We start from the raw sequence: 72,089 nt of genomic DNA on the forward strand, positions 1-72,089 counted from the left end.
TGCTGGAGAGAAAGCTGAAGCTGCATGTTCTCCTCACTGGATCTCTGACAAACCAGAATTGTGCAGTGGAGCTTCTCCTGCAGAGAAGACACCTTGTCAATGTTCTTTTGCAGCTGACTCTCATAGTTCCTCTTCACACCTTCAGTTTGCTGTATGTACGAGGTCCACTCGTCTCTACGCGCTGACAGAGATGACTGGAGCTCACACACCTTTGAAGCAGACTGTGCTGCCTGCTCTTTGAAACTCTGCAGCAGCTCTTCCTTGTATCGCACTTCAACCTGTTTCTCCAGTGTTGCGACATGTGCAATCTTACTCTTTACTTCTTTATCGGTGTCAGTGGTTTGGCTGACTTTGTCCTTCTTACTCTGCAACACTGTACACTTTCTCTCCACCTCTTCCTTTTCTTTGTCACATTCAATGAGGCTCTCTTTTAGTGGCCCAGTAATAACCCAGCCCAATAGGGTTTTGAAAGCATATGGTCCTTCACCATTGCTGTGTACCACCTCCCATGGTTCCATTACCTTTGGAACATTGGTTCCGATTCGCAGTTCCACGTCAGCATCAATGATGGGAATTTCAACAGAGTTGAGGTGAGACCAGGCACTTAACTCTTTCTGCCGTGGAATGTTATCACGGGTCACAGGCATCTTGCACTGTGTGTACACATCAGGTAAGAAAGTGTCACTGTTAAGTGCTGCTATCTCCAGTCCTGAGATGATGTGACTGTCAACAAATTTTTCTTGATTCATTGTTTTCAAGAAAAAGTTGGCACTCCTTCCTTTGACCTTTAGCTCCCTCGTGAGTCGCTCAGAGCAGAAAGTGGCTGTGCTGCCAGGAACAAAAAATGCATACGTGCTTAGTATCTTACTGCCTTTGTCTGTCTTGATCTGTACAGGTACGATTGCCAAGACACAATCCTGTGCTCCGACCCCTATATGGCCGCATGTCTTGGGAGAAACTACGTGACTGTTCTCCATTGTCTCCTGCTGTGTGTCCTCTGAGTTGATATTTTTCTTTGAATAAATGTGGAGGATGGTAGGATGCTTCAGGTTGCACAATTTGCAAGACAGACGCCTATGACAATCTTTGCTCATGTGTCCAATATTTAAACACCCAAAACAAACACCTTTCTCTCTAAAGAAGTCGATTTTTCTCTCGATGCAACTTCTTTTTCATTTTGGGACACAACTCCGATGTGTGACCCTCTTCACACAGCAGACAAGACACCTTTGTTGTCTTATCAGGTAAGTTTCTCTCATTTTGCATTTGAGCCACAGTTGTAGAATTGACAGCTGCCACTTGAGTTGCAAAACTACTTCCTTTTCCTTTGACTCGAGCCTGTGAGACTTTGTTTCCAACGTTACGATTTGGTGATGAAATTGCTGCGTCCTGAATGTTTCCAAAAAGTGGATTAGAAACAATAGACACTTGTCTCTCAATGAATTTGACAATGTCACTGAATCCTGCGTGACGGTGATGCTTCTCCTGCAGCTCATAAGCAGTGTTTCTCCATTTTTCCCTCAGTTTATAGGGTAGCCTCATGATAATGGCACGCATGTTGGATGGCATGTTCATCTCAGACATATAATTGACATCCTCCATAGCATTACAGCAGACACGGAGAAACAATGAAAAAGCTTGCAAAGCCTTGATGTCCTCTGACTTTACTGGTGGCCATCCCAGCGCTTTCTCCATGTATGCACTCGCTATTTTTTGCTCATTTCCGAAGCGTTCTTGTAAAAGTTCTTTTGCTCTTAAATATCCTCTGTCAGGTGGCATATGTTGACAGCTCTTAACCAGTTCTCTTGGTTGTCCTTTTGTATATTGTTCTAGGAAATACAAGCAGTCTATACTGCTAGCAGCCTTTGCTTCTACTCCGTGCTGAAAAGCTCTTATAAATGCAGTGTACTCAACTGGGTCTCCATCAAAAGTTTGTATATCTCGTGGAGGGAGTGACAGAGAGGACTGTTGCTGTATCAGAAGAGCTGTAATATAATTTTTCCGTTGCATGATGGTTAACAGATTGCCTTCATCCACATCAGTTTGCATTAGGTCAGTGCGTTGATTTGATTCCTGTGTACATTGCATGGTGGGTTCCTGTGTGTGATGCGCATGACATGTTTCCTGAAATCCTTGAGGCATACTTGAGTTTGGATTCAGAACATAAGACCTTTGTTCACCATGTACAAAATGATCCTTGGGTCGTGTACCCATTGATACATCAGCTTTGCTCCCTCCTAGAGGTGAATGATGAGACTGATGGTTTGAATACCTGAGCTGTGCCTCCATTGGCATTGCAGCTTTACTCCCTCCTAGTGGTGAATGATGAAACTGTTGATTTGAATATTTGAGCTGTGCTTCCATTGGCACTGCAGTTTTACTCCCTCCTAGTGGTGAACGATGAAACTGTTGATTTGAATATTCAAGCTGTGCTTCCATTGGCATTGCAGCTTTACTCCCTCCTAGTGGTGAATGATGAAACTGATGCTTTAAAGTTTGTGGAACAAATTCTATGGCTGAGGGTCTCGGAGATGATTTAAGTTTCGATCTTTTCAGATACGAATTCATTCCATCTGAATGGGCTCTGGAGCTCCGACCATCAGATCCTCTGTCCTTCAGCACAGCAACCTTTGCAGTATTAGCAGCGATTTTACTTTGCAGTTCCAGAAGCTCCCTTTTCCTTCTGATTTGCTCCTCATGAGCTTCCAGTTCATGTTTTTCTTTGAGGCCAGCTGCCATTGCAAGAAGAGCAGCCCTTTCAGCCTCTGCCTTTAAACATGCAGAGGAAGTTGAAGACTGGTGGCTAGAGTGGCCAGTTGATGAGCACGTTTTACGACCAACATTAGAAACGCTGTCACCAGGAGCAATATCATCATTGACCACAGAACCAGCAGTATTGTCATTAAGCACATTTGTTACAGCAGCAGCATCATCGTCATCATCATCATCATCATCATCATCATCATCATCATCATCATCATCTTGCTCCTTTTTATCAAGCAACCACTCTTCAATTTTGTGCATTATTTCTTTATTGCTTTGCATTCGGGTTTCATACCATTCTTCTTGCTTTAACATTTCATCCTCAGGTAATATTGATTTCAATGATTGATGCAACTCTTTGGTTTCCACAAACAGCTTTAAGAACACTTCACGCTTTGTTTGCACCTCAGACACATTTTCCTGTGCAGTCATTAGTTCCTGAACTTTCTTTGATAATTTATGGAGTTTCTTTATTCTGAGATTCCTTTCCTTTTGTTGTGATATTATTTTTGCTTCCAGTGCTTTAACAGTGAGCTTGGTTGATCTTTTATCACATTCACTTTCCATTTCACTTTGATTGACAGTTGCAGCCACTTCATTCATTTTGACTGATTTAAAGGCCAGAGGCTTTATTTTGAATTGTAGCAGGATTTACCTATATCCCATTTGTGCGAAGGCCATTCTCTTCCACACTTAACAATTCTTAATCAGTCCTACCGTGATTCTTCAGCGTTGTGGCTCAGGCTTTCTTTGTTTGTTGGAATCAGCTGGCATGAAGTATGGTGGACTGCAGCAAGAAGCTCAGTTTTTCAACAAAATGTAGTGGCATTCTTGCTACCAAAAGGCCACTTGAGGGAATTTGAAGCCATTTCCAACGCGTGGTGGTGTACAACAATGATGTCCTCCATTGGCTTGAGTTTGACACTTTTATTAGCTTGCAAATCCTTTAAAGTCAATTACAAAGGCTGGGTCCCACAAGACTTAAAACCAGGCTTGTGCATAAAAGACTAAAAGTACTAATACTGTGACACAAAACAATTCAATTGCTGCACACACAGACACGGTTGAAAAACTGTGTGGCTTTCCTGATCCTAATTCCCTCCACCTCCTCAGCTGTGTCTTCCCTATCTAACTTTTGTGTGACTACTTACCCAACCCATGCTCACAGGTGTGCAAGTAACCCATAACAACCAGTGCCTCACCACTGACACACCCACATTCACTCACACAAGCACACAGATCCAAATTGGCCACAACAATCACCATTGACAATGGTGACAATCATTTGTTGATTATTTGGTGTGGTTTAATATGGGTGATATTTTATTTATACTTTTAACAAGAGGTAAATAGAAGAGTCAGAGGTCAATGTGAATTATTTTTGACTTTGAAAGTTTTAACCAGAAATGTCATTTGAGTTATGAGTGTGTCAATGCCAGTAGAAGCAACCTATTCATAATTTTATTTTATTCTTTTATTACTTTGTTTATTTATTTATTGTCTTCTCGTGGACAACAGGACGCTCATCAAGGGCCATACAAGTGTTACAAGAGGCGGCTCATCTACAGCAGCAGAGATTCTCCTGTTGTAACTCCACTTGTGGCCTCTGGGAGGCGCCGTGAGTCAGGCTTTGACCTGGACACAGTGCGTCAGAGACTGGAGCTGGACGAGCTGGACTCTCCACAGCAGAGAGACCTGCAGAGAGACTTCCTCACAGGTAAACATGGAACCACAGAGGATTGTAGGAGACTGATCCTTTTTATCACACTTCACACTTCATTGTCACTTTTATTTTGAGATGACTACCGTGACCCTGAGTTGCAAAACCCAAACGCAAATCAAAAATCAAAAACGCAAAACAAACGCAAATCAAAAAACACAAACGAAAAACACAAAATGAAAAACACAAAATGAAAAACACAAACGCAAATCACAAAAACGCAAATCAAAATCACAAACGCAAATCAAAAAACGCAAAACACAAATGCAAATCAAAAACCACAAACGCAAATCAAAAAATCACACTTCACACTTCATTGTCACTTTTATTTTGAGATGACTACCGTGACCCTGAGTTGCAAAACCCAAACGCAAATCAAAAATCAAAAACGCAAAACAAACGCAAATCAAAAAACACAAACGAAAAACACAAAATGAAAAACACAAACGCAAATCACAAAAACGCAAATCAAAATCACAAACGCAAATCAAAAAACGCAAAACACAAATGCAAATCAAAAACCACAAACGCAAATCAAAAAACAGAAACGCAAAACAAAAAACAGAAACACAAATCAAAAACACAAACGCAAATCAAAAATTTGATTCAAACTGTTCTGATCAAACTGTTTTGATTTGCATTTGTGATTTGTGTTAGTGTTTTGCACCTCAAGGCCACCGTACATGACAGATTGGTCAACCCAAACTCAATCAGCCCACAGTGATACAGCTATTTTATAACAAATGCATTGCTTTAATTGTGTTTTACATGTTACAGACAAAAATATAGGATGAACAAGTTTTACTGTATTTAACATTCAGATCCAAACCAATGCATTTATAACAACAAAAGTTAGATTTCACAACAGTAACATGACATTCATTCCATAACTGTGTTGTAATAGATGTCCCCGCCCTCATCTGTTTGATTATCTATCCTTATCAGAGACAGCAGTGGACCGACATGGGGCTGTTTCAGCACCGATCACATCACATGGCGTGATCTGTGTTCCAACTCCGCTCACGCCATGTAATGTCAGCTGTGCACGAGAAGGACCTGCCACAGGAAACGCCCCACAACAGGTTTGTATGAGGAACTTGAACCTGTGCTAATTACTTGCTGTTTCTGTTTATAGCTTTCAACACGTTTCAAAATTGAGACAAAGGCAGAACAAATTATTCGTTCAACAACTGAAACGTAACAACAGCTTTCACTATGGTTCAAGTAACATGTTTAATATTCCCATTATTACACAAGGATTCTGCTTACTGCAGCTTTAGTGGAGCTACCACAAGATACAACAACAAAAAACACTCTCCAAACTCCACTATTATTGCTAATAATTCTACCAAGTCTCATGAATCAGTATGTTTGAAAAATGTTTAGAAAGACATTAAATCTAATAACAGTATTTTTCCACAGGGATGGACGTGGAGAGCTGCAGATCAAGGACATGTCAATGCACAACAGACCGGTACAACCTGGTCACTTTTATTAGTTCTCTTCAAACAGAAATGTCGTGCGATACCTTAGGAACAAGGAAATGGAAACAAATAGCTAAAACAAACAAAGAAAAAAACTGCTTTGCCTGGCTATATTTAGTGTTTTTATAATCATCCTGCAACAAAATGGAAGTATGGGAAAGTGTGTTACAAATGAAAGCACTGATGTTACCAATGTCAAACACTGTGTATTAGTCTCAATAATGTTTTTCCATCTCAGGCTCTGATGAGAGAAAACCTGGTCCTGTTCCATTTGCCGTTCTGGACAAACTTCATGGGGAGTCGATGGTGAAGCTGGCGGCACCGTCACTGCTCAACGATTTCTGTAAGTGAACACACACCAATCCTGTGTCGTACTTTACCTCAAATATCCGGCATGTTTTAGACGTTTCCTGGCTCCAACACACCTGATTCAGATAAATGTGTCATTAACAGGCTTCTGCAGAGCTTAGTGATAGCTTAGCATTTGAACTCAGCACTTGTTTGGGTTATTGCAGCCTGGTATATGTGAAAGTTTAGCAGAAACTTTTTTTTTTTCATTATTATTTTTTATAATCATCAGCATCTGTTCTTTCCATACATATCAAATATTATTATATATATTTTTTTTATATTTTAGACCAACATCAGACCTCATTATAGATACCAAATAAAAATAATAGTTCATTATTCTTTGTTCTGTAATGAAGAACTTCCATCTGTGGTATCCCACTCCTCCTGAAAAAATTGAAAACACTCAAAAATACACAACCTGGCACATTTTTAACAATATACATGAAAAAAAAAAAAAAAAAGATCTGCTAAAAAGTAAAAGTCAAAAACAGCAAAAGGTGTCTCGGTGTCCAGGAAGTACTACTTTTGGGAGACTATTTTCAGCCATGATATGACTGAGAATCTGAGAATCTGATTTCACAGCCAAAATATTTTTTTGTAGTATTTAGAAAACCTTATATATTATATAATTGAAGATATACACATAGTGTTTATAATGTGAATTCATTCCAATGGTTTTATGCTCAAAGTGTTTGACTGATCAATTTGATTTGTGGCATTTTAGGATGTCAAATACCTATACAATATATCAAGAAGTGTCTCTGAACTCTTTGACCTGATATTTGACCCTATATTTTTGGTAAAAGATAATCATAAACTGAGTTTGTTGATTTTTACATTTTGAAATGCTTAAATCAGGCCTTGTATTTATTGCAGATGAGCTTTAAAGCTCACAGTATTGCTTCAAATCAATGCTTATAACGCTGCTCTTCTCTCTGTCCTATCTCTTCACTTACAGACACTAATGTTCTCGACTGCAGCTGTGATGGTCTGGTTGCATTAGCACTGGGCTCTTCTGTTTACCTGTGGAATTCAGAAACTCAAGATCTGATGGGTAGTTTGTGCCTGAAACTGCAACGTCAGTCCATCTCGTGTCTGTGCTGGAGCAGAGACGGCAGAACTCTCTGCTTTGGGACCAAGTCGGGGGAGATACAGGTACAATTCAAGTAAATGGGTGCGATGTAATAGGCTGAATGAGCAGGGTGACAGTTTGTGGTGTCTTTGTGTCTTTCTGACTCTTAAGTTGTGGGATGTTGAAAGAAAGCAGACGACGAGGAGCCTGCCTTCACACTTCTCTGCAGTCGGAGCACTTTCCTGGAAACAGCAGCTACTCAGCAGGTTTGTTGTCAGTAGAACATATGACACAGAACATTCTTCTAGACAAGGTTAAAGGGATAGTTCAGGTTTTTTCAGTGTTGCTGTTTGACTGTATAAATGCAAAATTCAAAGCATCATTTATGTTGTGCAATCACAGTGTCTCAATCAAACAGCGGCTCTGTTCTTGGACGTATACATCACCTGGACCCTCGGGCTCCTGCACCGCTGTTTGGTGCTGCGGTGCAGACAGAGAGGATCTGTAGCCTGCAGTGGTCTCCAGGAGACGACTGGCTGGCCAGTGGCTCCACAGATGGCCTCCTGCATATATGGGATAGTGACATTGCAGGGCAATCAAGGTCAAAACAGCCGGTGAAGACGATGAAACAGCCCAGCGCTGTTAAGGTCAGTAGAAATGAGACACGTGAGTTGTGTTTTGTATGTGTATTCTGTATTTTCGACTCAACAAATTTTCTGTGCGCTAACAGGAATTCTGTCTTGATATGTAATCATTATTTTTGTGTCTCCAGGCAATGGGATGGTGTCCGTGGCAAGGAAAGGTGATCGCTACAGGAGGTGGATGGAAAGATGGAGAGCTGAGAATGTGGGACACACAGTCTGGGACATGTGTGACGTCTGCAAACACAAACTCACAGGTGCTTCAAGATATGTGTGAAAAGCAACCAAGATCCAATACATAGACATGTTGTGGAGAGAACTCAGATGATTGCAAAGGCATTTTACTGTGTGTACATATCAAACACATTGTTAGTATTTCATCTCCTTGCAGATCTGCTCTCTACGATGGGCTGAAAAGAAGCAATTTTTGGTCACAGGTCATGGCCTCCCTCATCACCAAGTCATCCGCTGGACATGGGAGTTTCCATCCCTCAACCCAGTACAGCAGCTCACAGGTCAGGGAACCTGAAAGCCAGCCGTATTCACACAAGAAGCCGCGGCGTGCCCGGTGGAAATGCTCACATTGATTAAAGTGGCAGCGATCAGCTCTGGTGACCGCGACGCTTACATTCGCGCCTGGTGGAAATCCAGGGTCATCCCGTATAATAATATCCCGTTAGTCTGGTTCCTGTGCCGATGGTCTTCGCGGTCTATTTTGGTTAGTTTAGAACTAAGCATATGTGAAAGCAAACCGTACCCGCGTCTGTTTGCTACATTGTAACATTTTTCTGACTGGTGTGGACCATAGCAATCGAGCTATAGGTGTGAAAGCGCCCTTAGAGTGTAGCCTCCTGGACCATAGTGCCAAAATGCCCACTAGTAGCACGAGTAAGGTGTTTTGGCCTACTAGTAGCACTAGTACGGGTCTAAATGTTCACTAGTTGCACTAGTAGACATTTTGATCCTCACTTTAGTACTGGTAAGGTCAAAACCTCTTACTGTGCACATTTTGGCTCTTACTAGTACCACGAGTGGGCATTTTGGTACTTACTAGTAGTACTAGTGAGGTTAAAAATGCCTTACTAGTACTACTGGACATTTTGGCTCTTACTAATACTACTAGTGGGCATTTTGGTACTTACTAGTACTACTAGTGAGGTTAAAAATGCCTTACTAGTACTACTGGACATTTTGGCTCTTACTTATACTACTAGTGGGTATTTTGGTACTTACTAGTAGTCCTAGTGAGGTTAAAATGCCTTACTAGTACTACTAGTGGACATTTTGGCTCTTAATAATACTACTAGTGGACATTTTGGTACTTACTAGTAGGACTAGTGAGGTCAAAAATGCCTTACTAGTACTACTAGTGGACATTTTGGCTCTTACTAATACTACTAGTGGACATTTTGGTACTTACTAGTAGTACTATAGGTCAAAATGCCTTTCTAGTACTAGTATGTATGTAAGTATGGTCCTACTAGTAGGGCCTAGTAGTGTTACTAGTACAGCACTTTAGTTTACTAGTAAGGTTTGATTGCGCACTAGTAGGCCAAAAGTGGCACCAGTCATGGAAAAAGCATTACTAGTAAGACTCAGTCATTCTACTAGTGCCCCCTAGTAGTTCTACTAGTGTGCCAAATTGTCTTACTAGTGAGGACAAAAAGCTTACTAGTACAAGGACCTTAAGTCTGACAGGATATTGAATAATGATTGTCGTTTCTGTCAGGCTTCCTTCTTCTTGAGAACACCAGGTGATGAGATGATGATGTAGAATGAGACTCCGTGACACAAGACATTTTACCAAACAAAGAGATCTTTATTCTGTAACAAGTCAAGTGTCAATTCCAGGCACTGCAGTTGCTCGGGAGTGCCTCAGCCAAAATCCTAAGAAGCACTAACTTCTCCTGAGCAAAGCCACACTTGATAAAGGTTACCTGCTCCTCCTACATCTTCCTATGCCCTTGGTTAGCCATTCGACCTTCAGTCTCCTCTAGGGAGCACATCAAAAGACAAATGCCAGGACCAATGCCTAACCTACACATCCACTTTATGGTCAACCGATAATCGACCTGAACAGTACCTGCTCAGACAAAATCTACAGACATCCGTCGTAAAACTTAATTGTAGGTCGTTGTAAACCCCAGTTCACAGAGTATGTGAACCCACAGAATTATAGTAACATATTTGCTGTGATAAAGTGTCTAATACACTTCATGATCAAACGGCTTGCTATCTGCCACAGCACTGATAACCAAAACAAGTTTTATTTTAAAGCAGTTATACACAACAAATATAGAGTATTTAATGTGTAGTTACAATTATTCAATTTCAGCTTACTGTGACACATGGGAACCTTGAAGAGTTCCCATCATTGTCATAGGCATGACCACATTCATTATTAGGTGTCACACTGTCACACTGTTCTGATTCATTCACTTCCTGAGCTTCCAGTGACTGTGAAACTGTCTGATTCAGAAACCATTACACTTGATTTGAAACAGTGTCTTTAAACAACACATTGCATTTGTTTGTTTGTTTCTAAGGTCACTCTCATCGAGTTCTGCACTTGGCCTTAAACCCTGACGACACTCAGATCTTCTCTGCGGGAGTGGACCACTTTTTTCACATCTGGAATATTTAATCATCATCATCACAGAACTCGGAACATGTCACTCACTTTTTTCTGTGTCAGGTCTTCACATTTCCCGTCATCTGCTTCGAAAGTCTGAAGTCAGAAGCCATACCACAATACCAACAAGTCATGCACCACAGTGTGAACTTGACTTTTGGCAAACCACCGTAATGAGAGAGCCAGTGATTGTCATCTAGTGTCGTAATTTACAAACTTTGCATCATGATGTATTGAAGAAGAACAGGAACGAGTGACTGAAAATTTTTACGGATGTTATAAATGAAGTGAGAAGTAGATTGATTCTACAACAGACTTATTTTTGCAATCAACATAGTCGCCCCCTGGTGGTTTTTTAATATGTCTTTATTTTTATTTTACCCGGAGGACGACATACATATTTGAGAGCGTGAGGACCAGCAAGCACATGTGACGTCCACTGTCAATCACACCAGAGGCATGCACTAAAGCAGTGTTTCCCAACCCTGGTCCTCAGGGAACATAGATCAGGGGTGTCAAACTCATTTTCACTGAGGGCCACATCAGCGCGTGTGTGTGTGAGAAAGAGTCAGTCGGTGAGTGACGTGCGAACGAATCACATCCTCCAGGAGTGAGTGAGAGCGGCAGACATTTCTTCTTACTAGTCACTCCCTCCTCGCTCGGCGCACGTTGGCCTGTGTCATTTGCTGAAGATTCACGAGTGAGTGACGGTGTCGGCGAACGACTTCACAAGTTATTCACAGAACAAGCAGTTCCACTCCCATGCTCGCTACTGAGCTCAACCGAACTGAGAAACGAACGAATCAGTTCATGAAGTGATCCCAGTCAGTCCGTTCACTCAAAAGACCAGTTCTTTCGAACGAATCGTTTGTGACCGACACAACACTTTGGCATACTTGGCTTGAAACTGCCTTCCACATACATCAATCTTTATCTTCCTGGATATTTTGGGATCTTTTTTGGATATTTCAATCTCAATTTCATTCGTCGCATTATGCATATATACAATGATACACTGCAGTCTAGTGCCGGGATGCCGTGACCATCGCCATGCATTGCGGGAAATGTAGTTTATGGTCAACACACGCCTTAAAGCAGCATAGACCTCACGGGCCACATAAAATGGCGTGGCGGGCCACATTTAGCCCCCGGGCCTTGCGTTTGACACGTGATATAATACATCCATGGTGGTGACTTGTGCGTACTTGGGAAAGCCATATATCCCGATATGCATTTCGGCGGAACAGAGCAGGATAAAATACTAATTAATATAAACCTGAAATAAATATTTTTCTGTGTCCCAGAACGCAGTTTTAAAATAATTTTTAAGGCTTGAATATAGTCATTTAGAATCCAAACATGTGGTTTGTGTAGATATGACGTATTTATAGTATGACAGCGGCGTTGTCGGAGGTGATCAGCTCCACCTCTGCGGACACTCGGTGCGCACAGTGACCGGCACAGAGCAGCGTCAGCTCGGCCTGCGCTGATGGAATGATCCGCTGGCTCAGACGGCGCCGTGATTACATACTTAGATACATAGATTTGTTGTTGACGCGTTGTTTTGTTTTTAATGCAAACGTTTTGACCAGACAGTGTGAAAGTTTGTATATTATTAATGTTTTATTTATTTTAACTTTGCATTTTAGGTTTATAATAAAGTCACACTGTCATTGTATATGCATTCACATAGATATATTACGTGTTTATATATAAGTCTAATATATTACTCTAGACTTTTCTAATTTATCTATTTTCCACATGGTACTGTATATTTTAATAAAAATGAATATCCAGGTAGTGTAAACGTAGCCACCTGCTTTAACTCGAAACTGGACCATAATTTACAAAATCTATGTAATCTTCTACTGAAGACGGCCTGAAACGTGTCATTGAGACCATAAACACTTCAGGGAAAGCTGTGCTGACATTATAAATGAGTGATAATTAAACACATGTTCTATAGAATCTCTTACAAACTGGCCATGGCCATTCATACAGGTTTCAGGCTCTTCAGCATTGGCTTTATTCTCTTTGACTGAAGACACTATTACATAATTCATATACTGTCCATGATTCCATATGCAGTATACATTTTAAATCTTCATCTTAATAAAAATAAAATAAAAAATAAGAATAAATACAATTACAGAAAATGTGATGAAAAATAATATCAGAACTGTATAATCAAACAAATTGAGCTGGGCCTATAACATGTGTTTTAGGGAATAAAAAGTGGGCAGTGATGACTGCTTAACATCAATAAAAATGAAAGCAGAGTTCTCCGGTGTAAAGGTTTGTCTCACAGTAGATGAGAATAAAGAGAATACTTTGTGGAAAAGTGGTCAAGACTTCCTTTAACAAAAGAAAAAAAGAAGGGTGAAAGACAGTGTGGCTAAGAGTGAGGTTAAGACTTCTGGTTCTCAGCCTGAGCTAAACCACGTTTCATCAAGACACAGACTTGTAGTTTGATGCAGAAGTCATGCTATGAAAACTGCATGCATGAAGTTTGGATTTGCTGTAATTACATATGTACTCTCAGCGTAAACCAATGAGAGCTTCTTGCAGAACAATTACATGTTAAAAATATGATTTCTCTGTCGTGTGAGTGTGATAAAAATGTCAAATAAAATATGTCAAATATGTAGAAACACTGTGGATCAGGTCAAAGATGAACTGGCTGAACAAGAAATCCTGAAACATGGTAGCAGGGTGTGTCCTGGCTGCAAATGATGTCATCTCACTTTTAGATGTTGTGATAAGAGGTGCTCATCATAACTTCAAGATGCTTCAAAATGTTCCTTTTTAGATGACGGTTGTTTCCGCAAACCATTGTCTGAAATTCACTTGAGCTAAAATTAGTATAAGGTGGATGTGGAAGTGGAGGTGGAGCTACGTGCCACTATTTTTAGCAGCTCGTATAAAGGCTGAACACCCTATTCTCGCAGTCATGACACATGGTTGATAAACAAGCACTTTGGCTGCTTATGTGAACAGGTAAGCAGCCAAAGTGGCCACTCCCACTTTCCCTGTGTCTTGCATCACACCACCTCTGCTCCTCTTTATGAATCAACACAGTTCATTCATAAAGAGGAGCACAGGGATTTTGGCAGACAAATGGGAGAGAGGATAAACATCGCAGAGAACGTTCATAGTAATACGATTTGAAGAAATCCTGCTGGATGGAAAAGCAAAGAAAGATAAAACACACCACCACGAAGCAGAGACAGATTCTACCATATGTTCACCTGTGAGACACAGATTCTGCGACTGGCTGTCCTGGGTAACTGTTTCCAACTATCATTTAACTCCAATTGCAAGTTTGTTGTAATTTATTGATATATTTAACCACAGGCAGAATGAGGTGCACTTGTATGTTTGTATGTTTGGTTGGGGCTCCATGCTATGAGCTTGCTGGCAAAAAGCTTCCTAAGTTCAGGATTTCTTTAAATATCTGAAAACAAGATCGTTGTAGGGGAGTTTGTGTAATACGTTTGCCTGGGTGATGCCGTAGTTCTTTAGTCTGTAAATATCCACTTGCATGTTTTGGCACATAGCCCTCATCACAGCGTTGTGCAAGTTGAATTTTGAAGCTCACAGCTGTGAACCTTTTTTTGCCCTTATGTCTGTAGTAAAACAAAGGCCTGTTACATCAATCATTCATTATTTTCCCCTCTCTGTTGTGTTCCTGTACACAGTGATGTGTCATGGCATAGCAGCAGGTCAGATCACCTCACACTACTACCTAGTGCAGAGGTCCATGTCCTGGTCTGAAGCCCGGGAGTTCTGTCTGAGGCACTATGTGGACCTCGCTGTCCTCAGCACTGAGCAGCAATACTTCACTCTCCTCAACGCCACACTTGCAAACAGAGTCAGCCTTTGGCTCGGTCTTCAGCGCGAGACAATTTTCAGCAGCTGGACCTGGATGAACGGGGAGGAGCTGAAGTACCAACACTGGTACAGGTGGAACTATGAAGGCCACTGTGCAAGTCTAGAGTCCATGATGGACAGAAATGAGAAGATGCTGGCACGTTACTGTGAAGAGCGACACATGTTTGTCTGTCAGGGTAATTCATGCTCATATTTCAATATTAATAATTAGGGCCCGAGCAAGAATGTGCGAGGAACCTATTGTTCCTGTTGAGATTATTATTATTTTCTCCGACATTGAGCTCATTTTTGAGGCGTTAACATGAATAAAAAATAAAAACTTGAAATTTGGCATGGAGGTCAGGTGGGGAAAAAATGAGATAGTGGCATAGGGCCCTAACCCGTTTATAGCCCCAGGGCTCTATAGCGCCCCAGAAGTCGGGTTATGGTCAGACAAAAATAGTCAGATCAGGTAAAAATTTGGTGAGTGTGTTTTTGACGCGAGATAAAGTAGTCAAAATTTTAGATTTTTTCTTTTGTGTCTAAGTCGCTCATAGTTGCATAGTCCCAAACTGCAGTTGTTACAGTTGTTGTTCTCATGATTCCAAACACATTTCTAATCCATTAGATCCACCCAGAAGCCGGTCATTTTGTAAAAACGAAAATGACTCGTCTATGCATTAGAAGGAACTCGTCCTAGCACGTTTGAGCTAGCCCCGCCAAACTTAGTACATTATGTTCTGGACAAGTTAATGATTAAAAGTTGTTCAAGAATGTTCTCTAACTCAAAATGCATGGCCTGAGTGCTCCAACAAAATTGACCTTAAAATTGTACCTTTAAATTCCAATTTTTGAAATCTTTAAAGGGATCCTTCCCTCCTTGAATGTGGCTTTGTATTGCTAGAATAGCAGTAGTATTTTTTAGAAAATGTGCTTCTCTCCCTCAGTTTTTCCCTGACTTGAAAAAAAATCAGTTTTCCCTTATCCAAATGTTCCCTACTATGAGTCAAATGACGCGTTTTGCATCACAGTAGGGCAAATTTTGAAAATGGAAAACAGATTTTTTTACAACTCAGTGAAAAACTGAGGGAGGGAAGCACATTTTCTAAAAAATACTACTGCTATTCTAACAATACAAAGCCACATTCAAATCGGTGAAGTATCCCTTTAACATAAACAGAACTACATGTTGATTATGTTTCTCACAGTTGTTAAATATGATTTTCATTAAAGCAGTTGTTTGCTCTGTCTCACAGGTCCAGTTTCACCTCAGCCAGTGATGGCCGATTCTGTGGACGCTGACCAGATAAATCTCAGCTGGAGTGTCTCCGCCTATATGCAGATAACATCACACAATTACAGCGTGACGACGTGCAGCAGCACATGTGAAACTCGTGTTTACCCCTACACCGAGGGCTCAGCCTCCATGAACATCAGCATTTCCAACCTGACTTCAGCCACTGACTACTTCATCAAGATTACGGCTTTTGTTGTTCGACCTAAGAACGACACTGGTGAAAATACAATCCTTCAAAGTAAAACAACGGTTTTACAAGTCAAAACAGGTAGGAGAGACTTCAGTGTAAATTTGTAACTACTTCTACCATGTTGCGTAAACACTGTCTCTAACTCAGATTTGTATTTCCTCCTCTGTAGCAGACTGTTGTGCACATAATGTCATCACTATCATTTTGAAGTTACTTAAGCTCATATATCTGGCTCTTCCACTCTGGATTCTTTATTGCATCGTGAAAAAAGGTAAATCTTCCTTTAAAAAAATAAATTAAAAATATCTCACTAAAATCATAATCCTAACACAAACATATTCAATATTCATCTGTTTTTTTGTTTGTTTTTCCAGGTGGTGAAGTTGATAATGATTTTAAGTTGGAGTTAACTGGGGACAGAGTTGTTGATCTGGTTGAGGAGAAACCAGACAAATCGGTTGAAATGGGAAAGATGTATCTATTACAGAATGTCTAGACTAGGTCACAATCGTATGTCAGTTCATCTAACTAGCTCAGTGATAGGAACATGAAAATGAATCGTGTGTCATAAGATAAACTTTCATGGCCAACTCACACCTATGTGGTAGAAACATGAAGTGAAACTCTACCCATTGACTTTGAATGGATCAGCATCAAGCATGGCCAACTGCATTGTGGATCTCTAGTCGGCAGTTTGAGGGGCAGCCAATAAAAACATACAGTTACACACAGGCCCGAGCCAGTTAAATCATGTTTAAGTGTTTGCTTAAAAAGAGTTCTCAGGTCACCTAAGCAATGTTTGCAACTCATCTGCGGTAGTTGCAGTGGCGTGCACAGATATTTGGAAGGGCAGGGGCAAAAATTAAAAGCAGCCTGGCCCTGGGGACTGAATTTCATGGGGCACCCATAGGAAATTAAGTCACAAGGGCCGTGTTCCCACTACAAGATTCAAGACTTTTGTCATTGAACAGTTGCCTGTCCAACAAAAAGTTTGCCAGCAAGGCCACAAAGGTTAAAACAATCTATTATCAAAGTACTACATGGTCTCGCCTTTGCAGCAGGAAGACCCAGACTCTACACACAGCACGGCTGCATGAAACTGCCATGTCTTCATTTTACACGTGATTAATCACAGACAAACTTGTAGTGAGTTGTAAAGCAGTTTTTAGTGTCATTAGAATCATTGTTCAGTACTTCCTCCATGACCGGAGCACAGACTCCATCTGACAGGGTTTGTGGTGCAGCTCGTCTGTCCCGATCGCAGGATTTCAGGAGTACTGTCGCTAAATTCACCAGACTGCTCTGTTAAATATTGAGATTTTAGATATTTACTTGGTAATTGTTGGAGATTAACCCACATTTGCAGGATTGTTAAGACTTTGTTTCAGCATTGTTCGCTTTGCATATGAATGGCAGCCTGTCGCACACTTCCTTATGTTTTACCACTCTGGCGGGAAACTTTAAGTGAGCGTCATTTTATTGAAGTGCTGATAAAAAGGGGGAAATGTATCTTTTAGTACATAATATGAAAACCCTCACAGGGATGATCCTGTTTATTTCAATCAGCAGAAGATACATGAATGTGAAAGTATTAGTCATTATTTTTAGGCCTTTTTTATACTTAGTATGTTTTTTTATTTCAACTTATGCTTGCTATCTTATTCTATCAAACTCTATATGTGTTACAATATATTTTTTTAGGAGAGAGTGTCAGTAATTTACTTCAAGAATATTGAAGAATCTGATTTTCAGTCACATTTTACAGTACTGTGATTATAACTATAATGTTTCTCAACTAAGCTTAGCCTACAGCAGTGTTGTCATAATTCAGGAAATGAAACAGTTTACATGTATTTTACTATAAATACTGCTATTGTTCTGCACCTTAGGTCAGGATTGGTTATTCTCTTCTTTTTTTTAAAAAAAACAACCAAAAAATAATCTCTGGAGTGCATTTGGGATATAATATTCCACTCTGTGATTTTTATATCACCTTACTTTGAAAGTCAAGTTTTTTTAAATATGATGAAGCATTGAAACAAGCTTGTTGTTCTTATCATTTGAATTTCTGCCAAATTCTGTCAAACTTTTGTGAAGTTTTGTCAATAAATGATCTCATCTCATGTTTTTGTACATTTGTGTTTAACTTTTTGGTGAACTGACACATGTGCACTGATACTGTGAGGTTAGTCACGTTTACGCCTGTGACGATGGTGGACAGATGATCAATGACAGTTGCTGTTACCACATTCTTCCATCTGAATTCACTCTGTTTCTCATCAAAGAGATCACTTCCATTAAGATGACATTTTCATGGTCAAACCACATCCTTTGAGCTGAACACATAAAGACAAGTGTGAGTTTCAGTGTGTCTCAGCACAGCAAAGACAGAGAGTTGAAATGTTCCACCTGGGGGGTTTCACTCGTTTTTCCTGCATTGTTCTCCTCATTGTCTGGTCAAGTAAGTATATACACAGTATATATATAATTAATTAGCACAATGTAGTCAATGCTGCAGGTTTTGTCCTGTTTGCTAATTAATCTGTTGTCTTCATCCTTTGTTTTTGTCGTAGGTCATGGTTCTGAGATCATTAATGGAAATGAAGTTGAGCCTCACTCAATGCCTTTCATGGCTCTGATTCACAAACCGCTCTGTGGAGGGGTGCTGATCCATCCATCCTGGGTCCTGACAGCTGCACATTGTGCTGAGTAAGAACAAAAATAATCACAAGATAATATTTTGCCAACACTATTCAAGACAGTGGTTAACATTGGTATACCTCACAGTAAGAAGTTATCCATGTGTGTTGGCTGTAGGTGTGAATGTGAGGGTGAATGGGAGGTGAATGTTTCTGTATGCTGTCCCTGTGGTAGCCTCCTGACCTGTCCACTTATACCCTGCGAGTCTACTAAACTAAACAACTAAATTGTAACTGATTCTTCAGCTGAGGTGTATTAAAGGTACAATGTGTAGTATTTATGGGTTTATATAACCCAAAATCCACTTTTGTATACATATTATGTGCTCCTGCATTGTCTAGTCGCTGTATAATAGTTTTTGTTTCATTTTCGTAGTGTTTCAAAAAGTCATGTAAAATAACATGACTGCGGACCGCGGTTGCATAGCCACTGTTAGCAGCAAGACGCCATGTTTCTACCGGAGCCTGTAAGGACAAACGCGAGAGAACAAAACAAGCGTCTCTTTACTTGTAGCGGAAGTCCCGCCTCCACTCTCTCCGCTTCGTCTTCTACAGCCGCGGTAGCTCGCCCTCTCCCTCGCCTCACAAACCTCATCTGCTGACACGGAGAAAGACAACGAGGACGACATTTGACCAGCTGCGGATACCGTAGCGCTCAGGGAAGGGAGGGGGTGAGCAGAGCAGCAGGTCTTTGTTGTAAATTTCAGCCTCTCCTCTAGATGGCACTATAAACTACTTATTTCCCCTTTAAAAGTGAATTTAACACTCTCAATCATCGTCTACTGCGTTATCCTCCCCATGAAGGTCACAGTGGGCTGGTGCCGATTCCAGTTGCCGTAGGGTGAAAGACGGGTTACACCCTGGATGGGTCAGCCAACACACAGGGACAAACAGTGTGACCTGTAACTTTAATTATTATATAAGTCATATTACAGTGATTATCATATGATAATAATTGCAGTTGAATCTACATATTATTTACCTGTAAATTCTGTGAACTATACTTGTGAATTGAACGCTATGCTGTGTTGTTTTGTTTTGTTTTTTTAGCCACGGCAGAATTAAAGAGGTGTGGCTGGGTGTACACTCCATCAAAGCTGCTGAAAAGAAAGCCAAGCAGAAAGTTAATAAGCAATATCCTCATCCCTGCTATAACAGAACAGAGAGGGTCAATGACCTCATGCTGCTCAAGGTAAACTTTACTGCAGCTGTGATGATGAAGAATGGATGATGAAAGTGGCTTATGATGAATGAGAAACCATTTTCTCAACGATGCCATTCAAAGCTATTTTATTTGAGTTAACATTCAGACAGTTGCTTGTCTCATTCATCTCCTCAGTTTATCACAAATATTAAGATTATTTTAAAGGTGAAACATGGGAAATATTGTGAATTATTTTAATGTGTTTATTCTATTGTATTCTATTATTTTCTATTCTATTCTATATCCGGAATATGGAAATACGGACTTTTATTTGGTTAAATTTAGTGTGTCGCGATAGCCGACAATTGACAGTGAAAGTTTTAACATGAATTATCACATGATGAGAGGAGACACCAAGGTGATAATATCAGCCTGTAAAAACATTGTATACATATATGTGTGTGTGTATATATATGTATATATATATACATATGTGTGTATATATGTATGTATGTATGTGTATATATATATGTATATATATACACTGTTAATATATATATATTTATGTATATGAAAGAAATAGATTTCTTTCATATAGCACCTTTAATCGTTCATCCCCAGCTGCAGTGGTTCAACATGCAGATGTTCTCACAGACACCACTTTGTTCATGTAATGTATTTTATTATTATTATTATCATTATTATTATTGTTTTTATCATTTCAGCTTCAAAAAAAGGTGAAGGAAACTGACACAGTAAAGTGTCTCAAGTTGAGTGAAGCTGCCAAAGACCCAGAACCTGGCACCAAATGTACGGTGGCTGGATGGGGCGTAACAGAAGCTAAGAAAACATCAGATGTCCTGAGGTCAGTCACTGTGACTGTGGTCGACAGGAGGACGTGCAACACTCCTGAATATTACAACTACAACCCTATTATCACCAAGGGCATGATATGTGCTGGTTCAGATGGTACAAATGTTGCTGATACATGCAACGTAAGTTACAGGGAATGTTTTACAGGAAATAAACTGCCATTCTTCACATCTGTGACTGTATTTTTAATCTCTGCAGGGGGATTCAGGAGGCCCGCTGTTGTACAACAAACAGCTGATTGGAGTCACTTGTTTTGGTGGCAACCCGTGTGCCGCCAAAAAAAAACCTGGCGTGTACACTTTCCTTTCAGAGGAACAACTCTCCTGGATCCAAAAGACGATGAAGAAATCTGATACATGAGCCACTGTTAAGGAGTTTCTATTTGCCTCCGAGGTAACCAGTTTGATTGCTTAGACTTTGTGTGATATATCCACTTTCCCTACTCATATATAATAGAGGGGGGCTTCTGCTGCAGTAAAAACAGGCAACGTCAAAGCATTAACATCACAGCAAATCATCACAGTGACCACAAGTCTTTGTATATTGAACTCCCAACAGGAAACAAGCAACATGTCTCAATATTGGAAATGTGCCTTTATTTGAAGACTGAAAATGACATTACAGATGAATACTGCACATACAAAAACTGGGAAATTGTGGTTTCGTTGAAAGCAAAAGGAATTTATGCTATATAATAACACACAGATTGCTTTATTTTGTTTTTCAATGTAAATTTTTTAAATTTGTTTTCATATATTCTGCTTTTAACAGAAGATGTACATATATATCAAGAATCAATAAATGTACTATGTGTAACTGTTATTGCATCTTTGTTTAATGTAGCACAATGTAGAGCTCCCCCCACAGTTGGTAAACGGAGTTGCTTCTTACAACTGTGATAAAATATACTTGTATATCACAGTAATATGTGCATTTGTGAACACTGACTTCTCCTGCTACTTAATTTCAGTATAGACATGCACTACTTAAGGGACACTTAAGTGTTAACTTAAGTTTGAATTAACTGCAGCTTGTTGTTTTCAGGTGAGTCATGACAGCGTTGAAAGAATCGCTGAATTGGGGTAAAAGAAAGAAGAGGAAATCCATGGTGTTGAAGACAGAGTGACCAGTATTGTACAGCTTGATGAAACAAAGTGCCTCTTCTTACATCGGGTGAATCTCTGCAGTGATGGCTAGAAAATGTCACACAGCTGTTGAGACATTCATGGCTTTTTCTCATGATGTCAAGTTAAAGCTTATTTTGAGAAGTTACCATGGTGAACCCACTCCTTCCAGACACGCAGCTATTCAGTGTCATGTTCAGCTTCAGATACTGAAAAAATTGTGAAAAATAAGTGATTTTTGCGGAGGTGCATTTATTAAATACATTTACAATCAAACTATGACTGTGTTGTTACCTTTGAGATGCTCAGTCAGCAGGTATTTCAAATCCCTGAGAGCATGGCTGAGATTGTCCAGCCGGTGCTGCAGGTGGAAGTTTTCTTCTCTCAGAGAGTGAATGGTGTCGTGGAGCTCATAGGCTAAAGTGCAGTGCAACAACACAGGAATCAACCAAAGCACAGTGCTGACCTGCAAGTGAAACAACATTGTAGTTTGTTCGTCACAGCCCAGTTCAGTCTGCAGCTCCACAATGTTCCAATTTCTGGTGGAAATGTTTGTGTTATTCAAGAGCTATTTTGATTTCTGTGTCAGAATCGATTCAGTGATGAGTATCTAAATGGGGCCTGGAATGCTCTTTACTTCACCAGCCACTTAAATTATCCATAATTCTTTTGTGAGAGACATAGAGTGAGCTGTTTTAGAGTTCATTTGCAATTTGTAAGGAAAATATCACGTTATTAAGCCTAATAATTGTGGCCTGTAATGCGAATCAAAATGACAGAACAGTAGAGGAAAGACATTTAACCACATTTAACCACCAGTGGAAACAATCAGACACACAAACACAGTGCTGACTTATTATTTCCACTATTCAAGTTGATACAACAAACCAATCAGAGATTAGCTGCCTATTTTGCATTGCTTTTGTAAATGAGAGTTTTCATTCTTAATTATAATTTCTGGCCCTTGAATGTAAAAAGTAAAAAGGTTTGTAGTATGTATTGTGTCTTAATTAAACTACACCATGCTTAAATACCGTAAAATAAAATAAAAATAATCTAAAAATAAAGTTACAAGTTAAATTAAACTAAGACTCATGTTGGTAGAATCTGTGAATTAATTTCAATTAAATTAACAACTCCAGATGGAAGGCTGTCATTACTATCGCATTAAAAGTAGTTAATGTATAATAAATATTATGTCGTTATTGCGTTATATGTTTGTGTCTTCGCCGGAAGTGATTATGGAGACTGTCATCATGTTCCGGGTTGATTACTGGTCACTGAAGCTCGAAGATGGCGACTCACATGTCGAGCTGTAGGAGCTTGTGTTTACGCTGGGGTCGTGTTCACAGGTAACATTTACACTACGTGTTTAACAGAAACGTGGAAAATCTAGTGTCACATTCGCTTCGTTCCTCCAAAGTATCTGAGTTCTTAGCACGCGACGTTAGCTCACTCAGTTAGCATGATGCTAACAGTCTGGGCTAATGTTGCCTCATCACTTTTTGTCAAATTAAGGTTTCATCTTCTTATAGTCAATTATTATGTAAACACTTTATAGAATGGTTAGATATAACATACAGGGTTGTTACTGCTATAAATGATAATGATATTATTTTATGCTGTAATGTTGAACACGAAATTGGATATAATGGTTCATGTTTTGCTTATTTTAGCTAAATCTTTCATCCACAAGACAACATTTACATAGAAATCTATACAAAGTCCCTGGAATCAATGATATATAAATTTGCCAGAGACCTTTATAAAAAAAACTACTACTCAATAATGGAGTACTCTTCTTTTTTTTTTTTGCTCTCCTTTAATTTGACAACAATACAAGTTTTTTATGTTATTTCAAGTTGTTGTACATGTTTCACTATTTGTCGAGGCACATGGGCTTATATTGATTGGTAAATTACATTATGTAATAGATGTTAAAAACCTTTTTAAAATGGTATCCCCTTATAGTCACAATTAATTTGTCTTAAAGTATTAAAAAAAATACTCTTCCAGATACTGTACATTAGTGTTTCGATGGGTGAAATGTTAATTGGAATTAATTAGAATTAGTTATCTGGGTGTGTTTCAAAGCTGTATCAGATTTCTGTAGTTTTAATAGTGCTTGGTTGTATGTGTGTTTAATTATTATTCAATTAATGTCTCATAAAGTGTGGACTAATCAGAGACGCCTCTCTGAAAACAACGCTTTTTTTATTAAAACCCTACAGTGACACTGTGCAACATTTTATTACATTTAAAATGGCAGCTTCTTCAAGGCAACATTCAAATTGCAAACATGGGATTGGAATTTGGCACGACAAAGACCGTTTGTCAAAAAATGGTTGCTTATATTGCCATTAGAATAAAGGCTTAATAAGTAAATGAAAAGTAATTATAATTGAGGCTAGTTGCTGTTTCCACATCTACCTGATGTTAAAGTATTGCTTTTTTTCCTGAAGGTTTGGGATCACATCTGACAGGAAGTACAGCAGTGGGAGCAGATACCCAAACATCTCCCTCTCCACACCATTGCCTGGCATCCCCAAACCAGTGTTTGCGTCTTTGGACGGTCATGAAAAATATGAGACCAGAATAACGACTCTAGAAAATGGCCTCAAAGTTGCCTCACAAAACAAGTTTGGTCAATTCTGCACAGTGGGAAGTAAGTTGCAGGAGTGACAAATTATGTTTGTATCCAGTCATGTTGTGATTTAAATGTGGATGTTTTTTCTTCTGTCTTTTGTAGTTTTAGTAAATTCTGGATCCAGATATGAAGCTAAATATCCAAGTGGAATAGCACATTTCCTAGAGAAGCTAGCCTTTTCTGTAAGTATCTTCCCCTTTGAGACTTAAACAAGCTCAACTCTGTTATTTGTTGTTTGGATTGACTGCTAAATGTCATTAGGAAGTATCTTGGTGCAATAGAAGTGCTGCATAACAACAGAGAAAATTTTGTTTTCCCAACTTAGCATTAATGTAGTTGCAACAACTTGATAAATACTGTTAAATAAAATGAGGAGTGTAAAGATTGTTTGGTGTGATTTGGTCCTGTGCACATTGAGAGTCACTGTGGCACAGTATAAAACAAAAGTGAAAACATTGACATACACCAATTCATGCATTTTGAAAGAGATATTTTTATATTTTATTGTATTGAAACAATTTGTATATATCATGGTAGATTGTTTTTTTTTTTAAGTCCACAGCTCAGTATGGGAGTAAAGATGAAATCCTGCTGACACTAGAAAAGCACGGAGGAATATGTGACTGTCAAACCTCAAGGTATGAGATCTTTCACTTATGTCAGTGTTTGAAAGTCCAACATGTGAGTAGAACATATGTTCTGAGTAATGCAGCCTTTTGTTTTACTGTGCAGAGACACCACCATGTATGCAGTGTCTGCTGAAGTGAAGGGTCTGGACACAGTGGTCAGTCTTCTCTCTGATGCTGTGCTACAGCCCCGCCTGCTGGGTGAGTCATGCGTGAAATGACACATGAGTGATTGACTCCTCCGCAGTCTTCATGATGAGATATTTTTTTTTACACAGATGAAGAGATTGAGATGACCAAAATGGTGGTACGCTTTGAGCTGGAGGATCTGAATATGAGGCCGGACCCTGAACCTTTACTCACCGAAATGATCCACGCTGTGAGTTAAATGTGATTTAGACACCAACACTGACATAAGTGCTGAAGCTTAACATAATGGAAACATTTTTTTATTGGTAACTGATCAAATCAGTTAATTGGTTGATTAAATAGCTATCAAAAAAAATCGAAAATCTGTTTTTAATTGATTAGACAAGATATGCCTTTATTGTCTCCCTTCGGATAACTAGGACAACTAGCAGTTGTCTAAGCTGTTATCAGTAAACTATGGAAGCAAATTTGTGCCATTATCCAAATTAAAATGCATTAACAGAAATGCTTTTTCATTTTCAAAATGCAGCTGCATTTTTTGACTCATGAATAAAATTAATAATCGATATTCCAAACTGCATTTTAATTTTCAACTTCTAGACTGCTTGTTCTGTGCCTTAATTAAAAGACAAAGCAAAAGAAAAAGAAATGCTTTTTCGTTTTCATGTTCGCATGCAAAAAGTGTCTCATAATTCAAATGAGTTCACAATACGGATGAGCGCAGGATAGTGACATCACTGGCCACGCCCCTTGTTCTTCTAATCGGGCTGAGCATAGATATTTAAGGTATAGATGTCCTATGGCGGAGTGTCAAACGACAGTATTGGCCAGCAGCGTGGACGACACATCTACCCTTTTCTATATCTTTGGTGCTGAGGAGGTGTTATGCGTGGTATCGCCACTTCGCCAGACTGCCAACGACTGATTGACCAGAGTGCCGTCACAGGAAAAAAGAAGTCGTACACAACGGTAGATCAGTTAAAACTAACCTAACAATCCCAAAAATGTGGGTTAATCACCAACAATTACAGGGGGAAACGTCTAAAATCTCACTAAGGAGTCTGGTGCGTTTAGGGACAGCTTTGCTGATTGTGACCAGCTGCATAGACGCTGCAGCTGTGTGTGTTTGTGTCACACGGAGTCTGCGCTCCAGAGAACTCCGACACAAGGATCGAGCCAAACAATAATGCTGAACTGTAGATCGCTAAAAACTACTTTAACAATCCTAAAAATGTGGGTTAATCTCCGACAATTACCAGGGAAATTTCTGACATCTCTATATTTAACCGAGAAGTCTGGTCTGCGATGGTCCTCCACTCGTTTGAGTGGCTGTGTGTGGCAGAGCCAGAACAAGGGGAGCGGCCAGTGACGTCTCTATCCTGCGCTGCTCCGTATTGCAAACTCATATGAATTATGAAACACTTTTTGCAGCAAACATGAAAAAGCATTTCTCTGTTTGCTTTGTCTTTTAATTAAGGCACAGAATAAGCAGTCTAGAAGTTGAAAATTAAAATTCAGTTTGGAATATTGATTATGAAAAATATTCCAAATATGAAAAAGCATTTCTGTTAATGCATTTTATTTTGGATAATGGCACAAATTTGCTTCCATAGTAAACTACATACACAGCCACAAGTATAATGGTACAATGAAAACCCACATCAAGAGTTCAAACCAACTGTGAGATTTGATTTTTAAATTTGGCAATTAGCTTCTCAGCATCACATTAAGATGTCAGTAGAGCTAAAAGTTGGAATTTATTTAAACTAGTGCATTGCCTGTAGGAAGTATGTGCTGTGGAAATCCAGAGTGAATTGGGTTACTGATAGTGTATTCATGGTGTGACTATCACCAAAGTGAGAGCTATGCACCTATCCTGAGACACGGGGTGGAGATCCCCGGAAACCTGTCCCCTTGGAAACAGTGAAGGGCTGCGATACACTTCGTACGTAAATGAATTCAAAAATCAAAGATGCACACCATTGGGCCATGCTCAACCCATATCCAAAATCTTAGATCGATCTGACTAACAGTTAGGGATGGGGCCGATCTGATCCAGTATCGTTCCGATACAACTAGAAATGTCCGATCCGATATGTCTGTGCAGTCTGCTGAAATGTCTCCACAAGTGATTCCCTGACTGCTCTGGACTGAGGCGTGTCTCAATGAGACGCGGAGTAAAGGCCACATTATACTTCTCCGACTGTGTAATGCGTTACCACAGAGACCCCTCGAGCCTTCATACTTCTTTGTCGGGGTGACGGATATGCACTGCAATTTCCCGCCCAATCAGTAGGGGTCGCTACGCAAGGTTGTTGTGCTTTTGGCTATAGTGAGCAATGGCGTCCAAGAGAGAAAGACTGTCGTTGTTGAAACAGTGGCCGTTTCTCACTTTTCTGTCACGGAACACAGTTTTAAGATAATTTGTAGCGAGAAATTAGCCATTTAGAGTCTAAACATGTGCTGTGTGTATTAAGATATGACGTATTTATAGTTCGGCGGTGATCAGCTCTGTCTCTGTGGACGCTAGGTGTGCACTGTGGCCGGCACAGAGCAGCGGTATCTCGGCCTGTCCTGAGGACCAATCGCAGCCCTTGCCGTCTCCATTGGCCCTTGACGGAGTGACCGACACTTAAAAATTATGTCGTGCAGTCGGAGACGACACAGAGGCTCTCCGACAGGCTCTCCATCGACGCAGAGGACTCTGCGTAATCTACGTAGAGCACTTTACACAGGAGTATAAATTGGGCTATATGATGCATGACTCCGCCTTCAGGTAATCCATTCCACAGTTTACAGCCAGCTCACAGGCGAGCATGATTGACAAGGAGTTAACCAGGAAAATCAGCTCCGCTGCAGGTCCTCGGCAGCCGCAGTAATCCCAGCCGTCACCATTATAAAACTTTTGCTCGGTGCATCCCTACTTACGGTCAGCGAGATATTCCCGTCACAGACACAACTAGTTTTATAGATAGATGAGGTGCTTTTTATGTTTGAACCAGTGTGTGACTGTTGCTTGTTTTGTTTCCAGGCTGCCTACAGAGACAACACAGTGGGACTTCCACGCTTTTGTCCTGTGGCTAACGTAGAAAAGATCAACAAAAAACTGCTGCAAAACTACCTGCGTACCTACTACTGTCCTGAGCGCATGGTGCTGGCTGGAGTGGGCATCGAGCATGAGCAGCTGGTTGAGTGTGCCAGGAAATACCTGCTGGATGTGAAGCCAGTGTGGGGAACGAGCACTGTGTCCAGAGTGGACCTGTCTGTAGCACAGTACACAGGTGGCATTGTCAAGGTAATTCAGCAGCTTAATTGTTACACATTTGGTCCTGAATGTTTTCCTCAGCTCACGTTTATCTGGAAAAGAGCTTCAAAAAGACAGAATCATGGGATGTAAAGTTTTTTTTTTTGCTTAAACCTGTACAAACTACTTTTTTGGTCACTGTTTTGAACATGAAAGTGACAAATTAGTTTTAACCTGTCACCTATTGGTTAATTTGCAAAGTTAAAATCAAAGTTTGATGAATATAAGCCCAGTGTTTCCTGGGGAAAGTATGTGGCTTTTTGATTGATACATGCTCCACTAACCCTAAATCGTCAGTTATTCACTAACTGTTGCTACGTTTACACGAGCACGATCATGGAATTCTGGGTAGCAGTAGCATTTAGGTTGGTGCACGGACTTTTTACATGTTTGCATTTGCAAATACAGCTCCAATAGTATGTAGAGGAGTGGAGAGGTGTTAGGGCCAGACTGTGTCACCGTCGGCATCGCCGGTTTTGGGTTCGACCTGGGCAGACTACTGTCTGGTGGGAGAACTTTGAGAATGAGGTTATTGTCCCATAGGAGTGGCGTGAGAATTTTAGGATGACGCGATCATCGCTTCTGTCACTTGAATAGTTACGTCCATACATCGAGGGTCAGAGGTCAGTCGTTGTTGTTGTTGTCGATGAGGATTCTGATTGGCTTGTACGGTTTTCTTCTTCTTCCTATACTGCAGTTATGATGGCTCTGGACAGCATATTTATGCGGGTTAATATAAACGGAAACTTTTTGGAAAACGATAATGTGTGCACAAAGTTATTTTGGAAAACCGATGGAGGAAAATATCAGTTTTTAAAAATATCCAGCTAGTTTAAACGTAGCCTGTGTTTACCTGCTCTCTGGTGTTGAGCAAGTTGTTTACTGCAGGTTTTCACTTTAACAGCAGTCAGACAATCTCTGAGTTTTTGGTTTCAGAACAGGTGATAACACTTAGTTCAATCAACTATCAAGGATGCTCCACTATAATAACAATAATAATAATAATGCATTATATTTGAAGGCGCCTTTCAAGACACTCAAGGTCACCGAGTGTCTTGAAAGGCATATATGGATTATATCACAGTGTATATATATATGTATATATATATATATGTATATATATATGTATATATATATATATGTATATATATATATATGTATATATGTATATACTCATCTTAAGTATATAAAATATAGTATATAAAAAGTAAACTTCAAGTATACTGCCTCAGTTTTAGTATAAAATACATATACTTGTAGTACACTTGAATAAACTACTTCTTTCTAAGGGAGGATCTGCACCGCGACATCAAAAACCAGAGTTTTTCCTCATCTCAGGGTGAACTAACTCAGTTTTCACTAAACCTGCTTTCTGAACCGGGCCCCTGGTCCTGTGGAGCCACTGTCCTGCAGGTGTTTCCCTGCTCCAGCACACCTGATTCAAATAAATGGGTCGTTATCAGGCTTGAGCAGAGCTTAGTGACGGGCTTACCATTTGAATCAGGTGTGTTTGAGCAGGGAAACAGGACCAGTGGCCTCATGACAAAGGTTGCGTACGCACAAAAACGTGGCATACGTTCTTTTCCACGCTCACATTCAGATGTATGAAACGTGATATGACTGTGGAAATGTGCGGTGCCCACGTGCGGGCGTGGACAGGGAGGAGTTTGGCACCTCTGCATGTGCGCTCAATTCCACATTGATTTGGGATGTACAAAGGAAACATCTTGGATCCATGCGTACGCACACTTTGATACATCTGAATTTATTTGTGCGTACATCAGTTTCTGGGTTTTGGCGTACGCCAAGTTTTAGTAGGAAATCCACGCAAGTCTTTGTACATGAGGCCCCAGAAGTGAGAACCTATGCTCTAAAGCTTTGTAAAGCAAAGGATGGCTGTTGATACTCCTTCACCGTCTGTTTTAACCGTCTTCTAGACAACTCTTTACTAAAACCTCTGTCATTTCACTCTGCTTCACTTCAGCACAGCACATGTCCACATGTTGTTACATGACCTCCATGCGTTTTTAAGCTCCTACTGCATATTTTAAAGGTGATATTTACTTTAAAATGCAATATTTTTTTAGGCGAAAGAAAAAAATTCATTTATGCTGTGTTCCATGTGCATTTACTCTGACACATTGACATCTACAGTGAAACTTACACATCTGGCGGAATCTCACAAGTGTTATATTTTGATACCAAGTTAATCCACATAGAGCTTGTAACTGCAGAGATTTACTCTATTTAGTTTGGGCATGTCATTTTCGAACAGGGACTCCAAAAAGAGGGTCAGGGAAGAAGAGGTTAACTACAGTATTTTTGAGAAAGAAATTCACTGTCATAAGAAAATGATCTGAATGCTGCTGTAGTTAATTATGTGATATAATAGCATTGTCTTTTTATCTGACAGATGGAGAAGGACATGTCAGACGTGAGCCTTGGCCCCACCCCGATCCCAGAGCTCACCCACATCATGATCGGCCTGGAGACCTGCTCCTTCCTGGTGTGTGTTTGTGGTTCCTCGATTTAATCGGTTATGTGATTCATGTAAAAATATAAAATAAAGTGTTTCTTTTTAATAGGAAGACGACTTTATCCCATTTGCTGTGCTCAACATGATGATGGGTGGAGGAGGCTCCTTTTCAGCGGGAGGACCTGGGAAAGGCATGTTCACCCGTCTGTACCTGAACGTGCTCAACAGGTGAACAGCTGAAGGGCCACTTTTTCATTAATACAACTGCAGACAACAGGATGTATCAGTTGTTACTAATTTAGCGTTCATTGTTTTGTGCAGGCATCACTGGATGTACAACGCCACCTCCTACCATCATAGCTACGAGGACAGCGGCCTGTTGTGTATCCACGCTAGTGCTGATCCCAGACAGGTTGGTGCAACGCTAGGACATCTGCAGGTTTTGAAACGTTAGATGTAGTTTCTGCTGAAAGGTTCCAACTTAAATAGTTTTCATTGGTTTATACATGCACCTGTTTTATCCTCTTAAAGCTCAGATCTGTAACTTGTTTTCTAAACTTATATTAATCCTCTTCACTTACCAATAGCCATCAATAAGTATAATTGTCTGGGAAGACTGTTGTCCTTGCGTTGTTGTATAAGGCAGCGAAAAGGTGCAGCCAAAATTCAGTTTTTAACATTTTTGCTATTTATTTACTTTTCCTAATTTCTTGTGACGTATGAGTGAATATTCTGACTTTAATGTCTAGTGGTTCAGTTTGAATTCTTTATGTTTATATCCAGGTGCGAGAAATGGTGGAAATAATAACCAGAGAATTCATCCAGATGGCTGGAAACGCAGGAGAGGTAATGTGGTCATCACAGATTCACAGACTCATTAGTTATTCTTACATGATTCATATTCTAACAAGCGTTTTCTCTTCTCACCTCTCTGTCCAGATGGAGCTGGAGAGAGCAAAGACTCAGCTCAAGTCCATGTTGATGATGAACCTGGAGTCACGGCCGGTTATTTTTGAGGATGTCGGTCGGCAGGTTCTCTCCACAGGAAAGAGAAAACTGCCACATGAACTCTGTGACCTAATAAGTGAGTATTGAATGAAACAAATACATATTTGTATTTTTATTGTGGTTTTTTTGGGGGGGGGGGTTTAAATGAAATGAAATTTAAAGACATATTTGGTTGGTGGTTTTGATTTGAACTGCTATAAACTATAATTTCCAGCCAACGTGACGGCCAGCGATATTAAAAGAGTGACCACGAAGATGCTGCGCAGTAAGCCTGCAGTGGCCGCTCTGGGAGACCTGACTGAGCTGCCGTCATACGAGCACATCCAGGCCGCACTGTCCAGCAAGGACGGCCGCCTGCCGCGCATGTATCGTCTGTTCCGATAGAGCCACGCCCACCGCGGCCACTCAGCCCATATGAACTGAAAAATAGAAGATTACGCTTATGTTCCCTCCCATCACGCAGCTGGACACGGCTCAGTCAGGGAGGACGCAACATCCCCAACACTGGGGGATTTAAAAAGAAACTGTCAAAAGCATATACAGTTGGAGTATATGTATTGACTGTTGGTGGCCAGGAAGCCATGTTTCAATATTTACTCATGTCTTTGCAGGAGATGGGTTTTAAAGGGATTTTTCAGCCCAAGCCACCACGTTTTGTTTTTAAACAGTGAAATGTTTGTCAGAGAGACAGATGAGGTCATAACGCTGGTACCGTCAGTTTTCAAACCTTCAGCTCCTTCAATTTCACACCTCACACTTTCTTTTCATCCAGAGCAAATGTAACTATTTATACAACGGCACTTGGTAATCTGCCTTTACTGGCACAAGAGATACAAGACACAGCACTCCTTTATTCAATAATTATGAAGAAATATGTATGGTCAACTTTCAGAGGGAAGCCAGTTTGTGTCCCAGACTGAAAACATGGTTTTTGTCACAGACGTCTCCTGTAGAGACTCAAACCTGATTCTGTGCGTTTGTGTCCGTGTGTGTGTGTTGTTACCCTTGTAAATTCCAATAAACTTTAAGGAGATCATTTACAGGCCGAGTTCAAGTCTGACAAGTCATTCACAATCTGGCACAAAGGAAGGTGAGATGTGGGCTGGTGCTCTGATCCTGGGTCTTATTTCCAGTCTGAATTTTAGTTGCATAATAAATAGTTGTAAAATAATAAATATTAGCATTGTCTTGTGTTTTAACATGCTGATGATTAAGTAAAAAAGCTGCAATTGTGATAGCACATTATGATAATGGCATACAAATATACCATCAAATATTTCTTCACTTCAACAGCAGAAATGTACTCGTACATACACAGTATCTGGTCTGAGAGGTTTACAACTGCCAGGTAAAACATTTTAAATGACTTATTACCATTATTTTAGTGGCTTCTCCCTATTTCTCCTATGTCTGTGACATGCTTTGGTCAACATACCATAAGGATGAAGCACCACAGCAGTTCAATCACCCTGCCTGTTCAGAATGCTCTGTTAAGTAATATTTATTTAGGTCCACCATAAAAAAAAGGAAAACGAAACTTAAGGGACAGGAAATGACATTAGCCACAGAGGCTACGGGGAGCTAACAGCAGTTGGCATTTGGAAAAGTGATCATTTGCAGGCTCTAGCAGGCACATTGCTGTTATATATATCATGTATCCACTGGACAGATAAATCCTCTGAGGCTGGAAGTTTGTGTAGGACTCTGTGCTGCACTGTGGAGCCAAGAATATAACTTTTCATGGACTTCCGGTTTTTGGATACCATTGCCAGCACTTTCGCGTGTTTTACAGACAAATCGGAGAGCCGCGAGACAACCGTTCCAGGAATTTAGTGCATTGTGACAATGTCCCAATGAGTGCGGAAGTCAACATTGCGTCTTTTATCTCCTGTACTTAGACTGAGGAGGACCACCAAAAACATGAGTAAGTCATCTTTTTTCACACTTTGCCGACTGACCCCCAGAGTCCCAAATATAAGGATTTAAATGATTAAAAAGTTGATTTTTGATAATATGGGACCTTGTTCAAAGTTGTTCATTTACTGTGTAAAAAATTTTTTAATAATCTAAATGAATTAAGAGTTCACTTAAAAGAAAAATGTTTATTAAAGACTGTAAGGTTACAGGTTAACATAAAAAAAAAATAAAGATAGAAGGTCCTGAGGAAAGACGAGACCCACAGGCACTTCATGTGGAGCATTACTGCTCTTGATGCTGGAAATGCAGCTTCATTAATATGTAACATATACAGTACATGGATACATTCTAATGTTTAGGAGTTTACACAGCGGTAAGGCAATAAGTTAAAATTAGCTGCAGAAGATCACTTGGCCTAATGAGAGAACATTAATGACAGGCTGTAACAGTATAAATATAAGTCTATTTTACACAAAGTTTACTTCCTCAATATAAACTGTCACACACTCCCTGAAATTCAACAATACCATGGAACACCTCCAGACTGCAGTGCTGTTATCTTTATAACTATACATTTGACTTTGTTTATCTAAAAGTGCTTCAAAACAAGTGTGAACATTTTCCAGAAATAATCTGGATTGAATCAAACAAAGAGTGAGTTTCACACATAAATGCGGAAAATGTGAATGGAACTGACCGAACACTATAAAATAAATGAATATGTTGGCTTTCTAGTCATTCCATGAACATAAGATTCTTGTTTATCACTTTAAAATGTTCATTTGTACCCAATCTTTGATAATAAAATTTAGTTTAAAGCAGTTTTTCAAGTTTAATTGACCTAAATGACTTAAAATGCACCTAAATGTTTGCTGCCGTTTCATGTGATGTTCTCCGTTATGAAAACAAATCACAACAAAGATGATCAAACACTGTGTTTCGTGATGCTATTACAATATCTATATAATATTATAATATTAATAGCAAAGTTAAAATGGACACTCAGCCTGCAGGGTTACATCAGTGTACGTTGCATCACGTGACTGTCTCACCAGGTGGCTGAATATATAAAGGTCAGACTGCTGTGTCTCTCTGACCTTAAGGTCCCTGCACTCAAGTGCAGCCAGCTGCAGGAAACAGTGTAGTTCCTCACAATGTCCAACAGAGGGCGCACTCTGCTCAGTCGTCACAACCAGGCACGTCAATGCTGGTTTTCCTTTTGGTCGTTTTTCCACCTGCCTGTTTGTGGAACAGTGTTGAACCAGTCCAGCCTGTTCTGGATCAGAGTCCACTTTAAGAGATGGAGCAGATGGTACTGCTGCTGTGGTTCTTCATCGCTTCCCTCCTCTTCAGCTCTCTGGTGATCCTTCTTCTGATGCCCTCCAGGTACAAGCCTCGGTCAAACTGTCCCGCACCCAGAGGAATACTGACACACACACACACAAACGCACACACACGGGCAAATACAGTATAGATGTTAAAGATGATGTTTTTGTGTAGTATTTCCAAAAAAGAAAAACTTCAGCTATCAAGTTAAGGAGGGTAGAAGATACAAATTCTAATCAGGTCATCATGTGAATGTTTGTGTCACATCCTGTAAAAATGAAACCCTGTCTGTGACTCACTTGTCTCTGCCTGGCCGCAGTTTGACCTGGAAGACCCCGATGACGGGCCGATGGTCTGAGGTCTTGATGTTGGAGCAGCTGGTGTACTTGACCACCTTTATGTCATCAGCCTGTCTGTTCCTGAACACGATCCTGTCCTGTGAACACAAACAGAGATCCAGTTAGTGCAGCTCAACACTGTTCATGTGTGACAAGAACATTCAACACTTTTCTTCTTACTGTGTATGAAGGCGTCCTCTGTTTGGAGGTCGTGTCGTAGATTTCGCAGCCAATGTCAAATTTGTACGTTGGGTTGAAATGTATCGGTGCCTCTTGGAATCCTTTGAAGACTGCCCCTGGAGAAACAGGTGTGAGAATTCATCGAATGCAAAAAGCTTCTGGACACGTGTTCACTCCTCAGATATGAGCGTACCGTCCTTCATCTCCTTGGAGAGCTGATCATGCTCCAACAGTGAGCCCATGTCTCCACCCTCTGTGCGACTCATTATGGCCTCCACGTCACTGCGCTCCTTACTCAGCCGGAAGTTAAAATCTCCAAACCAGAAGACCTGGTCAAATCTTGTGGTGACGTCAGCTGCGATCACAAATGAGATCTTGATGATATCAACATCACAGCTTTAATCTAAACTTAATAACGAGACCAAAGCTGGGACAAAGACAGAAGGAAATCCTATCATTTCAGAGTGTGGTCTTACATGGCGTTGAGCGGTAGGGGTTGGTGTCTGGAAGGCCTTTTGGAAGAGCCAGAGCCTCAATGATTTTGTTGTAATCAAGGATTCTCTCGTAAACTTTGGCGTCTCCAGCTGGAAAAAGAATGAAAGACACGTTTAAAAGCATTTATGGTGAGTGTCATCGCTGATAAATGCTTCTTATTGCATGTGCAGACAGTGTTATTTCACCTCCATTCAACATTATGGCCCCATTACATTAAAACACATTTTCATCGGGCTGCAGTTGCAGCCACTTGATGCTTGTTAAGACAAACCACTGCTTCAGCCTCTGCAGCCTCACTCACACACACAGATTTCTACTCACAGGTAAAATGGGACGTGATGAAGAGGAAGGACGTGCCGAAGAAGGTAAAGGCGATTCCCACGGCCCCTTTGGTCTTAATCTGCGAGATGATTCTGGTTGTGACTGTAGCGTGCTCCACTTCTGAGTGAGTCAACAAAACAAAACGTAATTATACACATGGATTACTGTTGAACGACTGGGTTATTGGTTATTATTCATTACAGATAATCCAATGTGTATTTCCTGCGTGGCATTGGGACTAACCTGAGCAGAACCAGATGAGGTCTCTCCTGACAAATACAGTGAGATACAAAACACCATGTGACGCAGCATACAGCATGACGTAATAAGGTCCCAGTGTCTCCTGAAGACGTGTCTCCCACTCTCTCCTGCACACACGGTCATAATGTATTGACAGCCTTGAATTATCCACCAGAATTGTGTTTTAAAAAGCATAACTTACCTGTCAGGACAACCCTCCTGAACCCCAATAATATAAAAGTCCTGTGCAATATCAGAGTCTGTTGGAAGGAGGAGGTCATCTAAGTTGAGAGGCAGCCCCTGCCAAAGACAGAAACCTGGTTAGAGCTCAGCTGTGGGATGCTGCTGCAGCACCTGGATCTCCTTGTACCTTTTCTCCCTGCATGTTCCATGTGGTGATGTAGACACCCAACCTCCTGTCAGGGAAGTAGCGGTCGAGCTCCTCAGCTCCGAGCAGGGCGCCGCTTCCCATCACGCTGCCCTCCAGAAAGCTCCTAGAAGATAGTTAGCACTTTCAGTAGCAGCCAGAATTAAGTGTATCTCCATTTTTCTGTCCATAAAGAAGTTTAAAACCACAATAAACTGGTTTGGCCTTTCTCTGGACTCATTTTATCTTTTCAGTTAAAACATGATCAGAGCTCACATTGACACACTACTGACAAAGTAACCTCGTAAATTACTATAAGAAAATTATTTTACAACATACATAGATCCACTTCTAATATGGCCTGTTTTGTGTTCTCACTTGTGGAGCTTAGACACCTTTGACATAGATTGTTAACTAAAAGCCTTATGACACCAGAATGGTACAAAAATCCTTCAAACCCAGCCTGGGCAAAACTGCACTTTTATTATCTACATGGTCTGCTATGCCCACTGTACCTGTTCCTCACATCCTGAGGTCTGATGGGGCTAAGCACACTGTAGGTGGACCTCAGGGAGTTGACAGAGGCACTGTCTGACCCCATGTTCTCCAGAAGCCGGCTGTCGCTCAGGTTTCGGTGCAGTCTCTCCCCGAGCTTCTCTCTGGCCAGCACAGCATAATCCAAACAATCCCTGTCAATCCTATTAGCGGCCCTTAAAGTGGCTGAGACAAAGTTCTTCTCCAGAGTGGGCAGTGGCCCTGAAGGTTGCACTGGGGACAGTCGCAACTTGGCAGGCCTCACCCCGAGGTCTTTGGGCTCGCTATGCTGGCTGTGGCTCATTTCATACTGAGACAGACTATTTCCTCTCCGCTGGAAGACTGGGGAGAGCGGTCTCACACTGGAGTCCTGGTTTTTGATGGTAGCAGCACCATCACGAGCTGGGACCATTCGATCATCTTTAAGTGAGTCTGTAGAGGAGCCAGTCTCAACCGGGTCACTCAAACTCTCCTGGCTGTTCCTCAGCGTCATGTTTTGCACCATCTCCTCAACAGAGCCACTTCTGATGGACTTTGACTGCCTGGGGAGTAAGGGAGGCCGAGGTTTGTATGAAATGACTTCTCCCTCACCATTTTTAGCTGTGATTTTGGCAGCAACGTTGTGTTCCTTGCAGGGTTTGACATCTGCTAAGGAGGCTTTGAGTGGCCTGTTGCTGTCATTAACAACTGCATCCTGTTTGTCAGGAGCTTCACAGTGCTGATCCAGGCTGCCATTCACTCCATTCTCAGTCATCCTCTTGTCATGTCTGAGACCAGCTGTGGTCGGGTGGATGGATCTCACTCATTGCATTGGAACACACACCTAAAGATGTGGAGCACAAAATAATTCAGTAAAATGCCTTCAACCAAATCTGCTGATCCAGAAATTCCTTGTTTGGTCTCAGGTTATGCAGATGAAGACATTCTTGTGTTTTTGTGTATAACAAACATAGTAAGAAGGACTTATATTCAAATAAAAAAAGCAAGGACTGTCAGGTATGGAGAGAAATCTGTCATTCTCTTAATTTCTGGGGCTTTCAACCACATAATAATGTCATTACTGCTTTATTCCAACTTCTGCTTCAAAATAGTATGTTTATAAGTGTGCATCCAGCTTAGAAAAATTGAGAATTTTGACATTTCCATAGAGATAATAAAGTGTTATATAAGTTGAATTATAATTAAACATAGAATAAATAAAAAGGATGTACATGAGTTAAATTTTAGGTGAGTGAAAACACTTTAAATTGAATTAATTATCACATAACTCAAGAATCAGACGCTTTAGATCTGAGGCATCGTTCAGTTTTGTTTACCGATTTATAACCATAGTAACAAAAAGGCGAATCTGTAACTTGTTTAAACTTACACAGATATCACCACTCTGGAGCTTCAATGAAGGACACATTACCTGTTTGCAGGTTAGCGTAAAACCAAAACTAGCAGCGGCGGCTAAATCATGTTAACCTTGTCCAGGCAACAAACAACAAGAAGAAAAAACAGTTTTCCATACACGTACATGTGAAATGATGCATTATATTGTGCTCACTACGCTGTCATCGGCCACAAGGTAAATGTACAAACACACGCAAATAAACTTTATGAGCTACAAACACATATAGTTCCTATAGGCTAATATGGATAAGCTAAATCGTAGCAGGTTAGCTAAGCTCACGTTTGAAGCAGACGTTTGTACAGTTTATTTAATAAGTCTGATAATGAAAGTCGCTGTCGTGTGTGGTAGTTTACGTGTTAACATAGTGAATGGAATTACCTCTTGTGAACTGGCGTTTGTTCCCGGTGCGGCTTATTTCATAAGCTAGTTCTACCTCGACTTCCTTAGCAACGTTTGACAACACAGATTTAGTAACTAAGACAAGAGAGACACACAGAGCACGAAGACGCGTCACAGCGCCATCCTGTGCTGAGAAGTGGAACTGCGCACTTACGCCAATTGAAAAATAAAAACATATTTTACTAAGTCATAATTATGACATACCAATTCACAATGATGAGATACCAAATAATATCAACCCTTCCACTTTGTACTGCTTTATTATACTCCACAGGAGGGTCAGCTGTAAGTCATATTTATGATGTAATATAGTAATGAGTCATGATTATGAGATACTACTTCATAATAATGAGATTATAAATCACAATAATGAGATGCTATGGTAACGAGATGCTATAATAATGAGTCATATGAGATACTAATTAATAATATTGAGATACTAAGTCATAATATTGAGATACTAAGTCATAATAATGAGATATCAAATCATAATATTGAGATACTAAGTCATAATATTGAAATACTAAGTCATAATAATGAGATACTAAGTCATAATATTGAGATACTAAGTCATAATATTGAGATACTAAGTCATAATATTGAGATACTAAGTCATAATATTGAAATACTAAGTCATAATAATGAGATACTAAGTCATAATAATGAGATACTAAGTCATAATAATGAGATACTAAGTAATTATATTGAGATACTAAGTCATAATTTCATATAGTATCTCATTATTATGACGTAGCATCTCATACTTATGCAATATAATCTCAAAATAATGACTTACTATCTCGTAATAATGACTTAGTGTCTCATAATTATGACTCTAGTATGTATTTTATCTTTCCCCATGTGGCAGAAACGGGCTTCCATACATATAACGTTTGCTTTGTACTGTATCTTCATTATCATCTATGCTAAAAAAACAAAAAACAATAGCCATTAGAAAGGTCACATCTGTGATATTTTAATAGGTGATTGATTCACTGAAGGGCTCAAAGAAAGTATATTTTTTGCACCAAAGACTTGTACAGTTGAAATGAGGTCATTTGGATCCATTGATTCATATTGGTCTTGACAGAAGTCAAATATGGACAGAAGTCTGTGAGCAGCATTATTTGAAACATCTGAAACAACATTATTTATGTTTTTAACTCACCATCTTACTGATTTGTATTTTCTTTACATGGAATGCAGTCAAGCTTAAAATAACTGACTAGAATGATGTTTTTGTCATACACAGATTTAGCTGTGTATTGTGTAATGTTATTTTTGTCATGTTTAGGGTAATGTCAACATTCTTCTCTCTGCGTTACAACATGCTTACATCTGTGACTTTAAATGTCATGAAAAATCAAACAATAGAAAACATGTTTTTGCTGACAATGTCACCGTCAAACAACAATGCCAAGGTGCGACTGGTGATTGTTAACCCTTTCACGAGTTCTGTGTGCCCCCAGAAGTGGTCCATATTCTGCACATTTCCATGGCACCGCTGCTGGGTCAGGGGGTTTTAGACAAAGGGCTCGCTCTGTGGGGCAGGTATAAAAGAGGAGGGTTAAACCAGGCAGAGTACAGTTTTGTGCAAGAGCAACCACAGCAGACACCCAGAGTCCAGCAAAATGACTTCCAGTGGAATGAACATGATGAGCAGGGTGAGTTTACTTACTGTTCTTGCTGCTTTACCTGTCACCAAATTGTAAAAAGTTAAAAATGGGAAATTCAAATGTTTTTCGATGTGTTATTTATGTATGGTTTATTTATTACTGGACAGATTACCCTACATGGCTTCTATGAAAACATTACACAGAAAACTAGTTTGCAAATATACATTCAATGTTTCCCAATCCTGGTCTTCAGGGAACACTGGCCTGCCATGTTTTAGATGTTACCCTGCTCCTGATTCAAATAACCCTCATCGTCAAGCTCTGCAGAAGCCTGATAATGAACTTTTGTCTTTTTTAATTTTTTTTAATGTGTTTAATGTTAAAATTAAAAACATTTTGTTTCAAATTTTGTCATATTGTTCCGAAAAAATTTAATGTTTCAGCAAATATATATATATATTTTACTCTTTTTTCCCCCCAAAAAATTAATGTTTTATCTGAATCGGGTGTTTTTGGAGCAGGGTAACATCTAAAACATGGCAGGGCAGTGTTCCCTGAGGACCAGGTTTGGGAAACACTACAATAACAGCTACCACTGTTTTTTCAGTCTATAATTTATTAATTGGTTATATGTCTGACATTTATTGATGTATCTTTGTTTGATTTTGAGCTCCACTGTTCTTCATATATGTATTGCATTGTTCTGTTCTATATTCATAGTGCAGGTTTGATCTTCATCATGTCATGTATACGCTGCATATAGTATCTCTAACCAAAGCCTCTCTGCCTCTGTCTCCTCAGATCACCTTCTACGAGGACAGGAACTTCCAGGGTCGTTCCTATGAGTGCATGAGCGACTGTCCCGACATGTCCTCCTACCTGAGCAGGTGCCACTCCTGCAGGGTGGAGAGGGGCTGCTTCATGGTGTACGACCGCTCCAACTACATGGGCAACCAGTACTTCATGAAGAGGGGCGAGTACGCCGACTACATGAGCATGATGGGCATGAGCGACTGGATCAAGTCCTGCCGCATGATCCCCATGGTAAGACCTCACACCTGGCTCGATGTCCTGTAGATGACGTGTGTGCTTAGCTTTAGAGTAAACCTCTGTCATGTCCTGCACACCACAGCACAGAGGATCCTACAGGATGAAGATCTACGAGAGGGAGAACTACGGAGGCCAGATGCACGAGATGATGGACGACTGTGACAGTGTCATGGATCGTTACCGCATGTCCAACTGCATGTCCTGCAACGTGATGGACGGCCACTGGCTCATGTATGAGCAGCCCCACTACAGGGGCAGGATGATGTACATGAGGCCCGGCGAGTACAGGAACTTCAATAACTTCGGCATGAGCGGCATGAGGTTCATGAGCATGAGGCGCATCAACGAGTCCTGGTATTAGACTCTTTGCACTGAATAAAACTGTCCTAACCTATTCTGAGCATTCATGGTCTTTACTTCACATTTAAGAGATGGTCCGTGTCTTTCATTCACATCAGCTTCTCCAATCTCCTGGATTGTTTTCAGCTATTTTCAGTTGTTGTTGGGCAGAATATATTCAATTGTCAGTTGTATTTATTGCACTGCCCATTTTACAGTATATTTATGAGGACAAGTGCAATTTACTTTGTGCAATAAGGTATGCCCATAATGTGCTATAAGCACTTCATAATTCATACTTTAACTTTTTATATTTGTAATATATATATATATATATATATAATTTATATATTTCTGGATTAGTTCTGAAAGAGTTAGTACGAAAAAGGATTTGTGTATAGCTTTTTTTTTAATCCTTTATCTTTTTTTTTTTTTTTTAAACTTCTTTTTATTATTTTGCAGAGAACAATCTCAAATGCAGAGTACAGAACAATATTACCATACGACAATTGGATAGAATCTGCTAAAATGAGGACAAAACAATCCCCTCCCACCCTCCCCTTCTCGGTACACTCCCCCAGCACATTACAAAAAAAAAATTGAGATAAACAGAGTGTGGAAAGACAGCTTTAAATGAGAAAACAAAACAAAACAAAACAATACAAAACAAATAAATTAAAAAATAAAACATTTTAGAAGATAAAACGTATCATAAAGTGACCTTAGCGTACAATGTTAAGTTAATTTGCAGAGTACAGAACAATATTACCATACGACAATTGGATAGAATCTGCTAAAATGAGGACAAAACAATCCCATCCCACCCTCCCCTTCTCGGTACACTCCCCCAGCACATTACAAAAAAAATTTGAGATAAACAGAGTGTGGAAAGACAGCTTTAAATGAGAAAACGAAACAAAACAAAACAAAATAAAACAGACAAAACAAATAAATTAAAAAATAAAACATTTTAGAAGATAAAACGTATCATAAAGTGACCTTAGCGTACAATGTTAAGTTAATTTATCCATTCAGTCTGGTGTAAATGTAAATTGTGTGTCATTATTAATCCTTTATCTTTAATATAGAATCTCGTGTTTGCTCCTAACTAAATGCCATTGTACTTATGTGCAGTGACAATAAAATTAAGTTATATTTTTCTTGACATTGATGTACAGAGAATCTACAGAGAATTAGAAATGCTCAGCTTTTAAATCAACACCATGTCTGTGACTATATCAATTAGGACGATTAGGTTGGTTGCAATGTGCAACACCACCACTATTTTCACCAATTTGTCCACACTTGCTAAAGAGTTAGTACGGAAAAGGATTTAGAAAGTCTGAAAATTTGAATTTAATCTTAGAATTCAGATTCAAATCTCTAAAACACTGTTTTATTTGACTTTTTTACATTTTTGGCCCAAATCCTCTTTACTAAATGAGGAAAAGTAGCTGTAAAATCCAGAAGATAAACTAAAGTATTCTGTTGTGTTAACTCCAGCAGGATGAATATTAAAAAAAAGAATGTTGAATAAATAAAATACGAATATCAGAAATGTGAGGGTTGAATTCAGTGTGCTTGGATCCAAAATAAGTTATATGCAATGTATTTAAAGCATATTTAAGAGGAATTGAAAAGATACAAGAGTTAAGGGGGATCATTTCAAAGTGCATATATACCACAGGAAGTATTATAAAGTATAGTATTATAAAAAAATTAAATTAAAATATAAATTCCAAGGTAAAATAAAAGTAAAATAAGAGTAAGAGCTGTCATACAAATATGAAGAATGTCAGAAATAAACATCAAATAATACATTTATCACTGTTACAAACAGTTTATCACCTGTTTAACATGAGTTTAATGTGAAATCTGTTTCTGCAAAGTGTGTGATTAACACTGTGGGCTGTGAACACGCATCCAGATGCTGCAACAACAGCATTAATATAGTGTTTTAGTAATAAATGCCAAATTATGCATGACTGCATTCTGAAATTCAGATCTATAAAATGCCAAAATCATCACTCTATCAGTGAGATATCAACATTTTCCTTCAGTTTCTTTATTCATGTCCTCCTCGGGATGAATCTTGCTAATATAAATAGAAAAACAATGCAAATGTCACAATCTCACCTGCACCCACACTCTGTTATTATTATTTTCGTTTTTTGGTTTTGTGGCTGCTATGTGCTCTTCCTCCTTCTTTGTCTGCAGGGGGCGTGGCTGACCCACTTTCTCAAGACGCCGGTGATTGACTACACCTGCGCGGCTCCGCCTCACCTGCTCCAGATCTGTAATCAGTAAGGACTCACCCCGGATTTCCACTGGACGCGGAACGGCCGCGGAACGGCATCTTTTCTCTTTAATAGAACATTTTAAAATAGAAATACAATCAGTTCACATCCAATATCCAACTAAAAATACAAAAACGAATCACTATAAAATAGGAGTATATATAAAAATATAAAAACAAGTGTCATGATACATTTGAACATTCTACCATGGAACATAATAACTTAAAGTGTGACTTTTTGAACAGATTACCATTATAAAATAGAACTAAATAATGCTGTGGAATATTCACACACATCTTAAAAGTGCAGTGTTATGGAACCATGTTGTTCACATTCAATATCCAACTAAAAATACAAAAACGAATCACTACCTGTATGTGTAGTTTATTTAAGTTTACATATTTCACAACATAGTACCTACCCACAAATGAGTAAATGACCTCTCTCTCTCTCTCTGTGTGTCTCTCTCTTTCTCTCGGTGTGTGTCTCTCTCTCTCTCTCGCCCCGTGCCAACAATGCCTCGCGCTCAGGTTTAAATGACAAACAAACAAATGCTGAGTGCTGATCAAAAGTTTTGTGCAAGTGATTTAAGGTCCCAACTCTTGTCCCAAATATGACAGGCTTCGTTCAGTGATTGAAACAAATATATAAACATTAATGAAACGTTTACATGCAGAGCGCTCACTCGCAAAGCAGACAACAGCGGCGCAGCACCGCCGCAGCGCTGCGGGTGCGCGGATGTTGTGTAATCAAATACACCGGTACGGCCGTATATTAAAAATTCATATCATAACGGAAAAAAAACGGTATTCAGTGTGAACCAGTATACCGCCCAGCCCTACACTCTACTACATGTGCGTGTAGCCGCGTGCACGTGTGTTGCTGATGCTGCGCGATGCGGGTGCATTTTGATCGGCTTATTAAAATCGGAATATTCTGACTGATCGGCCGGTCACCGATTTCGGCCGATCACGTGAAAATCGGCCGATTCCGATCACTGGCCGATTAATCGGTGCATCCCTACTATCGATAGCGCTGCGGCGCGGCGAGCCGCTTCTGGGCCGCTGCTGAGACGCGCCGTAGCGCGGCCGGTGGGAATGCTCTCATTGATTAGAATGGAAGCGATTTGCAGCGGCGACTGCGCCGCTGCCGTTCCGCGGCCGTTCCGCGTCCAGTGGAAATGTTTCCCGTCGCCGGCGTCAGATCGTTGTTTCTCACTCATGGGTATAGTCGCTTGTCAACCTGCTGTTGCTTTAAGGCTTGTTATCGCTGGAAACTTACCCGTCTCTCCTCGCTCCAGGTCGTCACGTCTCCTGCACTCCAAGGAACCACTGGTCGCTCTCTGCTTTCCCTATCTTCCTGGGAATCTCTCCTGCCGACTCCTAACCAGTGAGTTTGTTCCGTGGTGGAACATTGCCTGTTCGCCACGCGGAGTCAAGACTGTCGCTGCTGCAGCGCCACCTCTCTCACCCTATCTCTCTCTCACGACGCTGAAGTTAGCACCACATTCGCCTCCGGTTCTCTTTAATTTTCCGTTCCACCTTAAAAAATGCAAGTTTCGGCCACTGGGTGGCGAGCTATTCTGCAGAGCACACGGTTGTTGCCAATGCAAGTTTCGGCCACTGGGTGGCGAGCTATTCTGCAGAGCACACGGCTGTTGCCCGGGGTGGGATTTTTTTTTTCTTCAAAAATACTTTCCAGCATGTACAGGTGCATACACATACAATAGATAAAAACACTTGTATTTATCTATTTGTGTGTATTAATTAAAAACACACATAATAAACACTTTAGAAGAACAGCATTCAATAATATTTACTCATTTTAATATTTAATCATTACTAATTTTGATATCTTTTTAGTTCTGAGAGGGGGATATTGCTGACTTTGCAGTGCCTCCTAATGGACAAACATGGTTTCCCGTTGAATGTCTCACCTGATTTGAATACTACAGCTTCTCACCTTTCCAGTGATGCCCCATATGTCCATATTTACTGTGGAATTTTGGAGAAAATCCACTTCAAATATCAACATTTTGACGTTTTCATTGCAACACTTGCTGACTTTGCAGTGCCACCTAATGGACAAACATGGTTTCCCGTTGAATGTCTCACCTACCTACTACTAATGTCTCACGAATACTACAGCTTCTCACCTTTCCAGTGATGCCCCATATGTCCATATTTACTGTGGAAATTTGGAGAAAATCTACTTCAAAAATCAACATTTTGACGTTTTCATTGGAACACTTGCCGACTTTGCAGTGCCACCTAATGGACACATAAGGTTTCCCGTTGAATGTCTCACCTGATTCCCATACTACAGCTTCTCACCTTTCCACTGATGCCCCATATGTCCATATTTACTGTGGAATTTTGGAGAAAATCCACTTCAAAAATCAACATTTTGACGTTTTTATTGCAACAATTGCTGACTTTGCAGTGCCACCTAATGGACAAATAAGGTTTCCCGTTGAATGTCTCACCTGATTCACATACTACACCTTCTCACCTTTTCAGTGATGCCCCATATGTCCATATTTACTGTGGAATTTTGGAGAAATTGCATTTCAAAAATCAAAATTGTGCCGTCAAAATTATGATGCACTGCACATGCAGTTCTGCCTGAAATAGATGCCCGATAAGTGTCCAAAGTGCGTTGCAATATGGCTCCCGAGTGGAAGGACTTGCCGAGAAGGACATTGTGCCCCCTAGAGTACGCCTAAGGCCCTCTCCCATCTCCGTCCAACATGGTCAGTTGTATACAACATATTGTTATGGAGCATAGTGATATTATACACGATTGGACAGCTTGGAGTCTTGGAAATCCATGCATGACAATTTTTTTTTTTTAATGATTTACATTGTCAAATTAATCTTAATATGCCTCAATTACATTTAATAATAAAATGACCACCCCATTAATAAGTTTTATGTTTTAAAATAAGTTTTTCTTCTATATAAAAAATTGTTATGGCCGTTGTAACTCTGTGCCAGCACATCACGCATTAATTGAACCTAAGAAACTACAGGGTCTCAGCCTTCTAAAGAGGTCAAGCATTTGATGTTAGGCCAATATTAGTGGGAAAGGTGCCCTCAAATTTGTCACAAAGTCGACGAGGAAAAGTCTAGAAATGGCCCATACAAGATCATGTTAAGCCAGTAGATTTGTTTAAGTGTGGCACATCAGACAGTGACCAACATGAGGACAGTCCACCCCCTACATCATCATATGGGGCATCACTGGAAAGGTGAGAAGCTGTTGTATGTGAATCAGTTGAGACATTCAACGGGAAACCTTATTTGTCCATTAGGTGGCACTGCAAAGTCAGCAAGTGTTGCAATGAAAACGTCAAAATGTTGATTTTTGAAGTGGATTTTCTCCAAATGTCCACAGTAAATATGGACATATGGGGCATCAGTGGAAATGTGAGAAGCTGTAGTATGGGAATCAGGTGAGACATTCAACGGGAAACCTTATGTGTCCATTAGGTGGCACTGCAAAGTCGGCAAGTGTTCCAATGAAAACGTCAAAATGTTGATTTTTGAAGTGGATTTTCTCCAAATTTCCACAGTAAATATGGACATATGGGGCATCACTGGAAAGGTGAGAAGCTGTAGTATTCAAATCAGTTGAGACATTCAACGGGAAACTTTATTTGGCCATTAGGTGGCAGTGCAAAGTCAGCAATTGTTGTAATAAAAACGCCAAAATGTTAATATTTTAAATGGATTTTCTCCAAAATTCCACAGTAAATATGAACATATGAGGCATCACTGGAAAGGTGAGAAGCTGTTGTATGTGAATCAGGTGAGACATTCAACGGGAAACCTTATTTGTCCATTAGGTGGCACTGCAAAGTCAGAAATTGTTGTAATAAAAACGCCAAAATGTTAATATTTTAAATGGATTTTCTCCAGAATTCCACAGTAAATATGGACATATGGGGCATCACTGGAAAGGTGAGAAGCTGTAGTATTCGTGAGACAATAGTAGTAGGTAGGTGAGACATTCAACGGGAAACCATGTTTGTCCATTAGGTGGCACTGCAAAGTCAGCAAGTGTTGCAATGAAAACGTCAAAATGTTGATATTTGAAGTGGATTTTCTCCAAAATTCCACAGTAAATATGGACATATGGGGCATCACTGGAAAGGTGAGAAGCTGTAGTATTCGTGAGACATTAGTAGTAGGTAGGTGAGACATTCAACGGGAAACCATGTTTGTCCATTAGGTGGCACTGCAAAGTCAGCAACTGTTGCAATAAAAACGTCAAAATGTTGATTTTTGAAATGCATTTTCTCCACAATTCTACAGTAAATGTGGATATATGGGGCATCAATGGAAAGGTGAGAAGGTGTAGTATGTGAATCAGGTGAGACATTCAACGGGAAAATTTTATTTGTCCATTAGGTGGCACTGCAAAGTCAGCAATTGTTGCAATAAAAACGTCAAAATGTTGTAAACACAGTAAATATGGACATATTTATGTGTTATATCAGTAACATTATAACAATTTATATGAACAATCTCCCCCTCACAGAACTAAAAATATATCAAAATTAAAATGACTAAATATTATTGAATGCTGTTCTTCTAAAGTTTTAAATTTTTTTGTTGTTTAATAAATACAATTATGCACCAGCATATTTTTATCTATTGTATGTATATGCACCTGCATGTGCTGGCAAGTTTTTGTTAACAAAAAAAAAAAAAACACCCCCACATCAACAGCTGTGTGATCAGCACTGCTCTGCAGAATAGCTTGCCACCCAGTGGCCGAAACTAGCGCATGCCACCCAGTAGCCGAAACTTGCACTTTTTAAGGTGGAACGGAAAATTAAAGAGAACCGGAGGCGAATGTGGTGCCCACTTCAGCGTCGTCTCTCTCTCTATCTCCCATTCACTTCCGCATTTTGCGAAGTCGCTTTTTGTTTTCCCTTTTGTAAATAAATATTTTTATTTTTACAATCATACTTACCGTCTCCTGTCTGCTTCTGGGTCCACCTTAGATAAAACATAACAGCAAAGTTACAAAGGATTTACTGCAGCATTGTTTATTTTATTCACCAATGCTCCACTTTCTGTCGTTCTTTCTTTCTTGTGGTGCATGCTGGGAGAGAGTGTGAGAGAGAGTGACGGTGAGAGGAACGCAGAGCGATTGTGCTTTTTTCCACCTTTTTTCTTGTTTTCTTTTGCATGTTTTTTCACTTTTCAGTTAAAACAGTTTAATCACAGATACACTCAGTAGTGTGCACCGACAGTTAGCTGCTCAGTGGAGGAGTGTGGTTTGGCAGTGGGAGAGAAGGTCGGGTATGGCAGCGTGAAGTCAGCCTCCCGAATGAATAACGCGGTGGTGATCTTCCTGGATAGTGTCGAGAAGGTGAACCAGGTGGTGGAGAGCGGTGTGGTGATGCTGCAGAGCCCACGGCTGCAGCCCTGGGGAACTCCAGTGCTGCAGTCCTGGCCTCACGACCGTCAGGTAACTACATGTAAATGCACCCTCAGAAAGACTTTTGAAGCATTGGTTATTTCTTCAGCCACGATAAAGGCTTTTGTGAACACATTCTGCTGCAATGGCAGTTTGCCTTTTAATTCTTTTACAATTTGTTGTTTTTCATGAAGGCTAACTTTGGCATACTTGGCTCCTTGTTTGGTGTTAAAAATGCCGATATTCAATGTGAATATACTGAGAAACCTGAAGTCTTACGATCTTTTCTCTCCGGTCTGCCAAAGGTGCCAGAAACTGCAACAAACAGCTTGAAGCTGATGAGCTCTCTGAAGCTCTGCAGAGCTTGAAGCCTGCAGTCTCCCGTAATAGACGGCATTCCAGCGGAATTCTATAAGGAATTCTTGGCAGTGATGGGTGAGGACCTGCTTGGCAGTGCTCGGGGACAGTCTGACGCGAGGTCAGATGACCCTGAGTTGTAGGCGGGCGGTCCTCACGCTCCTGCCCAAGAAGGGAGACTTGCAGGACATAAAGAACTGGCGGCGTCCTGGTGTCCCTCCTCTGCACAGACTTCAAAATCCTCTCTAAGGTTTTGGCCAACAGACTAAGGAAAGTGATGGAGCAGGTTATACATGTGGACAAGACTTACTGTGTACCGGACAGGCTAATCACAGATAATGTTCATTTATTTGAGAATGTTTTCGAACTCTCTAGTTCATTAGACACCGAACTTGGTATTATTTCTATAGACCAAGAAAAGGCGTTTGACTGGGTGGAACACTCTTACTTGTGGTGAACTTTAAAAAGATTCAGACCTTGTATGAAGACATTGAGAGTATACTCATAAGTTAACAGTGGTTTAAGTGCTCCTTTTAAAGTCCAGAGAGGTGTGAGCCAGGGCATGCTCTACTCTCAGGCCATAGAGCCACTTTTAAAACAACTCAGAGCAGGTCTCTCTGGTTTTATTGTTCCCAGTTGTGAATATGGTTTTAAATTGTCTGCATATGCTGATGATGTAATTGTTGCTGTGGACTTTTTAACCAAAACTGTGCAATGCTTTGGCAAGATGTCCTCCACCAAAAGTGAAGCCATTATGGTGGGAGGAGGGATGGCAGGGATCCGACTCCCAGGCAACCTTATGTGGAAAAAGAATGGTAAATATCCGTTCTGTTCTCTGAGAGAAACTGTGTTTCATTGTTTCCTGGATTATCAGAGGCTCAAAAATCTGTTCCGATTTTTATTTCCTTTAGACTAATTTTTAACAAACAAGCGTATATCACTGTTTTTTTAACACAGAAAAAATCAAAAGAGAAATGGCCTATTTTATACTTCCTTCTGGGTCAAGATGGCAGTGCACGTCAGCAGAAGAAACAAAATAGAAACATCTTCTGATTTCATCGCAGAAAACATAATGAAAATAATGATAAAAGCAAGACTCAATAATGATTTTAATTTAAAATCAATGATTTGAATGACAAATTCAGAGATGTGTGGTGTGTGAACGAGGTTTTGTGTTCTGTTGTAAATGGGGGCTTGTAATTTGGGGGTGGGGGGGTCGGTTGGGTTAGTATATATCTTTTGGGTATTTTTTTTGGTGTAGTGTATATTTTTTAGTGAATTGAAGTTATGTATTTGTATATATTTTTTTCATTACTTCTACAATATTTTGTGTCTTGTATGAGTGAATTTAATTTGTTTGTTTAAATTTTGTTAGTATACTATATATTTGTATTTTTTTTACAAATCCCAAAAAATATATTTCTTTTTTTTCTTTTTTCTTTCTCCTCCAGAGAACAGCCAATCCAGCAAGCGAGAGGATAATCAATGCCCTGATATGAGATTCAGCCTAATGAGGATCAGAAACATCTTAATAAAGGTCTATAATCCACCACTTAATCCCTGATTACAGAATCATCTCCACTCATTGGTCCTGACTCCGCATCGTTGCAGTGACGGCACATTTAGGCCCATTGTTTCGCCTCTCCTCATCTCTAACCGGGGCCCACGTCTCCCTTTGTCTCCCCTCGGTGTCAGTTATATTTGATCTGCTCTTATTAGACTTTCAGACGAGATGAGCAGAAAAGAGTGCTTTTGTGTGCACTTCTCTGGTATCTGTGGTCAGAAATGGAAAGTGAGACATATGCTTAATGAGGAGGAGATGGACTGGGACTGAGTGATGTCCTTTACAACTGAAGGACACACTTTCCAGGCGACGTCTGTGTCAGCGATTATGATTATGTCAGTGAAAATGAATGTGAAGTGGAACACATGGATTAAAGTTTAATCTCTGAGAATGTGTTTGGTTTAGTTCGGCATTAACACAAAAGTTTGAGCCAAGTTAAAAGTATGAATTTGTGAAATTATTTTCAGTACATATACATGCATCCTTGATGGCCCCTTCAGATTAATGATTAATGGTCAGATTAATTATATTTTAGACATATCTGCATTTGGAAATTATAATCTGTCACAAGGTGCCAGATTTGTTAGGTGTTTTTTTATGTTTAGTAGTGTCTGGTTAAGTTTGTTTCATGTCACATTTTGGTGTTGGGTTTGATTTTGTTGTGGAAATTCTCTGCTGCAGGTGAAGAATAAAATAGAGAACTTCTGCCGGCCGACAAGATTTTTATTTTCTTTGCAAAGAAAAGGTCAATCTTCACAGGAGCGATCCTATCTGGAGAAAGACCAAGAGCATTGTGAGCCCTCCACATTTATACCTGAGCAACTCCCCTTTCGCATTCCTCCAATAGACAAGAGAGTCTGCCTTACCAGGCTGTGTTTTCACACCGCTTTGTCTATTGGGGAGCCGACTCCCTGCGGATGTTGTAGGAAGTTGAAGTTCAGTCTAGACATCCTAATTACACCATATACAATACACAAAAGGACCTAGTATTCTGAGTTAGGGAAAGGGTGATGTAGCTCTAAGAATGTTCACTTCCCCTTTTATTTTGGTAAGCGTTCATGTTTTCCTGTCACTTCACCTGTCTTGACACATCTCCCCTAATTCCTTCATGCACTTCACTTGGTGATCATCATTAATCACTCACACCTGCCCTTGATTCCCTCTTCCCTATATAGAGTTCCCAGTCGCTCAGTCATGTGACTGTGCGCCGTTTATGGTATGGTAAGTGGAAGTCAGTTCTTACACATCTCTAATGTACACTAACGAAGGAGGTTATTATAGAATTATGTGTTTTTTTATGAGTTTGCTTTTCCTCCAGGTGAAGCTGTGAGATGATCCTCATGGGCTTTGGATAATTAGCCCGATGAAGGTGAAGAGAACCCCCCCCCCCCCCTTCTTAATTTCTCTATGTACTGAGGTGAGTAGGAGGAGCAGGGGGATAAAACAAAACAAATAAAACTCATTAAAGTTGCCCATGTGGATACAAATCCCCCCTCAGCACCACAGACCTCATTAGCTCTGGTCAAAGAAGAAGCCATGATTATTCTGTGTGGATATGAACACAGATCAAAGCCTGCTCTAGGTCATTGTCTCACAATCACATCTCCCTTTCTGGCACTTTTCCATTTTTCCTCCCTGATCTCAACCTGTGGAGACACACAAAATCACTACAGGACTGTAAAGATTAGAAAAAAGAGGAACTAAATGATTTCTTTAAAAAAAAAAATACACCTATGGCGTTTTTCTCCTTGTGAAGACTTTAATGATTTTGTTGAAGCTGTAAAATAAAGAAAAGGTTCTTTTGTAGTTGCATAAGCAAACATTTTAGTGAATCCTTAACAATGTGAGCATCAAGCATATGCCCATTTTTCCCATAATTGTTAGAACACACAGTAGTATAATAACTTTATTTACAGTTAAGCTAGTTTTTGTTCTCCGCTATCTGCTAACATGTACATATTTCTTAGTTATATTGTTTTACGACTAATTTTCTATTCTGTGTTCATTGGCTCCAGCTCCTTCTGCTCCCTTTAAAGGCAGATAATGCAGAGATAATATGTTCCCATCATTGCTTGGACAGACTGAAATGAAACCTCATTTAAAAATATAGGTAGTGTATGGACGGATTCGGATGAAATGTCCGCAATGGGACCAGGAACAAGTGATTACATTTTGGGCATGATCCGTAGATGCTATCACTATTTTTATCGCTATTTTGTGGAGGGCTGAGCTGCCTTGGTGGAGGTCTGCGCTCTCCGAGTGCTTTTCTAGTTGTTTCTGTTGGAAAGAGTGACAACAGTAAACCGGTACCTGATAAAAATGGGACTGTATCTATGTTCCCCGGATCCCATGTTCCCCCGGTCCTATGTTCCCTGCTTTGTATGTGACCGGGGAACATAGGACCCTTTCTCTAACCCTAATCCTAACCCTACCCTTTTTCAAAAAAAGGGTCCTATGTTCCCCTGTCACATACAAAGTGGACCTTTTTTAGGAAAAACAGGGAACATAGGACCCGGGGAACATAGGTACGACCCCATAACAATCAGAATGCTGGTGTTGTTTGATAACTTCACTTCACACCTCCTCATTCCACACATATTTGCATCACTGTTCCTCTGCGTCCCTCATTTTTGACCTCACTGATGCCATTTTTGTCTCAACATGCCTTGATAACATGAACTCATGTGTGCAAACGACTCAATTTCCATTCCTCTTTCTCACAGAGGTTGGTTTCTATCTTGTTCTTTTATTTGTGTTGACATTATGCAGGTGCAGGAGTTTTCTCCTCTGGGCAGCTGTGATGACTGTAACTGCTTTCAGACAAAGAGAACATGTGCTGACACTAATGTGCCGCACACTAATCACACACGATAAGATCTGCAGCCAACAGATCAACAGACAGCAGGCATACGTTACACACCTCAGGCATGACTGGAGTCAACTGTGACCTCATCAAATACAATAACAAGTGTGAACACATCCTAATCTTTTTTAATGTTTTTTTTTTATTAGGAGGTAAGGCACATTAGAACAGGAACCAATGTTATAATTACATTGTGTATCACATCCACATCACAATTGAAAATGTAAACATATCGATACAGTAGAAATACTATATTGTGCATCATGATGACTGAAGGGCAAGATATACGGTCTGCCTCCTAGGATGTATTTTTTTTATATATATTTGTGTCTCAATAGGAACATGATCGGGTGACAAACAAACAATGTGCAAATAAATAAATACATAAATACATAACTGAGGATTCTTGTATGCAATAAGTGAGTAAGTGTTTAAGCTACAGGGTGTAAACGAAAAAAAACAAGGGAAGCCAAAAGACAGAAGAGAGAGGAAAATTAAATAAACAAACAAACAAATTAATTAAGTAATTAATTAATTCATACATAAATAAATACATAAATAAATAATCACACTAATAATAATAATAATAATAATAATGCTAAAGATAAGAAGAAAAAGAAAGAGAGGAGGTGGGGGTCCATCAATCAGGAGGTATAGACTAAAGAGAGTGAAAGAATGTTGCTATAGAAATCCTAATCTTTAAAGTCACAAATAAATAGAGCTGTTACAACACTGTAAATTAGGCTACATTTTTATTGTGTTATTGTGTTTACTAAATAAATAATTTGGTTTATACATCAGGAAAAAAAAAACATGTGAATGGATTTTCAAATGTGTTCTTTTTTCAAACATCTCAAATCTCATCAAACTTAAATTTAGCTAAATTAACATTACGTTTGTTTATTTTTTTTTTAATACATTCTCAATCCTCAATCTCTGCTTCCAGCTATCACAGATATAAGAACTCAGCTCAGCAGAAGGAATGTTGTTCCTGGTGTGTGTGTGTGTGTGTGTGTGTGTGTGTGTGTGTGTTGTGTGTGTGTGTGTGTGTGAGCCGCCAGTCTTTGGGGAAAGAAACGAGCAATTGAATCCAGTCTGCCACCAGATACTCAGGAAGTGACCACTGAAGAGTGGACGTGTGAGTAACCAGTGCATTGTGTCCTATTGTGTGTGCACACACACACACACACACACACACACACACACACACACACACACACACACACACACACACACACACAGAGAGAGAGAGAGAGAGAGAGAAAGAGAGAGCAAGAGCAAGAGAGAGAGTCTGGTTTCACAACATCAGAGGACATTACATTGACTTACTCTAACTTTAACCATAACTACTGGCCTAACCCTAACCCTAACCTTAACCCTAACCCTAACCTTAATCTAACCCCTATAATGTGACTGTGTAAACAGATTTAGGTCCCCCACAACATGAGTGATACCTGAAACACACACACACACACACAGACACACACACACACACACACACACACACACACACACACACACACACACACACACACACACACAGACACACACACAGACACACACACACACACACACACACACACACACACACACACACACACACACACACACCCTGCACAGGGCAGCAACAGTCATACATTGACCTTTGGCCTCTGACCTTATAATGAGCAGTTTGAATTGAACATTGATAACACTGACAGCTTTGACAAATGAGACATGTTTTCTGAAGAGCGTTGAGCTCATGTCACTCAAAATGATGGATTCAGTAAAGCTTGGTAGAAGACGGTGGAAACAGTTCATTCAAATCCATTTTTACATGTTATTGTTAGGGTCATGTCTGATGTTGGTATTTGGAGGACAGTTGACCACGGTGGTCTAGAGAGAAATAAAAGCTACAAAAATAGAATTTGGAATAAAACAACTCTCACCTTCCAGATCAAGAGTCAATGTACACTTTGAAAATATACATTCCATGGATCTATTGTTACTGTGAACAGGAATGGGAACAATCTATTGTTAATGTGTCCCAGGTCTGATAGTATTGCTTGGTAGAACATGTTTTCTGATGCAGCAAAAATAATTTTACATAATTTCTGTTCACGAAGACCAAACAAAGGCAGAATAATAATATAATAAACAATAATGACACCAAGTAACACACTGGAGGTGATCTTCACTAACTTGGTGCTGAGCAGGTCACGCAGACCATTTACCTGAAAAGACTTGTAAAATGGTCAAATACTTCTTCGAGAGAATCTAAACTCTTTTGATGTACTTGATTCATATATACTGAGCCCAGGCTTTTTGATATAACCTCTGTAGATCAACTATTGTGCATAGTCCACTTCTAACTCTCCCCATGTCTGGATCAGGAATTCCAAACCTAATAGGGATGATGATTATCAAAGGAGTTATTAGGATGCCCTGTAATTTAAAGACTCTGTGCATAATCACTACTTTACTTACTTTAAAAATTTGACAACCTATTTCATTCACTGTCAAAACACAGTCATTATGAGAGGAAGGTTCAACCTGGCCTTTAATACTACAAATGTTAGGATTTTTATAACCCATGTAACTCTTTGTGCAGTTAAAAAAACCCACTTCTTTTGAAATTGTTACCCACAGTTAAATAGTTACTAATTTTCAGCGTCTGCGGAGTCTGTGGCGTGGGCCGTGTTGTTGACACAGCTGCAGACTGGGTGGAAACTATACATGTGCAGAAGGCATGGTGGCGCTGCTCACTAACACAGCAGCAGCAGCATTTAAGCTATATTTAAACTATATTTTAAATGGAAATATAACGGTTTTTTTTAAATCACTTTGTACATATAGTTGACAGTTTCATGAGGTGGAGACTTCCTCTCAAACTCAAACTCTTTCTATTTACTTTTTTCATTGTATTTCTGTTTTATTTTCAACTGATTTCTATAATAATCACCACAGAGGCTTTATTGATCGAACATAAATTTATTTTTTTCTGATTTCTATTCAATCATCAGTATTATTATTCTCCAGTGTTTCTTTGTTTTACCATTGGTGGCATTTCCTCAGTTTAGTTCGACTTTGAGTTACTTTGTATGAAAAGTTATAAGTTATATTTATTTATTCAATTGTCATGTTCCAGATGTCAGGAATCCAGTAAAGAGTAGCTCTGCTCATTTACAGAAATAACAAGTCTCCAGAACATTGATATATATGTTATTATACACTTTAAATATTGCCTGGAGAACTCTGGTTACACCTATAAATGTCTGCTTACAATTGTTGCATTAGTATAAATAATGTAATATTGTGACATATAGTAATAGCCTTTTCTTATATACATTATAATTCATTTTTAATATATGTTAAGAACATTTTAAATGCAATTTTGCTGAAAATTCAATTCCTTCTATTGTTGTCACACAGTATTTTATTGAGTCAATGTTATACCAGTAATGACCAGAAGGGGGCAGAAATTCTATTCCTGGCCCTTCACAGTGAAGGTTGAGCTACAATGAGATTCTCCAAATCTATCAAACACAGTCTCACAGCAGACACCTTCCACAGAGCCAAACATCTGAAACTAAAGCTGACAAAGAAGCCAAACTCTGTCCTTTTGTCAACAACAAATCTGAGACACTGTGGGATCTTTCTCTTTGCTTTGGTATCATAGTGTCAGTGACAGAGAAGCCCTGCCCTGTAGGCAGAGATAGAGAGAGGAAGGCTCTTTGGTGCAGAATTTACCTTTTGTCTCACCCCTTCACACGTCCTGAAGCTGAGCTCAATGTGTGGCTGTACTCTGGGACAATGGCATCAGATAGGTGCTCCACAGAGACAACTGTTCACAGATCTATATTTAACACTGTGCAGCCCTGCTGTGTTGTGTTTCAGAGGAGTGTAGAATTTTCTGTATTGTTGTGTGAAGGTCGGGGCGGGGGGGGGGGGGGGTCAGTGAGGGAACATCCTCATGGTGATGTGAAACAGGTGCTGTAGGGACAAAGCCTCCCCATATATATCATATATATGTCACGTAAACACGTGTGTCTAAAATCGAGCTAGATTTAGTCTGACTAACTTATCTGGATAATGCAATTCATAGTCCGATTACTGCTATAACTAACAGTGTTTAACTGTAATAAGTATTGTTTACAGTCAGAACCAAGTGAAAACACAACCATCCTGTAATTTCACAATGTGATACTGTGAAAAATGCTTGCAATTATTGTAATTATATTTTACCCATAACACATTGAAATATACAGTTAGTCTTAGTCTGACTAACATACCTGGATAATGCAATTCATAGTCCGATTACTGCTACTACTAACAGTGTTTTAGTCAGAACCAATCAAAAACACAACCACCCTGTAATTTTACAATGTGATACTGCAATGCAATTACTGTAATTATATTTTACCCATAATGCATTGCAATATACAGTTACACCTTGTAAAATGTTAGAACAAGGAACTGCTGTAATATTTTACTGTAGAAATTACAGAAATGTGTTACAGTGTAGTCTTAGTCTGACTAACCTGCATGATGCAATTCATAGTCCGATTACTACCACTACTAACAGTGTTTAACTGTAATACCTATCGTTTACAGTCAGAAACAAGTGAAAACACAATCTTCCTGTAATTTTACAATATACTGTGAAAAATGCTTGCAATTACTGTCATTATATTTTACCCGTAATGCATTGCAATATACAGATACACCTTGTACACCTGTAATTTTTTTACTGTGGAAATTAAAGAAATGTCTTAACATACCTGGATAATCCAATTCATAGTCCGATTACTGCTATTACTAACACTGTTTAACTGTTATATGTATCGTTTACAGTCAGAACCAAGTAAAAACACAACCATCCTGTAATTTTACAATGCGATCCTGTAATGCAATTGATGTAAATATATTTACCCATAATACATTGCAATATACAGTTACACCTTGTAAAATGTTAGAACAAGAAATGAACTAATATTTTACTGTAGAAATTACAGAAATGTGTTACAGTGTAGTCTTAGTCTGACTAACATACCTGGATAATGCAATTCATAGTCCGATTACTGCTACTACTAACACTGTTTAACTGTAATATGTATCGTTTACAGTTGGAACTGAGTAAAACACAACCATCCTGTAATTTCACAATATGATTCTGTGAAAAATGCTTGGAATTAATGTCATTATATTTTACCCATAATGCATTGCAATATACAGTTACACCTTGTAAAATGTTAGAACAGGACTGTAATTTTTTACTGTAGGAATTACAGAAATGTGTCACAGTGTAGTCTTAGTCTGACTAACATACCTGGGTAATGCAATTCATAGTCCGATTACTGCTGCATGCAAACGCTTAGTTGGACCCGACCCACACGGCGGGCAACACAGCAACCACAATCTAATTTGTATCACGATGAACACGTACAGCATGGTACGAAACATACAGAACCACAGCGTGAGCCACCTCACCGTCCAAACTCGCTGTTCACTGTTTGTTTTTCTGTGACGTAAATGTCAACAGGAAACTTTTGAATTGAATGATTGAATATGCACTGGCATCATGCGTATTCAGAAATATATAACTTGATTTTTGTCCTCCGCATGCATGCAGTTTTTGAAGTGGCAGTGAATGAGTTTCTAATAAGGCAGCTGAAATGCACGTTTTCACAGAGGATCTGAGGTCATTTCCTGTTTGTTACTCCTGTTACTGTCATCCTGACAGGCACAGCGGATGTTTTCCTATCATCCAGGAAGTCCTTTTTATTGTGTTATGCCTCCATCACATCCTCTTCTTTTTGTCCTGTAGTTTCAGTTGAAACTTATCAGCCAGGGACTTTAAACAAGTTTATTTTCAGATCATCAGGGAGCTGGGGAAGAGGCCTGAAAGAGAGCTGTTTGCCCACTGGTCTTCAAACCCCAAGATCTGGTCCCTTGGTGCTGCGTCGGAGGCCGTGCTCCCGTTGCCATGTTTGATGGGTGTCGACAGCCTCTTGCAGGGCTTCAAAGAGAAATGTGGTGGCTGTAGATGTGTGACTGCTCGCAGAGTACTAATCTGTTCAGAGGAAGGGGGATCCAATCCGGATCTTTTTCATCCAGCTGCACAGAGACGGGGCTTTTTCCAAGAGGCCTGCTGTAATACTGTGCATTACTGAGATAAAGGCTTCTCCTCACAGCTGTCGAACACTGACAGACTCTTGGAAAAACTGGCTCTGGGCGGATCTGGGAGGATCCTTTCCTTCTCCTCTGCTCTATCTTTTCCACAGGTTTCTTTCTTTGCAGCCTCACACTTCCTTACAAACCCTTGAGTTTGGCCTTGTTTTCACCCACAAATCCCTGTTATCTTTGTTTTTGATGAGATCTTCTTCAGAACATTTTCTCAGACACATTTTGCTATGAAACAAGAATAACTTCAAACTGTCAAACTTCGGGCCATAATTTAATAGCATAAGATTATTTTATTTTCATTAATCAAGCGCAGGGGTTCTCAAAATTTTGATACCTGAGGGCCAATTTAGGAACCCAACATTGGACTGAGGGCCGCCAAAGGAAAAAACAGAAATAAATCCCATTTGTAATCATTTTAATGACCAGATTGCAGTTCTACAGTTTAGCGTTAAGTAATATAAGCGTTAATATAAAGTAATTTAAGCGTTAATATAATAACACTTTTTATAATTTACTGGGTAATTAACCAGTATTTTGGCCATTGTTCTTACCTTCTAATTACCGGTTAATACCAAGTAACACATTTCTGTTACCATATATTTACTGGGTAAATAGCTAGTAATTGGGGGCTGTAGCTACCTGCTTATTACCAGCTTATAACCCAATAATACACTAAAATTCACCATATAGAAACCAGGTAAATACCCAGTATTTTTGTTTACACTTATTGGTCTGTATCCAGTAATGTCCAATAAACATTTAACAAGCTTCGTAGCTCCTGGATTAAAACTATCAACTGTAATTCATTGCGGGCCGCCAGAAATGCTTCTGCGGGCCGCCATTGGCCCCCTGGCCGCACATTGAGAATCAATGATCAACCGTATTCAGTCACTTTTATTGGTGCATTTTACAGTGTGAGTTCTTACAGAATTAGTGAAATCTGATGGTATTACTGCAAACTATACCAAGGATATTGGTACATACCAGCTATTACCAGCTATTCAACAGTAATGAAACCAAACAATTTTTATTTTTATAAGTCATTGTACACTTACAAATATAGCCATGGGAGGTATATCAATTTATGTAAATAAACCCTTAAAACTTAATTTTTACACTCTGGATCTTCATTCTTGTAAATATGATTAAAATATATAGTATAGTATTCTTATAGTACATTTACATTGATTCACAATCTAAAAGAGACAAAATCTCACTCAAACACTTGTTATTCGGAGCTGACCAAGAATAGTTTTGGCTCTGTTGTGTTTGTGATAAACCAGAGTCTATCCTCTTCCAAGCAGACAAACTCGGACCAGGGAGGAAGGAAAGTAGGGTTGAAGGAAAAATGGAAGGGAGGGAGGAAGAGAGAGGGGGAGGGCTCCAGACGTCACATCTGTTACCACAACTCCCCAGAGGCCTGCAGGGCATGGGAATGTCGCTCATCTCCAACCAGCCCCCTGCCCCCATGCTGTGACCGGCCTGAGACCTGCACTCTGAAATCATTTCAATGGAAAAAAAAAGTACTCATTTACGCAGCTTTATTTTAAGGTTGCTACTAATTTATAGTCATTTTTCCCTCGAGAGTGAAAAAACGATTCCTTTAGTTTGCATGTGAAGACCACTGAACACCCTGATTGGGGGGGGGGGGGGGGTGATTAAAATTTCACAATATATTTTAAACTTTTAAGCTGATTATTCCTCAGATTTGTTTTACTTTCAGTTCTTTTTTTCAATTCATTCATTTTTAAGGACATTTGTTGACGTGGCTAATGTGTGACCAGATCTTCCCGACACCCAGAAATACAAAAGTCCAGGGGGGGAAATGTCCAGTTAATTTTTTTGTAACTTTATTCATCAAGAATAACAAATGTTGAAACTGTGGTGCATCATTTAATATGGTTGTTCAGTTCCACCCCGTTTTGTGATGCAATGCTTTACTCCGGGGTCTGCACCGTGTCTGTATGGACTCTCATTTTCAAGCTTAAATGTCTTCAAACCTAATTTATTATAAATTGTTGCATTCACTTCCCAGTTGTGACAGTTCAGGTTACAATGCCACATTATCCCCCCCCCCCCGTGTGTCTTTAGAAACACAGCGTTTAAACCCCTGCCAGCTGTTAACAATGGCATGCTGTGTGTGTATGAATGTGTGTGTGCACATGTATGTGCAGCAGCTGTCGACAGCATGTACAATTTCCAGCCAGTGGCCATAACACAGCAACCAGCTGTTCCTAAATCTCATATTTTCTCATACTTACTCATACTGCTGTAACTGCTGCCATTCTTTGAGACCGTGTTAACATGAATATACAGCAGTTCCACGCTTCACAACACTTGAGCTGAAAGTATATCTGGATGTAATGTGTCCACATTTAAATGATCAGGCTTGTCTTTTAGCTTTCATCTTGGGAATCCATTTCACTGATGTACTGTAGTTTCAGGTTTCTTTATTTAATTCTCTTTGACTGGAACTGCAAGGGAAACAAATAAAATGATAGTTGATCAAATCTCATGTAGAGTTAATTTACAAAAACAAGGAGAAAAGGTCAGTTTGTAATGCAATTATTTTGGCTATATTCTAGTTTTACTCTTGTATTCTACAGATTAACTGCATTCTTTGTGTGTCTGTGTCGTGTATAAAAGGACGTGACGGTAGTTTTGCATAGCCATGCTCTGACAACGGGGTTGGGGATGTGTAGTAAAGGAAAACAACGTGTCTGTTAATGAACGTCGCAAGTATAATTTTCAAACCATTAGAGTTCCGTGTGCACTTTAAATCCATGCAATATATCACAAAACCTGACAGACTGAATATATCTGACCCTTTCACTTCAGTAAGGAAGCAGCTGAAGTTTTATCCCAGACCTTCAGTATTCTGCATTTACCACGTAAAAAACAAACAAGATATTAAAGTTAATTAGCGTTTAATTCTGTAACAGATATGAAAGAAATCACTATATAAGTGGATTCTGTTGCCTGTGGGTTCCCACCACTCTCTCTCTCTTTCTATATATATATAAATTTATATATATATATATATATATATATGTATATACTTTATACAGTTTTTACTTTTCATTGATTGGACTTTCTGTTGTGTTTTTCAGTTGCTATAAACTTTGATTCTGTTTTTCTCTTTTTTTTTTTCTCTGTTGTTTATTTACTTGTGTTTTGTCAGTTTCCTGTTTTACTTTGTAGTTTCTTCCTATATCTCATCCTGTCATTGTTTAGTTTCCCTCTCGGAATTTTCTGCCTGACCCTGATATATATATACATACATATGTATTTCACCTGTGTTCAGATAAAAAGAAACAACCAACGACCAGAACATTTACAAAACAGGTTCTTTGACAGAGCGGTAAGACTCAATAAGTTAATACTTCTTCCTACTCCTTTTGTATACATATATATATATATATATATATATACATAGATTGATTCTTAGTCTATAAATATTGGCTCATGTCAACTTATCTGGTAAAATAAAAACTTTCAAACTTCAGTCTTTTATTAAGTATAAGACAATAATTGTTGATTGGTTGGTTCACTTGCATTCTCATGTTACCTTGTTTTCTGTATAGCTATGCACATTTTTATACTTAAATCTCAGTGTTTTATTCTTCTACCTATTCCTTGTATCGCTGTTTATGAATAAAATATGAAAGAAGAAGATATAAACTAAATATCAACTGTTAACTTATTTATTTCACATTCCATCACTTAAGTTTCTTTATATTTCATATTTGAATAGTTTTAATAACTTGGGGAGAAATAAAGTAGCTGACCCATTTTAAAAAACATTTCTGTCAAGACTTAAAATTTTGTTTCATATTCAAGTTTTTTTTCTATGTTTTATGTATGTGCTTCAGCCAAACCAAGACCTCAAACGGAGCCATGAGATATTTTTTGATGCATCTAAATGTTGAAGAAAAAGGCAGCAGAGGACGAGTGAGTGTCTGTCAGGCTGACTCATAGCTTATGGTTCTTTTTATGTCTGTGGAGTCAAACAGCCGTTCAGCCTGGGACAGACAGACGATGTGGTGAAAGAGCTTTTAAGTCGAGTATTAGCCTTAATGACAGATCTGACACGTTTGAGCTGCCTTCAGTTATTGTACATTATTCTAGATGCATGGGCAGAGTCATGAGGAGTATCAGGTCCAAACAGGTGTTCTTGTTTTCCAGAAGGCTGTGCTCGCAACCTTAGAACTGTGGTCTATAGTCTTCTTTCAAATGCACAGAATATATGAGAAAACAGAACTGAGTACTTTCGGTCCAAATTTGGAACCACTTTAAGAGTGCATTCACACCAACCTTGTTTAATCGAGTTAACGGTCCCATATTATACTCTATTTCTCCAAGTGAACCTAGTTCCCTGGTGTCCTAATGAACATGTCTGTGACATGCTTTGGTCAAAATACCATGAGGATGAAGCACCACAGCAGTTCAATCACCCTGCCAAAACAGCCCTGTTCAGAACACTCTGTTTAGTAGTATCTCTTTAGGTCCACCTTAAAAAAAAGTAAAACAAAACTTAAGGGACAGGAAATGACATCAGCCACAGAGGCTGCTGGGAGCTAACAGCAGTTAGCATTTGGAAAAGTGATCATTAGCAGGCTCTAGCAGACACATTGCCGTCATATATAACATGTATCCACTGTACAGATAAATCCTCTGAGGCTGGAAGTTTGTGTAGGACTCTGTGCTGCACTGTGGAGCCAAGAATAGAACTTTTCGTGGACTTTGCGGACTTCCAGTTTTCAGATACCATTGCCCTCGCTAACAGTCTTGCATGTTTTACGGAAAAAAGCAGAGCTCTGCGAGACAATTCCAGGAATTTAGCGCATTGTGACGTCCCAATGAGTGAGGAAGAGGACCACTGAGGAGGACCACAAAAACATGAGTGTCGTCTTTTTTCACACTTTGCCCACTGATAGGACCTTCAGACTGCTAACTGGTAGACAGACAGACCACAGTGATGCACATTCTCTGTTCCTGCGTCCTCAGTAATCCTGTGTGGAGCAGAGGCAGCTGGGAGATTGGCAGTTCTTCAATCTCTAATGAGTGACCATCTCCCTGACCCTGCTTCATTCCCCTCTTCCTCTCTACATCCTTTGCTCAATAAAGCCCTCAGTCCAAACCTCCAGCCTCTCCTTGCCTCACTCAATTAGAACAATCAAATATAATTGCAATGAAAGGAGGAGAGCCTGTGTGGCCCACAACGCCATCGGATCGACTGTGTCCAAGCCAGACGCCTGGATGAACTCAACACTGTCCGTCTGCACACAGTGAGAGCCTTTGTTCCAGGAGAAGAGCAACAAGAGTGAGGCGATGACCAATGCTCTCAGGCCAAGAGGAGGCCTGTCCAGCACAGTTAATCAGGCTTGTGTTTGATCTTGGGAACCAGCAGCAAGCAGAGTATGACCTGTACAGTATAATGAAACACTGGGAAAAGGCGACCACTTCTGAGGGCCACGGGGCAGCTGGAACCAATCTCAGCTGACATAGGAGATTGGGGTGCACCCAGGTCGCCAGTCTCCTGCAGGGTCAACAACCATTCACTCTCACATTCACTGCTACACTTTCTTCACTATGGAGAACCCACATGCAAACTCAACACAGAGAGGCCCTTGGTCAGACTGGGTCCCAAACCAGGACCATCTTGCTGTGAGGCAACAGCGCTAGCCACCAACCACCGTGTGTCCCATGGTAAAGAAGATATGATTATGAAACTACACTCTTAGAAATAAAAGTGCTAAGTAGAACCATATAAGGTTCTTCGGCTTGTCCTCATAGGAGAACCCTTTTCAGAGGGTTCCACCAAGAACCCTTTCAAAATCCTTTATTAAGGAAACAGGTTTTAAATGGTTCTCTGGATCAAAATGGTTCTTACTGGAACCATTAGTGTTACCAAGAACCCTTGAAAAAAGAAGCAGATGATTCCTGGTAGAACCTCAGCCCTTGTAGGAGAACACTTTTGGAATTTCTAAGAGTGTATGAACTTTTTAACAGGTCCTAATGAAAAACACGTCTTTAATCATTTGATTAATTTCATCATTGTGAGTTAATGCAGTTTTAAGCATGTATTTATGGAAGTCTCATCCTGACTTTTTATTATTTTTGGATGACCTTTTTGTTCAGTGACTCTTATTAGTTATTTACTTTTACTTACTTTTTTTTGGTGTCACGTTTTCACTGAGAGCAATCTGTCACGGTCACAGTCACATTATAGGGGTTAGATTAAGGTTAGGGTTAGGGTTAGGGTTAAGGTTAGGGTTAGGGTTAGGGTTAGGCCAGTAGTTATGGTTAAAGTTAGAGTAAGTCAATGTAATGTCCTCTGATGTTGTGAAACCAGACTCTCTCTCTTGCTCTTGCTCTCGCTCTCTCTTTCTCTCTCTGTGTGTGTGTGCGTGTGTGTGTGTGTGTGTGTGTGTGTGTGTGTGTGTGTGTGTGTGTGTGTTTTTGTGTGTGTGTGTGTGTGTGTGTGTGTGTGTGTGTGTGTGTGTGTGTGTGTGAGCTAAACAGGTGAAATTCTGTTATGCAAAAATCTCTCACTGTTAGCAGGATAAACATGTTTATGCAAAATGATACCAGCAGAATAGTGAAACCGTTTCTTATTTCTTTCTGACATCATCAAACATCATGCAAACTGTAGTGAACCACTCCCATGCATAATATAAACATACCCTATCCATTTTTTCTTTCTTTGTCTTTTTTTTGCAGACAACAGAACATTCTCAGGTAGGAGGGAAACTACTGTTTGAACACAAACATCAATAATAATTCCTTTCTTAGAAGTTTTTCCCAGGCTCTGAAGGAAATCGGTGTCTGCCTCCAAAAAGAAAAAAAGAAAAAGGAAAAATATCTCACCAATAATTGCAGTTGGTAAACAAAAGCTCTCTAACCTTGAGGCCTTTTCCTTTGTGTTGCAGGAATGGAGAGGAGAACAAACCATTCCCTGAGATGAAAAAGGATGACAGGTGTCAGATTTACAAACTGTGAGTGTGATGGTGTCACAGATACGAGATGGCAGCAGAGCGTAGCGGATTATTAAGCAAACAAACAAAGAATCATGCAGTGTCAGCATTTACACAACATTCACAAATAGAGAGGGAACTTTGTGTGTGGGAAAGTTTGATTAAGAGGTTGTGAGGCTGCCGTAGGTGTAAGTCTCACAAACATTGATCAATCAACCAAAAAAACTAATAATTAATCACAAATACGTTGGCCCAATCTCTGTGAACTGAGTTAGTGGCTAACATTGACCCCAATAAAATGGAAAAGCGCTGTCGTCACATACATTTCAACATGATTCAACATGTATGTACATCTATGTACATTTAAAAATGAATGAATTTGAGTTCAAGACCTTGAATCCAGTCGTAACAATTTGTCATTCAGTCAATGTCAACATGTGTTTGACTGCATGTATGACATGTAGGCTGTTTATATGCAGTTATTGCCAATATAGAGATAGCAATTTTTCACCCAAAGGGACATGTACACTCTTGGAAATAAAAGTGCTAAGTAGAACCATATAAGGTTCTTTGGCTTGGGATTCAGGAAAGGGGTTTTGAAGGGTTCGCTGGATCAAAATGGTTCTTACTGGAACCATTAGAGTTACCAAGAACCCTTGAAGTGTTTCAGAAGCAAATGGTTCCAGGTAGAACCTCAGCACTTGTAGAAGAACCCTTTTGGAACCCTTATTTCTAAGAGTGTACGCACAGCTGCTTTGAAGAGCAGTCACTGAGAGCTGCTTTGATTGTGATGGGTCAGTCTCTCCTTTCATTTGTTGCAGAAGTTCAGTTCTCAGATCACTGGAGCTCCATCAGGCTAAAAGGCTATCATGGAATTATTGATCAACAGCAGCAATAAAAAACTGTTGCCTTTACCCAGCTTTCAGACATCTTAAATCGTAGTTTTTGCAGTGTTTTGTTAAAACAAAGGTAATTTCAAGCTTGTGAGCTTTAAAATAATGTCTAGCTGATCTCTCTCTTTCCGCTTATGTATCATGCTGGGAATAACTGGCCGTTTCCTGTCATGCAGCCTGACTGCAGACATATGATTTCCACAAGCAGCCTCCTGCAGATGTTGGCCAGCAATGTGAGCTGAACCAGGGATGTGAGGCGATCCGGCTTTCTGTGTGCCGCTATAATTAGAGCCACTTAATGGTGACCAGCAAGTGCATTATGCTGTAATAGAGCCAGAGTTGACAGTGGCCATCGGGATGATTGATTGTTTGACTTGTTTATGGAATCCTCAGTAGCAAACCATGACATACATATACGTTATTTTAGTCAAAGCTTGATTTTTTTTGGTCCCATGAGAATATTTTAAAGGTCACTGTAATTCTAGGTCGCAGTGGAAAAACAGAGGAAAACCAACCAACTTCTCCTGAGCAATATGTTTTGACAATAATGTGCCTCTCAGCCTAAGTTGGTCCTTTTTCAATTTCTCATGTACTTGGATCTACTCATTGGCAACTGTGTGCTCCTCTGACACAATCAATGGCGTTAAATACCACAATACGAGGCTAACTTTTGGTTTTCCAGTGATTAAAAAAAAATATATAAAGGGTTAACATTTTCTTATAAACAACATATTTTCCTTCAGTGGTGAATTGGGTTTGCTCTCATTTTGAATCAAAAGTATTTTTTTCAACTCTCTGAAAGAGCGTTTGGATTTTTCCAGTTAAATAGGATAAGACAACAGGCTCCCGCTGGATAATTTTAAATGCATTGTAGCATCACCATGCCAAAGACTGTAATTTTCTTGAGCGTATGTGCTTTTCTTGAGGAGAATCGTCTGGAAAATGGCAGAACAATGACGCTGCATTAACGTTAAGTTGAGTAATTGTTATTTTCGGGTCTATTTAACGATTGATGAGCTTCCTGAAGGAGATTCCTAAGAACAGAGGATGTACGTCTCTTTCACTTGAATTTGCCTTGAAATGTAGGGTTTTCCACCCAATCTCCAGGATTATGCTGCTCTTCTGCGTCGCTACAAACCACTTATATAACAGTATAATGTTTGAACCACAACGAGGAAATGGCCATTTGGTTATGAATTTGGTACCTGCTTTTTTTGTTATTTCATAATTTTTATCAACATATACTGTCTAAATGCATGGTTCTCAATCTGTGGTGTGAGTACCACCAGTGGTACCCAAGCTTCCTCTGGTGGTACTGTATGGAAATACTGTATATACCAGGGTATGTGATATGAGTGGAGCGGTGGAATTTTGACCGGATTGTGCAGAAAATTAAACAAATAACTTAATAATAATAATTCACATTATCTCTTGCTTCATAATCTAATCCACTATACCAGTGTAAGGAAGTGGAGTGTGATGAAAGAGCAAATGATGTTACTGGGAATAAATCTGCCTCCTGTGAAAATTGCATAGCTTCGCTCGGTCTATTAACTCCACTGTATTTTACTGTTGGCGATAATGTTGTTAGTTCAATTTTTCTCTGCTAGCACTTGGTATAAAAAGTTTGAGCGCCAACTCAACTTCATATCATGATTACATAAACAATAATAGTGGCTTAATGATGAAATCGCTGTTAAAGGTGCCATATGTAAGAATGTGGCCAAAAACGGTTACTACATTCAAATTCAAAATACCGAGGACTTTTAGGTTTCGTTTTCTGACGTAACTGGCAACCTGTGGTTGCTCGGCAGCTGAGACTCTACTGACTGCAATGATTGGTAGACGGCGGTAGGTGGCGCCACATGCCAAAATATGATTTCAAAACATAAACATGATTTGCAGTCTGCAAAATATTTTTTTTAATGCAAATATTTTGTCTGTACTGTTGTTGTTGGTGAGTTCAGTTTGTTATATGAACGTTATTCCTGAGTCTCTGTGACATATTAGGAGGATTTTATGGCCAGTTGCTTTAGATTTATTACATAATGCACCTTAAAATCTGAACACCTGTCAGTATCTCTAAATAGGTCTTGGTTGAAAATACTTATTCCTTTTCAATGCTTCATTGTTCATGTTTTTTCAGTTGTTCCTTTTTGTTTGAAAGCGAAAGGCTAATTCAGTTAACAGCTGCAAAAAAAACAACTCTTCTGCAGAACTTTCTCACAGCCACTGTTTACAGGGATTAATGCCACTCATTTTTGAAGCTCAGGTAGAGAAATTCATTTCCCACCATTGTGAGATTGTCTGGTCATGAGAGCCAGTCAGGGACAGACAGGTCTATAAGTGCAGACTCTCTGGGATATTCAAGTACCCTGTGAACTACACTGTAGCTGGAGCCGCAAATAGCTGTTTGTCTTTTAAGAGCAGGATTAAGAACATTAGCATGTCTAAAATTCATCGCAGTTCCTCTAGATTTCTGGAGGTGAAAGTGGAAATCTGAAGAAAACTCAGATCTGCACTTCAGACCTGGAACAGAGTGTTCAAAAACAAGATGCCGCAGAGCTTAATTGCAGAAAAGAAAACATTTACTTCCTCTAAAGTGCGTACATGCTGCCTGCAATAACAACACAGTAGGTGATTCTGTCAACCAGTGAGAAGGAAGCATGCAGTCCATGTTTGTGCCCCTCTTTGCTGCTTATCATCCATTTTGTTAGCCATTGTTGTGTTTTAATGTTCTCATGCTGCTTCCAGGTCAGTGCTCTGGTGCTGTGCAAGTTATATAATGTTGTTTGTTTTAAATAAAGTTTTACTTTTACTGGAAACACAAAGTACAACTTGCTTTTTATTCAGTGACAAACACACAATATAACTGTATATTATACAGTATACTATATGTGAATAGAAATTCAGTCTGTGCTGCAGATTTGAGTGTGTGTTAGGTTTGAGTTTGT

General features: G+C 39.6%; 4 protein-coding genes across 4 annotated transcripts; 3 read left to right on the forward strand and 1 right to left on the reverse strand.

Annotated features, from left to right (window-relative positions):
- Positions 1 to 18,420: 18,420 nt before the first annotated feature.
- Positions 18,421 to 21,096, forward strand: LOC310939804 (granzyme A-like; the record flags this gene model as incomplete). Its single annotated transcript, XM_083904648.1, has 5 exons — positions 18,421 to 18,481; positions 18,594 to 18,729; positions 19,770 to 19,911; positions 20,589 to 20,858; positions 20,935 to 21,096. 5 exons carry the CDS (start codon positions 18,421 to 18,423, stop codon positions 21,094 to 21,096), a joined length of 771 nt encoding a protein of 256 aa, XP_083760774.1.
- Positions 21,097 to 23,113: 2,017 nt separating this feature from the next.
- pmpca (peptidase, mitochondrial processing subunit alpha) lies at positions 23,114 to 33,081 on the forward strand. The gene is made up of 13 exons (XM_083904506.1): positions 23,114 to 23,212; positions 24,323 to 24,525; positions 24,610 to 24,689; positions 25,063 to 25,145; positions 25,240 to 25,334; positions 25,412 to 25,512; positions 28,315 to 28,578; positions 31,001 to 31,093; positions 31,173 to 31,291; positions 31,385 to 31,475; positions 31,847 to 31,909; positions 32,003 to 32,147; positions 32,286 to 33,081. Exons 1-13 carry the CDS (start codon positions 23,154 to 23,156, stop codon positions 32,453 to 32,455), a joined length of 1,566 nt encoding a protein of 521 aa, XP_083760632.1. The 5' UTR covers positions 23,114 to 23,153; the 3' UTR covers positions 32,456 to 33,081.
- Positions 33,082 to 35,281: 2,200 nt separating this feature from the next.
- inpp5e (inositol polyphosphate-5-phosphatase E) lies at positions 35,282 to 38,543 on the reverse strand (the record flags this gene model as incomplete). Its single annotated transcript, XM_083905290.1, has 10 exons — positions 35,282 to 35,414; positions 35,614 to 35,750; positions 35,833 to 35,948; positions 36,026 to 36,187; positions 36,309 to 36,416; positions 36,649 to 36,768; positions 36,892 to 37,016; positions 37,091 to 37,188; positions 37,259 to 37,382; positions 37,771 to 38,543. 10 exons carry the CDS (start codon positions 38,541 to 38,543, stop codon positions 35,282 to 35,284), a joined length of 1,896 nt encoding a protein of 631 aa, XP_083761416.1.
- A 2,672-nt stretch (positions 38,544 to 41,215) lies between these two features.
- Positions 41,216 to 42,611, forward strand: LOC310939716 (gamma-crystallin M2-like; the record flags this gene model as incomplete). The annotated part of the gene is made up of 3 exons (XM_083904532.1): positions 41,216 to 41,248; positions 42,002 to 42,244; positions 42,333 to 42,611. The coding sequence occupies 3 exons, from the start codon at positions 41,216 to 41,218 to the stop codon at positions 42,609 to 42,611; spliced, it is 555 nt and encodes a 184-aa protein (XP_083760658.1).
- Between the last annotated feature and the right edge of the window lie 29,478 nt (positions 42,612 to 72,089).

This window comes from Microchirus variegatus (assembly GCF_963457635.1).
Source record: "Microchirus variegatus genome assembly, chromosome: 18".
Taxonomy (NCBI): Eukaryota; Metazoa; Chordata; class Actinopteri; order Pleuronectiformes; family Soleidae; genus Microchirus; species Microchirus variegatus.

Excerpts from the sequence above, each read along its gene's own strand:
- pmpca (XM_083904506.1), top strand. The coding sequence starts at position 23,154 with ATGGCGACTCACATGTCGAGCTGTAGGAGCTTGTGTTTACGCTGGGGT. Across the intron at positions 24,526-24,609 it reads TCAATTCTGCACAGTGGGAA|TTTTAGTAAATTCTGGATCC; the intron begins GTAAGTTGCAGG and ends TGTCTTTTGTAG. Across the intron at positions 31,094-31,172 it reads TGGAGACCTGCTCCTTCCTG|GAAGACGACTTTATCCCATT; the intron begins GTGTGTGTTTGT and ends TCTTTTTAATAG.